This window comes from Cetorhinus maximus, chromosome 9, assembly GCF_964194155.1.
Source record: "Cetorhinus maximus chromosome 9, sCetMax3.hap1.1, whole genome shotgun sequence".
Lineage (NCBI taxonomy): Eukaryota > Metazoa > Chordata > Chondrichthyes > Lamniformes > Cetorhinidae > Cetorhinus > Cetorhinus maximus.
Genome location: NC_135887.1, coordinates 10,689,192 through 10,761,280, shown reverse-complemented (window position 1 = coordinate 10,761,280; position 72,089 = coordinate 10,689,192).

The following is a 72,089-nucleotide window of genomic DNA, read 5'->3' as shown; positions in this document are numbered from 1 at the left end:
TTGTACATCTGTGACAGGTATCACAGGATCCAGGCAGTGAAGAAAGACACTGACTCAGTGTGTACTGCGATGTGACACTTTCTATTAACATCTTCTCCAGTGTCACACGTGCCCTTTCCACTAGTAACATTCAGTCACTGGAAACTCTCCAGAGTAAAACGTATTCAGTTTGGGGTGATTCTGCCATCCAGGATTTTCAGTACTCGGTGCCATTCATTTTAATGGTTAAAAAACCACTGCCCTCCTACATTGCACTCATTGTGATGGTCCCTCTCGGATCTAAATTCACCTCTAGTGTACTCCAGAAGCAATTGGCATTGATATGCATAGTACTAAATCAGTGAACATATGTCACGTGTACATTCTATTGTATTGCCAAAGCATCACTGGCCAGTGTTATACTCCTAACAGCCTGCAGTTGTGAAGGATGAAACCAGAGCCAATCTTTACTCAGTTTAAATGTATTCACAAAGTGAAACTTTATGAGTAGATACCTCCTAAATCTGCAGTGTCAGTGTCTCTTTATATGTGCTCAATTTAACAACCCAATCAATCCCCTCCACCTGCAGATAGTTAACCACAATTGATACACAATTAACAGAAATGCCACGTTGATGCAAACAGCTTTTCTTTAAACCCAAGAGATCCCAACAGAAGCCCTGTTACCTTTTGCCTTGAAGGTGCTGTTCACTGCTGAGGTTGATATTCTGTTGGGAACAGTGAATGTTACAGCAGTTATGTGTTGCAGGGCTGTGTGAAACAATGGTAGCTCACTCCTGTGCAGTGCTCTCTCAGGGCCTGGAAGCTTCCAGTGACATAAAAATTGAGTGCAGTCATTATCTTCACTGCCTGAGTGCAAGCAGTCCTGACGAAAATTGTCCCATTACGTTACTATTCAGGAAGTAGCATAGATCTACAACCACTTTGCTAAACACCTTCAGCTTGGCATTGCTCCCCTTCTCTGTTTCAAGGATAAGTAGTTGCTTCTAGACCTGTACTCACAATCCCCAAGTGTGGACATCTGCAATCTTCTTAATTGCCTTCCTCCCACTCAGTCCTCAATCTCTTGCAGTGAACTGACAGCATATACTGATGCCATGACACTCATCAACTATTTATCCTTCCCAGAGATATCGTAACTCCAACTAGGGGCACAAACACTAGTACCATTGAAGAAATCACTTGCACCCAACAGAAAGCACCTCCATTTAGCATTTGGAACCATTAATACTCCCTTAATTGGCAAAACTGAGTAGTAAGAAGTTATAAAACAATGCCAGAATTCATAACTTCACAGAGTTGAAAACTACAAACAGCAAGACAAATGTCATAGGATGTTGCAACACTGTTTCTTCCCTGGTTCTCCATTTTTGTTATTCATTCACAGGATGTAGGCATCTCTGGTAAGGCCAACATTTATTGCAGATTCCTAATCACCCTTGAGAAGGTGGTGGTGAGCCTTGAGGACAATGTCCAGCGCATGTTGTGGGTCTGGAGGTTTACATAGGCCAGACAAGGAAGGACATCAGTGAACCAGATGGGTTTTTAATTTCATGGTCATGATTACTGATAATTCCAGATCTAATTAATTAATTGAATTTAAATTCATCATTTGCTGCGGTGGGATTTAAACTCAGGATGACTAGTACAATAACATAGCCACTAATACCCCTCTATCTCTTTCAATGTCAACCTTCAGCAACAAAATATATCTGCCATCTTTTTTTGTTGTCTTTATTTAATGTATTACACCACAGACCATTTCCCTCCTATTTTCTCCCCTCCCTCCACCACCCCTCTTGAAAGCATTGACTCCTCACCGAGTTTGACAAATGTTGGCCTTCCACCTACACTTCACCCATTTGGCAATCATTCATCTTTGATCCTTGGCAGTGAGTGTCAACCTGTTATCCAATACAGAGGCCATCATCTCTCTCTCTTCAGGTGCCAGGCCCTAAGAGGGCATTGGCAAACATGGACTTTCAAGTATTGGTTATGGTTATGCTTGGCAAGGCAGTGCAGTGGTTTGCCATTGCCTTCTGCAGGTTCTAGTTGACCAGGAAAGTCTCCCATTCTTACCGTCTGCCATAGGTGTATTAGAAGGATTTACAAGCCAACAGTGAACCTGCTTGTGGTTACGCCACAAAACACACCTTCCGTGGCCATCAAGTCCTGGAGCAGGACCTTCGAGTACAGTTTTGACCTGTTTATGAACAGAATCTTCGAGGTGCTTCACTAAAACTAAAAGGGCATAGTGTTCATTTTCAGATTTGCAATTAGGATCCTGTGAAATTCAGTTATCTTGAATTCAAATCTTAAAATGTTTGATTCCTTGGATCCAAAAGAGTTCAGATACCAAAATGGAGTGATTTATTTTTCTGGTGTTTTGCCGTTCCCTATGTACATGGTATATTTTAATTACATTAAGAGTTGAACCAGCAGTTGAGTTGACCTTGGCGCCCTAGGCTGGTGAGGGGAGAATCTGTCAGGGTTCTCACTTCTGATTGTTGCCCAGTGGACTCCTTCAGCCTTCAGTTGTTGAATAAATTTGCAACATTCAATGCCTTGCCTCGCGATTGAATAATGGCCAATTTCTGAAGTGTCAGAGGGTGATTAGTGTCTATGGCACCATATTTCAGCAAGAAGTCAACCGCCTATAGGAGAAGAGGGAAGGGGAGAAACCTGGTGGAAAAAATTGTCTAGAAAAGAGGGGAATAGAGTTGAATTAATGTCATTCACTAAATAGTTATCCTAGGTTTGGGCTTTCACATCCCTTTTAAAAAAAAGGTCAAAAGTCTTTCTCTATAAAATAAACTCTGACGTCTGTTACTGGGTTCATAGCAACAGATGGGTATGTATTTTGAACTTTTCTTTAAGTCCGTCTGGTCCAATGGGGTATCCAATTTCTGACAATCTGGTGGGGGAGGTAAAGGGACAGAGAGGGCCAACCAATCTCAGGCAACCTAACCCATATTTGTTTTCCCTGGTGTGTTAGTGCCTGATTCTGCCAGTCTGGCACATGAGCTGGCATCTGTTCGCCTCAGCAGTGTTACTGGGCTAATCAGTCACACAAAGAGTGTTTGTATTTGACCCTGGGCGTTGAGTACACACCTGTTTGTTCTAAGCATTTAATGCAGCAACTCATCCATTCTCCCTCATAGTTAAAGGGAGCTGGTAGACTGGTGCTTTAAGAATGAATGTTTGATTTCAATTTCATGAATTTGCAGTTGAATTTTGATAGAAATCATAAAAGAAAACCATATTTTCATCTTTTTGCAGGAGGCAGCCAGGGAGAAATCAGGTGTTGAAAATGAATCAGTGAAGTAAATAAATTAAACAAATTTTTTCTTTCCTGAGTATTTGAAGTCGTTCAAATTTTTATTGAAATTGTTATATGCTTGTGAAGGAGATATCCGGCATATTGCACCATATTGACTTCAGCTGTTGAATAAACTTGCAACATTCAATGCCTTGCCTCGCGATTGAATAATGGCTAACCTGGGTTCAATATGTGCAAGCCAACAGTCCTGCATTCAGAACAGCAAATCTAAGGTCTGCACAATTTCTGAAGTCAGTGCAGGAAAACAAATCGTAAACAGTGGGAGCGCTGGTCTTACACCAGAGATAAAAACAAAAAGCTAAAAGCTACTGCGGATGCTGGAAATCCAAAACAAAAACAGAATTACCTGGAAAAACTCAGCAGGTCTGGCAGCATCGGTGGAGAAGAAATCAGTTAACGTTTCGAGTCTTCATGACCCTTCGGCAGAACTGAGTATAGTTAGGAGAAAGGTGAAATATAAACTGGTTTAAGGTGGGGGGGCGGGGGGAGAGAGAAGTTGAGGGTGTGGTGATTGTGGAGATAAGCAAGCAGTGATAGGAGCAGATAATCAAAAGATGTCACAGACAAAAGGATCAAAGAGGTGTTGAAGGTGGTGATATTGTCTAAGAAAAGTGCTAATTAAGAATGGAAGACAGGATACTCAAGGTACAGCACTAGTGGGGGTGGGGTGGAAAGACTAACAAAGTTTTAGTTTTAGATTTAAAAATAATGGAAATAGGTGGAAAAAGAAGAATCTATATAAATTATTGAAAAAAAAAGGGAGGGGGGAGAAACGGGGTGGGGATGGGGGGAGGGGGAGTTTAAGATCTAAAGTTGTTGAATTCAATATTCGGCCCGGAAGGCTGTAAAGTGCCTAGTCGGAAGATGAGGTGCTGTTCCTCCAGTTTGCGTTGGGCTTCACTGGAACAATGCAGCAAGCCAAGGACAGACATGTGGGCAAGAGAACAGGGTGGAGTGTTAAAATGGCAAGCGACAGGGAGGTTTGGGTCTTTCTTGCGGACAGACCGCAGGTGTTCTGCAAAGCGGTCGCCCAGTTTGCGTTTGGTCTCTCCAATGTAGAGGAGACCACATTGGGTGCAACGAATGCAGTAGACTAAGTTAGGGGAAATGCAAGTGAAATGCTGCTTCACTTGAAAGGAGTGTTTGGGCCCTTGGACGGTGAGGAGAGAGGAAGTGAAGGGGCAGGTGTTGCATCTTCTGCGTGGGCATGGGGAGGTGCCATAAGTGGGGGTTGAGGAGTAGGGGGTGATGGAGGAGTGGACCAGGGTGTCCCGGAGGGAACGATCCCTACGGAATGCCGTCAGGGGGGGTGAAGGGAAGATGTGTTTGGTGGTGGCATCATGCTGGAGTTGGCAGAAATGGCGGAGGATGATCCTTTGAATGCGGAGGCTGGTGGGGTGATAAGTGAGGACAAGGGGGACCCTATCATGTTTCTGGGTAGGAGGAGAAGGCGTGAGGGAGGATGCGCGGGATATGGGCCGGACACGGTTGAGGGCCCTGTCAACGACCGTGGGTGGAAAACCTCGATTAAGGAAGAAGGAGGACATGTCAGAGGAGCTGTTTTTGAAGGTAGCGTCATCAGAACAGATGCGACGGAGGCGAAGGAACTGAGAGAATGGGATGGAGTCCTTACAGGAAGCGGGGTGTGAGGAGCTGTAGTCGAGGTAGCTGTGGGAGTCGGTAGGCTTGTAATGGATATTGGTGGACAGTCTATCATCAGAAATTGAGACAGAGAGGTCAAGGAAGGGAAGAGAAGTGTCAGAGATGGACCATGTGAAAATGATGGAGGGGTGGAGATTGGAAGCAAAATTAATAAATTTTTCCAGGTCCCGACGAGAGTATGAAGCAGCACCGAAGTAATCATCGATGTACCGGAGAAAGAGTTGTGGGAGGGGGCCGGAGTAGGACTGGAACAAGGAATGTTCCATGTACCCCATAAAGAGACAGGCATAGCTGGGGCCCATGCGGGTACCCATAGCCACACCTTTTATTTGGAGGAAGTGAGAGGAGTTAAAGGAGAAATTGTTCAGTGTGAGAACAAGTTCAGCCAGACGGAGGAGAGTAGTGGTGGATGGGGATTGTTCGGGCCTCTGTTCAAGGAAGAAGCTAAGGGCTCTCAGACCATCCTGGTGGGGGATGGAACACCAGACCCACCCTGGAGTTGACACACACCTCTCTCCAGTCAGGTTTCAATTTACAGTATTTGAATGTGAAATCTGGCCAATGAAAGACAGGTAAGCGCAATTCACTCCCTCCTGAGTTCATACCCTGCCAGGCTTTGCAGTGGCTTCATTAATTGTGCGACGCTTGATATCATTGTTTTGGTCTCAAACAGACTTCTGTCCACAGGCAGTTTTTATTGGTAATGTTACAAATCCTTTCACTCAGGCATCAGCCACAGAAGAAGTTGTTAACAGGCTGGATCCACTTATAAATATCATAGAAACCTAAAGCTTACAAAAGAGCGAACTACATATGTACACTTGATTCAATATAAAACGTATTATCTTACAAGGAAGTTGATTCTGAGTGCATGTATATTTCTTTACATTTTATTTGATTAACATTAGTCATTATTGTAATATATTATTGCAGAATGTTACCTTTTTGATTGTCATTCCACTTATATTAAATATTTACCAAATATGTTTTAAGGAAAGGTTTTTATTTGAAAATGAAAGAAGGTGTAACATATAAAGTGTTGGGTCTGTAGCAATTTATACAGGATTTCCAGATGTGACTTTATTTTTAAGATTGGTTCCATAACTTGAACAAGAATTTCTTAAGCACCTACCTGTAACAATTGTTATGAATGTGAGACTTGTCAAGAAGATATAATAATGTTGTTGGAAATTATTTTAAAATAGAGTTCTAGTGGGGTCTGTGTCTAGGTGTGTGTCTGTGTGTGTCTTAATTGGATTAAAACCAGCTAGTCTGGGTGCTTTGATGCATAGTAGTTTTGAGATGTTACTTAGATAAAGGTAAGGAGGGTAGAAGGTAAAGTGTAAATTTGCATTTGTTAAAAGAAACCATTCAAGACTATGGGTGAAATCTTGCACCTAGCTAGAAGATGCCAAGCAATGTGTGTATTATTTTTCAGCTTGGTAATAAAATTGGTGGGATAAAAGGATGTTATTGTTAGAAGAGGTAAAGTTAAAGGCCTAGTGATGCAATGGAAAATTTACACTCAAAGAGAAAGATATGTATAAAGGAGAAAGGAGATTGTGTGTAAGGTAAGGGCATTTTAAGATCCAACAAGTGTGAGAAGCCTCCAGCCTGTAAGCCTCAAGCTGCTGTCTGCAAGCACCCAATGAAAGAAACTCATTTTGAATGTGACTGTCCAGGGTATGCTTTGCCCAGTGTCTGTTTAAATCTATGAGATTCACTGTTGCCTTAACGGGGGTGTAACTGAGAGCCAGACTAATTTGGGGATTTTTGTAGTTATTATAGTAATAATTTTGTAGATGTATGTATGTGTTTACAATCTTTCTTGTATTAATAATGTTCAGTTGAGTTTTATAAAAAACCTCTTGAGACTCGGTGGTCTTATTACTATTGAATTCAAAGTTTGCATCTTGAAACATACAAATTGCAAAAATGGCTTATGACAGTTGTTTCAAGTTTCCCTCTGGGATTTGAACAACTCAGCCTTTATCATCGGCAGTGGCATAATAGACTTTATAAGGCAGTTATGTTTTAAACTGTCTCTTTTAATTTAAGGTAAAATAGAATGTCCTAGAATGGGCAAAGGTGAAATCATTCTAAGATCAGCCTGGAGACAGGCCCATGTGATTTGGATGTCATGGGGACAGAGGCCCAGGCCAAAACCCATAGAAACTCAAATGCCAGTTTTCACACATCGAGACAAAAAAGGGGCAGCTGGTCTTTTTTGGACACAGACTCTCAGACAGACAGGGAGACCAGGAGTTGGAGTCCAAAACAGCTCTTGCTGTGCAAAGCAGAGGGAAAAACTGTTTTTGTGTTAACCACCAAGCAGAATGCTGGTGAGAATTGATTACCTGGTTGAAAAGACAGGACTTTTAGAGAGTTAAGGACCAAGGAGTCACCAGAGGGTGCCTTGATGTTACAAGTCAGTTTGATGATATTCAGGCAATTGAGTGAAGGCGCTTTCAAAGGATACAGGTCCAGAGCAGGTCAGAGGCTAGGAGAGTAACTCACCTCCTGACTTCCCAAAGCCTGTCCACAATCTACCAGGCACAAGTCAGGAGTGTGATGGAATACTCTCCACTTGCCTGAATGAATGCAGCTCCAACAACACTCAAGAAGCTTAACACCATCCAGGACAAAGCAGCCGTTTGATTGGCACCACATCCACAAACATCCTCCATTACCGACGCATAGCAGCAGCAGTGTGTACCATCGACAAGATGCACTGCAGGAGCTAAGCAAGGCTCCTTAGACAACAATTTCCAAACCCATGACCACTACTATCTAGAAGAAAAAGGGCAGCAGACACTTGGGAACAGCAAGTTCCCTTCCAAGCCACTCACCATCCTGACATGGAAACATATCGCTGTTCCTTCACTGTCGCTGGATCAAAATCCTGGAACTCCCTTCCTAACAGCGCTGTGGGTGTGCCTACACCACATGGACTGCAGCGGTTCAAGAAGGCAGCTCACCGCCACCTTCTCAAGGGCAATTAGGGATGAGTAATAAATGCTGGCCCAGCCAGCAAAGCCCATATCCCATGAATGAATGGAAAAAAGATACTGGAAGATTCACTTTTGTGTGGTAGGGAGAAGGGAGACTGTTGAATAGCCAGGAGGCGTTTGGGACATTATCTACAAGGCCAGATATCTGCTGTGAGTGTGGAGGAGCGTATAAGTGTGGTGTGTGGTTTTCAGTTGTGTTAATTAGTTAATGGGGAAATTACTTTTTCTGTAGTTTAGAATATTAGTTGCCCACTAAGTAATATTTAGTCGATAGGTCAGAACTACTGAAAGGTCATCGACCTAAAATGTTAACTCTGTTTTCTCCACAGATGCTGCCTGACCTACTAAGGTTTTCCAGCATCTTCTGTTCTTATTTCAGATTTCCAGCATTCGCAGTATTTTGCTTTTGTGTTACTTTAGTCAATGTTGATTTGAGCTTGTTTGTTATAGAAAATGTCTTAAAATGTGAAATTGTGTTGTGCGATTCTTTCCAGCGGTTGCTAGGAAGCTCTTATCTCTTTTCAAAAGTTAATCGATCCCTGTGGGGTTTGTAACGCTATGAATCTCCTAACATGGGTTTCAAAAAGACTCCTAAAGAAATTGCTGCAGTTTTAAAGGTTTTTAAGAAAAGGAAACTTAAGGACCAGAGGATAATAGACAGCAGTACCAGTGAAATGCGACACAGGCTGTGAGTACAACCTTTCTAACCATTTTGGAAATGCTGAAATCTGAGTTTTTATAAGCACTCTAAACTGAAAAGCAAATAACTTCAAACACTCATTTTAAATAAGGACAGCAGATTCTCTCCCAAACTAAAACAGAGGCATAACCACCTGCAGTGCAGGTCTGTACAAAAAACATTCTGTACCTGCATTGATGTATTTGTTGCAAAATAGAACACCTGCAAAGATTTTTTTCTAAGATCTGCCCAGCAACAAGGACTCAGAAAAAAACAGAGGGCAGTCAGCTGCACCTTAGCCACTGCAGCTTGAGTTAAAAAAAGGTTACTGCCTTAAAGTGGCAACACATATGAAGCGGTAAATACAAGGAGAATAAAACGGCTCTGGATAGCAAATTAGATTTTGCTGTTGGGGATTTGATTCTTCAGGCGTGAGGACAGAGCGAGAGTTCCAGGGAGAGTCGGGGTTTTGAAAAAAACCTGCACGAGGAACGAGCGAGAGTTGCAGCGAGAGTCTGGATTTAAAAAATGACCGGCGCTAGGACAGAATGAGAGTTAATTAACATTTTATTGCATTCACTTAAATTCCAATTTCGGTGCAGTAAATAAATAACTCGGGGCATGGCAGGGCTGCTCATATCTGTCTAGTGCACATCCTGTACCATATGGGGTCTCCAGGCTACCCATAGAACCATAGAACCATAGAAAAGTTACAGCACAGAAGGACGCCATTCGGCCCATCTTGTCCATGCAGCCCGAGGACACCCAGGTGCCCTTTCTAATCCCACCTTCCTGCACCCGGCACATAGCCCTGCAGCTTACAGCACTTTAGGTGCAGATCCAGGTACTTTTTAAAAGAGTTTAACGTTTCTGCCTCTACCACCAACTTGGGCAGCGAATTCCAGACACCCACTACCCTCTCCGTAAAAAAATTCTTCCTCATGTCCCCCCCTACACCTTTTGCTACTTATCTTGAATCTATGTTCCCTGGTTCTAGAATTTTCCACCAAGGGAAACAATATTATCGTGTCCGCTCTATCTATTCCCCTCATAATTTTGTACACCTCAATCAAGTCACCTCTCAGCCTTCTTTGTTCTAATGAAAATAACCCCAACCTATCCAATCTCTCCTCATAGCTACACTTTTCTAACCCTGGCAACATTCTTGTAAACCTCCTCTGCACTCTCTCCAGAGCTATTACATCCTTCCTGTAATGTGGTGACCAGAACTGCACACAATACTCCAGTTGTGGCCTCACCAGTGTTTTATACAATTCCAACATTATATCCTTACTTTTATATTCTATACCTCTGCCAGTGAAGGAGAGCATTCCATATGCCTTCTTTACAACCTTGTCTACTTGAACTGCTGCCTTCAGGGACCTGTGTACTAGTACGCCAAGATCTCTCACTTCATCTACCCCTCTTAGTATTCCCATTTATTTTGTAATCCCTGTAACTGTTTGACCTCCCTAAATGTATGAGCTCACACTTCTCTATGTTAAAATCCGTCTGCCACTTTACCGCCCACTCCACCAACCCATCTATATCGTTTTGGAGATTATGGCTATCCTCTACACTATCCACTACTCGGCCAATCTTTGTGTCATCTGCAAATTTCCCAATCGTGCCCCCCACCTTCATGTCCAAATCGTTAATATATAATGCAAACAGCAAGGGTCCCAACACCGAGCCCTGTGGAACACCGTATCTTGGCACTCAAGGAGCAGCTGGTGTCACTGGGATGCATTTGTGAGGATGAGAGCTAAGAGGATAGAACTTTTCAGAAGATAGTCATCTCGCAGTCTATGAAAGAGCAGGCAGAGAGCGCCTGGGTGGCTATCAGACAGACAAGAAAGGTAAGGCAGGTAGTGCAGCAGACCCCCCGAGGACACCCCACTTTCTAACAGGCACTCAGTTCTGAGTACCAATGGGGGAGAGGGTTCCTCTGGAGAGAACAGCGAGAGTCATGACCAGAGCACCATAGGTGACTTAGCTGTGCAGGGAGGGAGGAGAAAAGGCAGGAAAGCAATAGTGGTAGGAGATTTTATAGTTAAGGGAACAGACAGGCGCTTCTGTGGTGACAGTCGCGTTTCCAAGATGGTATGTTGCCTTCCTGGTGCAAGAGGCATAGATATCACCGAGCGGCTTCAGAGCATTCTGGAGGGTGAGGGTGCACAGCCAAAGGTACCAACAATATAGGTAGAAAAAGAGAGAAAGTTCTGCAGGCTGAGTTTAGAGAGTTAGGAAAGAGATTAGCGAGCAGGACCTCAAAGGCAATCTCCCGATTACTTCCAAGACCAGGTGCCGGTGAGTATGGAAATAGGAGAATACACCGGATGAATGTGTGGCTGGAGAGATGGTGCAGGAGGGAGGGCTTCAGATTTAAGGGGCATTGGGACCGGTCCTGCAGAAGGTGGGATCTGTACAAGTCGGACAGTCTCCACCTGAATAGAATGTCCTTGCAGGGAGATTTGCGAGTGTTGTTGGGCAGGGTTTAAACTAGACTGGCAGGGGGATGGGAATCTGAGGGCAGATTCAGATAGGACAAATTCTGAGCAGGGAACAGGGGACAGAAAATTAGTGAGTGACTCTGAAAGACAGAAGAAGCACAGGTTAAAAGGTTTGCAGCGCAGGAATTTGGCGATGTCAATGTTAAATGCAAGGAGTATAGCAAACAAAGCCACGAGCTGAGGGCACAGATAGACACACAGCAACATGATATCATTACTATAACAGACATTTGGCTTAAAGAAGGGCAAAAATGGCAGCTCAACATCCCTGGATACAGGATTTTCAGGCAGGATAGAGCGGGGGCTAAAAAGGTGGGGGTGTAGCATTATTGGTTAAAGAATCAATTACAGCTGTGAGAAGTGTTGATATACTAAATGAAGCATCTAGTGAGGCCATATGGGTTGAGCTCAGAAATAAAAAAGGGCAGCCACACTGTTAGGAGTGTACTGTAGACCCCCAAATAGTGAGAGGGAGATACAAGAGCAAATATGTCAGCAAATTTCTGAGTGCAAAAACAATAGGGCAATAATAATTGGGGACTTCAACTACCCTAATACCCAACTGGGATACGAACAGTGTGAAGGGCACAGAGGGCATAAAACTCTTGAACTGCATTCAAGAGAATTTTTTTAGCCACCAGGTAACAAGCCCCATGAGAGGGGGTGCAACTCTAGATTTAGTCCTAGGAAATGAAGCTGGGCAAGTGGATGAGGTAGCAGTGGGCGACCATTTTGGAGATAGTTGCCATAACACAGTTAGATTTAGCATCATTATGGAAAAGGATAAAGATAGGACAGAAGTAAAGGTTCTAAATTGGAGAAAGACATATTTCACGAAGCTGAGAGGTGATCTGACGTTAAGTGGACTGGTTACAGCTACTTGAAGGGAAATCATTAACGGACCAGTGGGAGGAATTCAAAAGCGAGGTTCTACGGGCACAGCATGTACATGTCCCTACAAAGAATGAGGGCAGTACTGTCAAATCTGGAGCCCCATGGTAATCTAGAAGCATACCAGGTAAGATAAAGCAAAAAAATCAAAGCTTATGACAGCCACGAAAAACTTAATATTGTAGAAAGTCTAGAGGAGTATAGAAAGCACAGGGATGAAGTAAGAAAGGTAATTAGGGAAGCAAAGAGAGGATTGGCAGGTAAAATCAAACGAAACCCAAACCAAAGAACAAGAGAATAACTAAGGAAAGGGTGGGGCCGATCAGAGATGTACATGGTAACTTGTGCTCTGATGCTGAAGATGTGGGCAGGGTTCTCAATGAGTACTTTGTCCCTGTCTTCACTCAGGAGAGGGATGAAGCCAGATATTCTATTTAAAGAGGAGGAGTGTGAATTATTAGATACAATAAGCATAGTGGGAGAGGAAGTACTAGAGGGACTGACATACTTGAAGGTGGATAAGTCACCAGGGCTGGATGGATTGTATCCCAGGCCGTTAAAGGAAGCCAGGAAGGAAAAGTGGATGCTCTGAGGACCATTTTAAAATCCTCACTGGCTACAGGTGAGGTACCAGAGGATTGGAGGTCTGTGAACATTGTACCATTATTTAAAAAGGGTGCGAGGGATAGACCAAATAGTTATAGACCTGTAGGATAAGAATCTCCTCCAGCTGGGAAATTTATGGAGCACAATTTCAAATTCATGGACATGTTTTGACCTCAGGATTGGAACTATAAATGACAAAAAGATAAGCTGCAGTCAGCAGTACAAGGCTGGGCAGCAAGGGGTCAATTCAGACATTTAGTAAAAAAAATGGTGACTTGTCAAAAGGGTTTGGACATTGACTGACGGCTATCAGGGAACAATGGTACCAGGGAAATGCCATTGGCCAAATGCAATCAAGAAGTCTGATTACTCAATACAGTGGCACAAAGGACATATCATCAATATAATACACTCAAGGAATTATACAACTAAGGTCTTCACCACAGGCATTAGCACTAGAATAGGGTCATTCAGACCCTCATTAACTTTGGAGCCAGGTGCTGTTACTGTGCTGTAACTGTGCCACGTCAAGCTACAAGAGAATTGCTCACACAATGAGAACTGATAATACTCATCTGGATACATCTTCCATGGAAAACCCCATATTGTTTCAACCAGCAGGAGCTGATGACATTTGCCTGGACTTTGTGTGGAATCAAGTAAATGGACATTGAAACAACAGGAAATATGTTTTGACATATCTGAGTTAAATTATTATAAAATAAGAGCCGACCTGAGTATCCAGGCTGCAGTTGGAGGGAGGGTTAAGGCTGGTCACCTTGACTCAGGCCTACATTCTACACCGGACAGACCAGCCATGTTGGGGATTGTAAGTGTTTTCAGCCATATCGTGGCAGTATTAGCCTGAAGATTTTGTGCTACGGTTGGATGAAGGGTTGAGTTTGGTCACCTTGACTCTGTCCTATAGTCAGCACCGGACAGACCAGCCATGCTGGGGATTGTAAGTTTCAGTCAAATCATAGTGATATTGGGCTGAGGATTTTGTGAAGGTTTAGGACAAAAATTTGGAGTTTTTTGCCAGTGCCTTGTAATTTGTTTCAGTCATATCTTGGTCTGATGGTTTTTTTCCTTAAGGATTCAGGGCAAGACAGGTTTTGCCTGTGTTTTGGTGAGTTTAAACCGAGTCATGAGGACTTTGTGTGGAGTTAGCATTTCTATAAGTTTGAGCCCGAGTTGTGGTGACTTTGTGTCGGGTACTGGGAACGGGTTGTTTTAAATTTTGGGTTTTGTACTGTGGGGTTGTGAGTGATTCAATAAACCAATTGTGAATTATTAGAAGAAACTTGTCTTGCTGGTCATTCTGTTCAAGCCATACACTTGTGAATTTGGTATCACGAACTTGAGTGTGGGCAGGGTCCCTGAGAGAAAAGAGGAATACCTACAGACCAGTCAGTCTGACTTTGGCGGTCGGTAAATTATTAGAATCGATTCTGAGAGACAGGATAAACTGTCACTTGGAAAAGAATAGATTAATCAAGGATAGTCAGCATGGTTTTGTTAGGGGAAGGTTGTGTGTTACTACTTTAATCCAATTTTTTGAGGAAGTAACAAGGAGGATTGATGAGGGTGGTGCAGCGGATGTTGTCTACATGGATTTCAGTGAGAAAAGTAAAAGCCCATGGGATACAGGGGAATGTGGCAAGTTGGATTCAAAATTGGCTGAGCGACATGACCAAAGTGTAATGGTTGATGGATGATTTTGCAAATGGAAAGCGGTTTCCAGTGGCATTCCACAGGACTCAGTGTTGGGTCCCTTGCTGTTTGTTGTGTATATTAATGATTTGCACTTAAATGTGGGAGGCATGATTGTGAAATTTGCAGATGACACGAAAATTGGCCGTGTAGTTGATAGTGAAGAGGATAGCTGTTGTCTCCAGAATGATGTAATTGCTTTAGTTGAGTGAATGGAAAAGTGGCAGATGGAATTCAATCTGTAGAAGTGTGAGGTAACGCATTTGGGGAGGGCAAACAAAGCTAGGGAATGCACAATAAAGGGGAGGATATTGAGAGGGGTAGAGGAAGTGAGAGACCTTGGTGTGCATGTCCACAGTTCCTTGAAGATGGCAGGACAAGTGGATAAGGTGGTAAAGAAAGCATATGGAATGCTTTCCTTTATTGGACGAGGTATTGAATACAAAAGCAGGGATGTAATGATGGAACTGTATAAAACGCTGGTTAGGCCACAGCTGGAATTTTGTGTACAGTTCAGGTCGCCACATTACAGGAAGGACACAATTGCTCTAGAGACAGTATAGAGGAGATTTAGAAGAATGTTGCCAGGGCTTTAAGATTGCAGATTTGAGGAGAGATTGAATAGGCTGGGGTTGCTTTCCTTCGAACTGAGGAGACTGAGGGGTGACCTGATTGAGGTGCACAAGATTATGAGGGGCCTAGATAGAGTAGACAGGCATGTCTTGTTTCCCCTAGTGGAGAGGTCAGTTACCAGGGAGCACAGAGTTAGGATGATTGGTAGAAGGATTAGAGGGGACATGAGGAAAGCTTCTTCACCCAGAGGGTGATGGGTGTTTGGAATTCGCTGCCTGGTTCAGTGATGGAGGCAGAAACCCTCAACTCATTTAAAAGCTACCTTGGGTCTGCACCTGAAGTGCTGTAACCTGCAAGGCTATGGACCAGGTGCTGGAAGGTGGGATTAGAATGGGCAGCTAGTTTTTTAATCTTTTTCTTTTTCAGCTGGCGCAGACAGGATGGGCTGAATGGCCTCTTTCTGTGTTGTAACTTTTCTATGGTTCTAAAATGTCTAAAAATGCTCCTTTGATAAATCACCAAATTCCTGTGAAGTCAGAACTTTTATGGTGCTGGAAGTACCAGGGCTGAAGGAATGAACTTAAAAAAATATAGAACCATAGAAAAGTTACAGCACAGAAAGATATTTGAACTATTTTTATATAAAACATTTCTCAAACATAAAGCTTTTCTTTCCAGGCACACTTTACACTCATCCAGAGGTGGAGTCTAAGCGTTCTGGCCTTTGCACCGTCAAGTACTTCCAGGTCAAGTAGTGCAGAGGATTAGTTGCTAGGTTAAAATCCTGGAGCTCCCTGCCTAACACTGTTGTGGGGGAAGGGCAGGTACATTCACCGCTTGGATTCCAGCTGTTCAAGAAGATTGCCCACTAGCACCTCCTCAAGGGCAACAAGAATTAATGTAATGCAACGAAAACAAACACTACCTTAGCAATGTCCCTGGCAAAGAATCTTTTAGTTATGGAGCACCTCAGAGCATCCCAGGGCACTTTACAACTAAAGCAATACTTCTGAAGTGCAATCAATGTACTGTGTAGACAAAAAGATTCTGCATAGCAAGATTCCACAAACAACAAATGAGGGCTCTGATAAAGTTATTGTATAATCAGGACTATGCAGAGTAACAAGGCTCCCTGGACATACAGAGCAGGGGATTAAGAGGATTATAAAATCTTGAGCATATGACACAGCTACTTGATTACCTGCTTCCAAACGTTTAGAGCTGTGGGGTTTCCAAAGATGAAAGTTGACAAAGAAAACCAGGTTGGAACCAAATAGAAATATTGGTTCAAAAATGAACCATGCTGTCACTATGCCCAGGTGCCAAGTATTTATATTCTCATTCTTGTTCATTTGCAATGTCAGTCTGCACCAGGATATAAACTTACACCTATTTAAGGAATTAGTGTGTTTTTCCTATCTGTGGTAAGGAATAGTTTCCAATGGGAGTATTTTGAATTTATTCTTTGAAACGTTCTTTTGGCAAGGCTAACAATCCTCCCCCCCTGCTCAATAGTTTAATACTTAATATATACACACACAAACACCTGGACACATGTACATGCATAACATTATATCTATACATATAAAAAATCTCTGATGTTTGCTGACTTAGGTGTGATTCATCCTGTCAATGAAGTTAATGATGCATTGAAGTTAATGATCCATCAAAATATCTCTAGATTGTTCAACTCAGGCACTAAAGTTTTAACCCTTTCAGGACAATGGAAACATACCTAATCATGAACAAGCCTATTTGGATGACAATGTTTATATTGGATACATTGTTGGCTAGATTAGATCTACCTGACCAACATGCGTTATTTACATCAATCTCATTTATATATATATATATATATTAGGGATTTTCTCAATTCATTTTAATGATTGTTAGCTAAATTTCACACTATTTCCTCTATAGTTTTTGTTACCACCTAATGGGTAGAATTTTCCACCCGTCGGGGGTGTTGTGCGGGGGGGTGGGTGTGGGCGGGTGCGGACCCGATCAGCGCCCCCGATCGGGTCCGCGCCGCTATTTTACATGGGCTGGCCAATTAAGGCCTGCCCAGCGTGACCCAAACCCGGAAGCGTTGTGCGCTCCCTGTGCGGGTGTGGAGGGGGGGAATTCCCTGAGTTGGGACTGCGCTCTTTCTCGCACATGCGCGAAAGAACGCAGAAATCTCCCTGAGGCACAGAGGTGCCTCGGGGGGGGATAAGCTTTAAGCTGTAAAAATTACAATAAAGAAAAAGAAAATTTAAGACACGTCCCTTCATGTGACAGCATCATAGGAGCTGGGACATGTCAATGAACTTTAATGAAAAATTTAATTTAATTTATAAACCCTTCATGAAACCTCATCCCGCCCGTGGATGAGGTTCCATGAAAAATGCGAAGGCCGCCTGGGCTCTTCGCCTGCCCGACAACCTTAAGGTTGGACGGGCAGCTTTTCTCAATAGGCTTACTTAGTTCATTAATGGCTTTAATAGGCCTTTGACAGTTCAGCGGGGGCTCAGCTGACTCTGCTGCACGCCCGCTGAACTGAAAATCTAAATGACGCATAGTGGAGTTGGGACGCACACCTGACGTCACCCCTCGCGTCATTTTACGCCTCGGTGAGCAGGCCCCACCCCCGCTCGCCGAGCCAAAGATTCAGCCCAATAAATACATTCAGCCAAATATCCCAGTGCTAAATTCAGTACCTAGTCAGTCTATAATTAATAGCTTTGACTACTATTAATAGTACTGCATTAATTCCTATATTCATGGATTTTTTAAATATCTGATTTGCAGATTTTTAGTCACTAGATATTTGCTCATAACAATTAGCCTATCGTTATTCATCTGGTTGCTGTTGTGTGCATGCTGGTTGCTGCATTTGCCTATGCAACAATGACCACCTTAAAAATAGTTCATTATGTCTGAAACCTTTTGTGACATGTTAAGGATATGATGAGAGCTGGTTGGCTCATTTGGTTCGCATTTGGCTCAAAGCAACAGCACAGGTTCAATTCCTGTTCAGGCTAAGGTAAACTTGGGAATTGCCTCCTTATAGACTCATAGATATTTACAACACAGAAGGAGGCTATTCGGCCCATTGTGTCCGTGCCGGTCAACAAAGATCTGACTACACTAATACCATTTTCCAGTGCTTGGCCTGTGGCCCTGGAGGCTATGTCAATGCGAGTGAACATCTAAATACTTCCTAAATGTTACAAGAGTTTCTGACTCAACCACCATTTCAGACAGTGAGTTCTAGACTCCCACCACCCTCTGGGTGAAAAAATTTCTCCTCAACTCCCCTCTTAGCCTTCTACCTCTTACCTCAAATCTATGTCCCCTGGTTACTGACCCCTCTACTAATGGAATAAGTGCCTTCCTTTCCACCCTACCTATGCCCCTAATAATCTTACACACCTCTATCAGGTCCCCTCGTAACCTTCGCTGCTCCGAGGAAAACAACACCAGCCTATCCAATCATTCCTGAAAGCTCAGACCCTCCAGCCTAGGCAGCATCCTGGTAAATCTCCTCTGCACCTTCTCCAGTGCAATCACATCCTTGCCCTGCTCCTGAGAATGGAAGGCAATGGCACTGACAAAAGCTGCCAAGAAAACAGCTCAGGATGAAGCCTCAGCTGACAATAAGTATCTGTCTTTAGGCAGAGCATGAATGAACCAAGGAAGGACATGATAGGTGCTAAAAGTAAGGGGATAAAATCTTGCATTTATATAGCACCTTTCTCAGGCTCAGGACTTCCCAAAGAGTTTTACATCCGATTAAGTTATCCAAGTTCTTCATTTTTACCTGGCTCATCTATCCAGAAAGACAATGGGCAGAAGTTTCCACTCTTAAAGCCGGATGTATTCAATTCTCTGGGTGCAGCACATAATATTGTACTTAACGTTTACTTAGATGATTTCAGGTATTTTACCTGCACTACTCTGCTCAAAAACACATTCCTCTTGTTGATCACTTATTGAGTGAAGAGTTTCCCAGCATCATTTTAAATTTTTCATTGGCTAGTTTGAAACTGTGTTCCCTTATTTTGCACAGCCAATTTAACTGTTCATTTTGGAATTCTCTGATCCCCCACAATGAGCAGCATGAGTGCTACAAGGCTGTTCCTCACGTGTTAACAACTAGCACAAGTTATATGAAAAAGGAAGATCAAACTCTGAAGTCTGAAGTCACACATGTGGTCAGAAGCACATCCTGTTGAAAGGTTTCATTCCTGTGTTAAAACAGTCATCTTGTCCAAATTAACTGTCACTTGGATTTTTGAGTAGATTTTCGGGCACTTCCTTTGCTAGCAGTAATGTTGACTTCAATTGACAAATTTTATTTACTTAATAAATTATCCTCTGCCATGGCATTATAGAATTTATATTACTCAGGCGATACTTAGAAGTAATCGATAGCCAGAAACTCTCTAGTGCTTCTTGATATAGCTAAGTTTTATAACCCTCTTTTGTTTATTTACCTACCCGCCTTAATTTTTATCCAACTTTCCCCTAAGCCTTTGCCCAATGATGGTGTATGGGTGTTTGGGTACTAGCCCCATTTTAATGCCTAACACAAGTCATTCTCCATGTGTGCACCAGTATTATCATACATAGTAGACAGTTTAATTCTGTTCTCAGCCTAAGTCCATGCACACACTATTGGGAATCAATAAGTAGGAACTTTAGCTGATTTCTCTCCCCTCCAGCTGAGAAGCACTGAGGCCATCTGGGATGAATTAAGTCAGCACATTCCAGGGATCAAAGCTGGGAATCGCCCTCGTCAGCTCTGATCTGTTCCTGCTCTGGGATTCTGCTCCATTGCTGCCAAATGACCTTTGCTCTATCACTTCCGCCTGCTTCCCATTGCTATCCCGTTGCTGCTATACTGGATCCTTTAGTGTGCGCCACTAATCACTGAGACAACTCCCTTGGACCCTTCCATGAATCCATGCTGGCTCATGGTCAATTGTGTATGCCTCCTTTATTCTCCATCTACCACTGGAATACCTGTTGCAGTGCACCAATGGATACAATGCCCCTCAAACAGCTCATTAACCCTGGACAAGGCCTTGGAGAGAAACTCTGGGCACTGGTGCTTCCCCCCTTCCCAGGCCCACTATTCCACCCCCTCCACCCTCCCCCATCACTTAATCCTCCCCCCAACCATGCATGATATTTTTTCCCCTTTCAAGATTCACCATTCAATTCACCAAACAATCATGGTAAGGTCCAAGTAAAATGATAGCACCTATTTTTGGCTTCTGGTTACAAATATTGTCCAAAATATATGCAGCATGTGTCATCAATGTTAAGAGCGGCAATGATGTAATGCAGTGTTAGTTTGTGTGCACCTTATAGGTGATCCCATGGCAACTATTAAACAAATGAGAGAGCGCAAATTTTACTTTAATGGCATCATGGAATATTGTTAATTTGACAGGAAAATATTCCATTAGTTATTTATACCATTGTGCGGATGATAATACTGATTTTGGTAACTGCCTCAGCCCTCATTAGCATGTATTGCACATTACGGTATATGAACATGATGACAGTAAATTCATATTTGGAGGAAAGATTCAACACTTGCAACCCTGGTAAACTGCACAAGATCTTTTCCATTCTGTAGAAGAACTAGAAGACTTTCTCCTGCCTGGGTGCATGATATTATTCAATACAATTGTTAACTCTGTAGGGTAGAAAGATCAAATAAATCCTGAAGCAATAAAGTGGAATGATTGAATAACATAGGTCTTCACTGTCAGTGAGAAGAGTTGGAGTCCTCAGGTGTCTCTGTATGACACAATATTTAAGAGGCCAGAGGACAAAGACTTAATGGTTCACAATTGTATCTGTATTTCATTGATCAACAAGTTTGAAGACTCTGCTGATTGCTTCTTCTCACTGTAATATATTTTCAATATCTACTATGTAACACAATTTTATCATGATATTTCATTCCCCAAAAAACTCATAAAAGCACCAAGATAGAGCGACATATTAGGTAATTAAACTAAAGGACAAGATTAAAGTGAATGGAAAAGACTCTTGTGATTCATGTGCGGTGTAAATCAGATTACTGATTCACTATGAGCCCATTATGCACTCCTGTCCTGGCAATTTCACCCCACAAATCCTGCTCACAGTAAACTTCCATTAGCAACAAAGGAAACAGAACTCCAGCCAGTTTCCACCCTCTGTTTGCAAGATAATTATGGATGACAAAGGCATCTGGCCCAGCTAATCACACCCATCCTGAATGACATATGTACATATGTATTAGGAGCAGGAGTAAGCCATTTGGCTCCTCGAGCCTGCTCCTCCATTTGATAACATTGTATATACTATACCAGTGACTACAACTCAAAAGTATTTAATTGGCTGTAAAGTGATTTGAGACATCATGAAAGGTATATGACATGTAGGTTTTGTCTATCTTTCATTACACCTGCATGCAGTAGGCAGAGTGACTATAGCAATGGTGAAATTGGAGGCACAATGCTGATTCTCTAAGGATAACTACTGACAGAGCACTTAGCTGATGTTAGGAAAGTGGCTACAAAGAAATCACTACATTTACAAAACAATTCAACTCTGTAGCTAATACAACCTTACCATTCTGACTTCTCTGGCACCAACCCACAAATTAACATAAATGGCATCTGCCCCTTTTACACAAATGACACAATCCCCAGGATTTGTCAATCAGACATCTACCAGCAGCTCAGGAAAAATGTAGATGGAATTGTTAATCTGACTTTTTCAGAGAAGAATGATACGTGGCACAAAAATTCAATACAGCCTTAACTGAAGAACTGGATTGTTTCCCCTGCCCTTCCCCCAGAAGCTGTTGTATACAATTGTGTTGGATACTGTGAATTTACAGCGTATAATGGAACAATTAATCAATAAATAAGAAACTCCAACAGCAAAGAAAAAGTGTGACAGCAATATCCTGAGAGAAATCATTTCTAGAAGCACTTAAGTCATAGGATTGGATTTCTATAAAGGCCATTTACAGTAAAAGCCCTTTATTCTGTTTCTCTGGGATTCAATGGATTTTTTTTTTTGCCAAATGGTAAATTGGGAATCCTCTCCCAAGAGAAATTTTAGTTCTACAGTATGACCACCTTCTGCTATACTTTAAACAGGATGGTGCAGGGTGGCGTGAACCTAGGATGGAGTAGAGATTTGTAAAACTTTTCTTTAAGCAATCTCTTCATGACAAATAGGTATTTCATTCCCAGTCTTCACAAGAGGAATAAAACGGGTGATAGTGAGTCAATACCCTGCTTTGCATCACTCCCGGTTTGCAGTTTCTTACATTTATTTTGAAGAGGCCCAATGTTCTCAAGCCTCTGGTACATCAACATAGCATGTCATCAGAATTGTGTCTACTTTAGGGCATAATGAAAATTTAGACTGCTATTTATACGCTGGTTTAAATTCAAAAAAGCGCTTTGAGAAGTGTACAGCATTTAATTTTGTGGCACTAAACCTTAAAAGTGACACTCCCACCCCTCACCTGGGTCCCTCGCTTGATTGTTCATGGCTCCCACCACCCCCGCGATGTGATCCTGCATTGCTGACCTGAAATTTTAGTTGGTGAAGAAACGGGCCTTAATAGGCCCTGTGTTTACCAATATTTGGCCTTAATTGGCCCACCTGGCATCAGTCAATCTGTCCCACCGAGGATATGGAAGCTGTGTGGAACCCCTCTGGCTGCTGTATGCCTGACAAATAATGTATGTTGTGGATATCAAGAGTATTGAATTTGTATTGAGGCACCTTAGAGTGGAACATGCTCCATGGAGACAAATTGAATTTTATTTTACTTTCCATAATTTTCAAGGCAAAATGTTTTGTACTGTACTTAGTCATGATGATGTGACATATGCATGTGTAATATTAATCTTCCCTTTCATCAGCTGGTCAAATATATATATATATATATATATCTTGCTTGTTTAAAAGGACTTTTTAAAAGCAAGGAGACTGACTTAAGATGGCTGCCACAGGTCACTTGATACACCTGTATCACAAGTTGGTCAGTTTATAGAAGTTTCCAATGTGGATTATAATTAGGACATAACAAAGCAAATCTTCCATGGAATTTCACACCTGCTGATGTCAAGAATTATTTCAAAGATGAACTGAAATTGTACTGGCTCTCACCATTTGCAAATCCATAAAGCTATCTTTCAGCAGAGACAGAAAATCTACTGGGACAATAGCTGTATAGAAGGTGCTGATATGTCCTTCCTAACTCATCACAGGGAAGAATGGTCCATTCAGAAGTTATGACTGGGACATTAAAGAAATCACCTAGGCCATAATACAATAGTCAAGGTGAGTCCAGACATAAGCAAATCAATTGTCTTTTGTGGAATGCCCTTCATTATGGGGAGAGAGGTTGTGTGACCAGAATAACCATTTTGAAATGTCTTTTGTTACAACACCCTGGTTGTTTTTGTGCAGTGTAGAAAACATCTGCCAATGGAGCAGTAACACCTTCTCTCTCTCCCCTGTTCTCAAGTTCGGGACCCTATCTGTGTTACAATTTGGAATCTATCAGAGAGAGAGAAAATTTAAATCAAAAAGAACCTCAGGTGCAATATCATCAACTTTTGGAAAAGTCAAATTACTTTTAAAAAAGAGACTGGCTCCAGAAGCTGCAGTTTACATCGACCTCAACCCCACTAGAGTTTCAAGAGCGCCATGGAAAAATCTGCCTCAACCATGAACACCAGTGAAGTACTCAAAAACAGTGAACTCTTTTTTTTTAACCTTTTATTATTGAACCTCCTACTGTATAACTAATAATTTTGTATGTGTGTGTGTGTGTGCGTGTGTGTGTGTTGCAAAGGTCTGGATGTATGTTTACCTTTTAAATATCTTTACATCTTACCTGTGTGGGGTTTTAGGTCAACCCTGACCCCAACACATTTAAAAATCCAGCCCTAGGCTTTGGTTGCCTAATCTACCCAGGGGCCAGAGCCACTGAGATTGGATGAGAATGTACACTTCTTTGGACTTTCGTAACTAATCAATGTGAACATATTTTTGCCTATTTTGGAGTTTTAGAAATGACTGTACACCAATCCATTTTCCTGGACAGAGAATTGCAATGGGACCGACTAGGGTTTGACAGAAGTCAGTGCAGGGGAGGGGGCTGAGGTGGGGTGGGGCAGAGAAAGGAACATGAAAATGGGCGAGGTGGTTAAAATGAGACCTGAGATGCAGAGAATGAGAGAGACATTGGGGTGGGTTTTACAGCCCTCTTTGCCGGGTGTGTTTTTGGTAGGGGTGGGGGAACATAAAATATAAGGGGTGACAAACCCACCGCTCTCCCGCCCACCCCCGAGCTGCCCCCGATAACTCAGTAAGTGGGTGGGCACCAAAATCAGCAGCCTGCGCCCAACCTGTCCATTTAAAAATAACTAATTAACAGCCAATTGAGCTTGTTACCAAGCCAATTGACCGGAATAATATGCTGTCCACTCAATAAAATGGTTGGTTTGGGCAGGTGGGTGGGAGTGGACAGGCTGTTGTTTTAAGGAAACTGCTTAAAAGGCAGGATGGAAGGAGGGTATGCCCCTCAGGGGTGCCCTGTGCGCACTGGGGGTCCTCTCCCATGCTGATACCACCCCCTTTGTTTCTCCCTGCCTGGCCTCAAAACCCTGCAACCCCTCCTCCTCTGCCCCCCCCACCGCCCCCCCCCCCCAGCCACCCCCCTCCCCCACTCCCCTTGGCCCCAGCCCTGGGCTCCCCATTCCTTCCCCGTCCAAAATCTGGGACTGACCTGGGTCCAGGTGCCATAGTTGTCGTTATCCCAAGGCCTACATGCAGTCCCAGCAGCACCCACTGTTGAGTTCTGGCGCTGCTGGGACTTGCTACAGCTGCCCACTGATGGACCATCAGCTCTCAAGTGTGGGTCTTCCTCCCACTGAGGGGCGGAAGTCCCACTCTCTGCTCGTTTATCCTGCCGGCGGCGTGTTACGGCTATGGAATGGGCTTCTTTCAGGCGCGTTGGCTGCTGAAAGACTCTTGCAATACACCCCCCCACGAAGCCCAGGCCATTGAGAAAACCTGAAAAGACAATTGGCCCGAGACCCCGAGAGGAGTGAAAACTTCGGGACTCTTTTAGTGCTGTTTTGACCTGGCAGGGACAAAGAAAATCTTTCTCTTCTAGTGAATTGCGATTGCACGTGCAGCTTTGTGTAATAGCCTTGAGTTTTATAGGGTTAACATAAAAGTGTAAAATTCAGCAACGTTCCAGTTTAATCACTGTCAAAATATGTAAACAGTGATGAAAAGCCCACAGTCTAAGAACATGAAGTTTGAAACAAGACATCGCAGATGTTGCGGGGGGTGAGAATGAGGTCAGGGTTGGTTGTCTCAGCAATGAATGCTGAAAACAATGGTCCCCTTTGACAGATCATCACTTTGTGTGGGTTTTGACACACGCAGACCAGGAAGATGCCAGGTTCAGTTCCTGGCCTTTGCAGAATTAGCTGATATTAGCCAGGGTAATAGTAGGCACATTGGAATCGGCTTCATTGTTGCTGGGATAGGGGGGGAACAGTCAATGGAGCCCCTGTTCCTGATAACTCTCCTTTGAGTCCTGCTAGATTTAAATGTATGTCTCTGGATATTGTTTGAACTCACGATTAAGTTTGACTGTGACACCTTTCCTCTGAGTCGATAAGCTCCCTGGCACACACTCTCTCGGCTTATAGGCAAAGAAATTTGATAAGATATGGCAGGGGGAGGGGTCCCAATGCCCTGAGAACCAAACACTGGCACGAGTCAAAAGGAGAAAGGCAGGAATGAACATCTTTTTAAAGAATAAATTGTATGTATTTTCTGAAACAAAACCATGAGCGTTCAATATAGAGGCCAGCATTCTACACAAACCTTTTCACTCAAGATTGTCTTAAAATTTATGTTAATTTGTCTGATATTTGTCATTGGATGCCATAGAGACAGTTTTATAATAAAGCCAATTTGCAGTCTTCCTTAAAAAGCTTCAAACATTCCAGCGCAAAACTCATTAAATAAATACAAAGTGTATTTACCCAAGAGGAAAAGGATTTACAAAACCTCTCTGCTGATTAGCTTTTGAAATCCCACAGAATAAGCTAGAAACACAAATGTTACTGGAGTAGTAACCCAAAGGCCTGGGCTAATTTCCAGAGGCATCGGTTTAAATCCCATCATGGCAGCTGAGGGAATTTAAAATTCAATTATTAAAATAAATCGGGGATAGAAAGCTCGTGTCCGTATAGAGACTGTGAAACTACTGGATTCTTATAAAAACCCATCTGGCTCACTGACATCCTTTAGGGATGGAAATTTGTTGTCTGTGTTTGCTTTAGATGTGACTCCAGATCCATAGCGATGCCTTAACTGCCCAGCAAACCACTCAGTTATAATCAAGAAGGTGGCTCACCACCACCTTCTCAAAAGGGAAATTAGGGATGGGCAATAAATGCTGGCCTTATTTCCAATGATGACCATACCCTTTGAATGAATAAGAATATATATATGTATAATTTGTGCAAATTTGTTTGTTTATTTATTTATTTTCATCCATGGGATGTGGGCTTCGCTGGCTGGGCCGGCATTTATTGCCCATCCCTAGTTGCCCTTGAGAAGGTGGTGGTGAGCTGCCTTCTTGAACCACTGCAGTCCATGTGGTGTAGGTACACCCACAGTGCTGTTAGGGACAGAGTTCCAGGATTTTCACCCAGAGACAGTGAAGGAACGGCGATATATTTCCAAGTCAGGATGGTGAGTGGCTTGGAGGGGAACTTCCAGTTGGTGGTGTTCCCATCTGTTTGCCGCCCTTGTCCTCCTAGGTGGTAGTGGTCGTGGGTTTGGAAGGTGCTGTCGTAGGAGCCTTGGTGAATTCCTGCAGTGCATCTTGTAGATGGTACACACTGCTGCTACCGTGCGTCGGTGGTGGAGGAAGTGAATGTTTGTGGATGTGTTGCCAATCAAGCGGGCTTCGTTGTCTTTGGTCTGTTATGCCACAATTTATATTGAAAGATATGAAGTGGAATCATAAGTGAATATAAATGAATCATAATTTTTTCCAAAACATAACCAGATCATGTGATTAAATTCTTAATCGTCAGTCTTGTAATTGTTGCTATGTTAAAGTGCGCTTGAAGACTATAGAGAAGTTAATAGTAATTGGCACAATCAGATGAGTGAAATCCATTCTCAGTCAAGGATTTAGTCATAGTTAACTCTTTAAGGCCTGTGCTCGCTGTGCTGCATTCAAAGTACAGGCTTACTCTGAAGCTCTTCAGTATGTTCGAAAGCACTTAGTCTTAGCAAGTGCCGGGCAATTTTGAACCCACCCGAACAAAATGAATTGTTGTGGTGGCAGAGACAAACATTTTGAATGCACATAGCAACCAGAGAAATTCTTACACCATTGTCAGCATAATTTATACCTATAACCTGACCATTTTCAAATGATTTGTAACTGTGCTACTTTAAAACCGTTTGTGATACTAGTCTGAAATTGATAGACTTAATTCTCCCCCAAAAATATTTGCAAGTAACCGAGTTGCATAGTTGCACTGTATTGCAGATTGTGCATCTGCTCCTTTAGCTTATCATTTTGCCAAATTTCTTAGAAAAACGCAGATTGTCCTTTCAACACAGATTCAGCCATGATGACGCCTTCAATGACATTGGGTTTAATTTTGGAGCTGACATAATTTTCCTGTTCTCTAACCTTCTGTTAGAGGGAAGCACATGAGGAGCCGATCTGTCTTATCTGTCTTCTTGAGTAAGAGCTTTTTCCACGTTTGTCTTTTCAATTGCTGATGACTGATTGCATGTTGCATGTGTTGCCATGTAGCCCCAGGGCCGCTTCAAGATGCAAAGTGCAGTTTTAATTAAATATTCCTGGATAATTGAATTCAAATCAAACTTAAATTCATTGCACGGGAACACAATCACTGAAGGTTAATGTTATTCTTCCTGATGCTTGCTAACCTACATTGGCTCCCAGTCAAGCAATGATGTGATTTTAAAATTCTCATTCTTATTTTCAAATTCCTCTATGGCCTCGCCCTTTATCTCTGTAATCTCCTCCAGCTCCACAATCCTCCAAGAAACCTGTGCTCATCTAATTCTGACTTCTTGAGCATTTTCAATTTTAATCACTCTGCTATTGGCGTCTGTAATTTGCCTGGGCCCTAAGCTCTGGAATTCCCTTCCTAAATGTCTCTGCCTCTCTTCTTTTTAACCCTTAAAACCCTCCTTAAAACCTACCTATTTGACCAAGCTTTTGACCATCCGCCCTAATATCGCCCTATGTGGATCGGTGACAGATTTTGCTCTCTAACGTTCCTGTGAGGTGCTTTGGGGTGTCTTATCATGTTAAAGGTGCTACAAAAATGTATTTTTGGTGGTGGTGGGGGTGATGGTCGATTCTTTGGTTAACTGCTTCCTGATGGAGATGAGTGAAGAAGCAGGTTGCTCTGAACTTAAGCCTATGAGGAATGGCACTGTTCAGTAGCAACAGAGTGTTATCACACTGCCAACCCATTTTAAATTACCACAGAGGGAAAAGAGGCCTGAACTTTCTCCAAGGCCTAACCAAGGTATGCTCATCTATTGATCAGCTGAACACCAACAAGTTGAGAGGAAGTGGTCGAGTTTCCGATGAGAGTCCTCATTGTAAAAGGGGCTGAGTGGTGCACTTGGTTAGCACGGTGTCCTTTCATCTTTGGTACTTCGGTTTAAATTCATGCAAGCTCCCCTCTCCAATGGAAAGGTCTCAAATATTACATGTTTTGGACCGTCCCGTCCACTCTTAGTGGCTATGAATTCGGAGCCTATAATCCAGTTCTAAATTACCATTCTCACATAACGGTCCAAAGCAATGCTGGGGAATGTGAATATTCTTCTGAGGTAAGTGGCAAACACTGGTCTGCATCATATAATGGGAGGCTAACCCAAGATAACTCAAGCTGTGCCTGATGTGGGAGTGTTTGACTAATGCTACTGTGTGCAAACAAGTGGAAAATATTCCATTTCCTCGACCTGACATCTCTCATTTTGAGGAACACACAAAACCAGAAGAAAAAGAAAGATTTAGTAAAAGTGTCTGGTGGACTGAGATAAACTTGTGTCCCAGATTCTCCTCTATCCATTTGTAAATCAACAAGAAAGAAAAGGTAGAATTCAATCTTTTCTGAGAAACATTTACAATATCAATGACCTGGTGCTAATTTTATTACATTGCAAACATTTTTTTTCATTCGTCCATGTCAGTGGCTAAGCCAGCACTTATTACCCATCCCTAATTGCCCTTGTTCAGAGGGCATTTTTAAGAGTCAACCGCATTGCTGTGGGTCTGGAGTCACACATAGGCCAGACCAGACAGTAGATTTCCTTCCCTAAAGCACATCAGTGAACCAGATGGGTTTTTATGACAATCGGCAATGGTTTCGTGGTCATCGTTAGACTTTTAATTCCAGATTTTTTTTATTGAATTCAAATTCCACTGTCTGCCATGTTGGGCTTCAAACCCAGGGTCCCCAAAGCATTACCCTGGGTCTCTGGATTACCAGTCTAGTGGCAATACCACTACACCACTGCCTCTTACATGCAGGTCGATATACCCCTCCGAAAATATTAAACAGTTCTTTGGAGCAAATCTTTTGCCATTCCATAGGACAAGCTAGCTGGCCATACTATATATATGCTAGCAATTCATAGTTATTTTGGACACATGGTTAATGCTACCGAAACATTTGATTAAAGGAGAACAAAACATGACAGTCACAACCTAATTTATTGGTTAAGCTTCCCAATAGTCTCTTGGACCAAGAACATGCCTGGTCTGTGTTACTGAGCCATACAAGTCTGAAGATACCAGGAATCATTCCTGATCTGTGTTGAATTAGGTAACTTCAAGTTGTCACAATTGGCCTCAGTGTTCCAGCCTAGGGAGTGGGGGGGGGGGAAAGAATTTATTTACTGGTTTGCTTGTTAACATACAAAGTTTTTCAAACACTTTTTGCTGCTCCTTTAATCAGTTCATGTTAGTTTTGCTGTTACTTATTTGCTTATTCAACCCTCCGCATTTGTCTGTGCATTGCAGTTTTCAAATGAATTCTGGTTTCCCTGGTGATTCCTGCCAAATTTCCCTTTTAATCTAACTAAGTGTCTGATAAACCTCTGACCTGCAATCCCTAACATTCCCCGAGTGAAATCTCTTCAGTTGAGTCCCTCCCTGCTATCACTATCTCACTGCTGCAACTGTGCAATGAAAATAGCTGACCTAAATTTTGTAGAAATCCAAGCATTACGTTCCAGTTACATTACAATAACTGTCTTTATGCAAAATGCAATAAATTTCTGATGATTCAATGAGAAGGGCAATGTATAATTGAGTGATTGAGGCCAGAACGGTTCTAGGTTTGTTTGCCATGTTGTTCTGCGTTAACTGATCTCAGTGAGCAGGTAGTTGGAGTCCTCCAACTGGATTAGGTAGAGGAAAAATTGGATGGATAGTTATTCAATGACTCCTGGTGTGCACACTCCCTACCAGTGCCACACTCACTACCGAGGCTAATGATTGGCCAATTGAGTAAAGTGCTGGCAAAGAGGTGGAACAAAGCTATAATTGTGGAATATATATTGCAGAATAGAAGTTGGTGTCACAATTCAGTATTATTTCTTTGGCTATTGTCAGGAAAGCTGAAATCAATTCTCAGAAACTCACACAAGTACATTACTGTAAGTAAATATAAAGCCCCACTAGCAACTTGTATTTTTTTTAATATTTGTTCACAGGATGTGGGCTTCACTTGAAGAACTTGTGGCCATAGGAAAAAGAGAACCAAACGTACAGTTGATTTGAAAATTAAATGTCCTCAGCCATGTCTTCTATTTTTTAAAGCAATCCTTGGGGGAAGGATTGCTTGGATTAAAAAGAACATGCTTACAATTTCAGCACACATAGCTCCCAAATGGCAAATACGCCTCTTTCCCTTCCATAATCAATGCGCTCACCATTAACAAACTGACGGGAATAGTTATCCTTGGTATATTCCATCTGAAAGCAAAGCTGGTGCAGCCGTTTTCTTTTAGCCATGTCCTGAGTTGGGTGTTATCTGTTCAGCCAGATCTTTGGCACCAACAACCTGGAGCCGGTGGAATGTTGTTAATATCTCTAACGTAAGTTGTAAGCTATGTTACTCCCTTTAAGTCTGCCACAGGCCCATGGTGTTCACAGGATACCGGCACACTGTGCCTTCCTAGTGCAGAAGCAGCTGAGTATGGAGAGGCGCTGGTACAAAGGGACGATGAGAAACGGTAATATGGTAACAACTTCAGGCAGGAGAAGACCTTTTGGTCCATCTCATCTACCTATCCCCAGTACCCTGAATCCTATTAGTTGAAAAGAACCTGCCGAGTTCCTTCCACAAGCTCATTGAGGTGTTGTGTCCCGCCATCCTTGCCAGTAATCTGTTTCACATACTTACCACCTTCTCAGTTAAAAAAAAGTTCCTTCTGCATTTCTTTTTTATCTTGTTGTTCTTGATTTGTAAGGAAGACCCCCCCAGCCCACCTTGTGCTTAAATTCTACAAGGTAACTTGTGTCCAGTTTGCCTGGATGGAATTTTCTGTTCTTGCCGGGTGTCTCGCCCGCTGCCTGAAAAAGCGGCAAGACACCTGCGCTTACTCTAAGGAGGAAGGCCCGCTGTGTCTTCTGCCCAGCAGGCAGTTAAATGGACAGCAGCGGACCTTCCACCAGACTGCAGGACCCTGGAAAACGACATACCGCCCACCAAGTGCTGCCGGCCAATCAGAGGCCGGCAGCTCTTGCACTCGGCAGTGCCACGGAGGAATCTGTGACTGCTGCTGGAACAACACCCTCCTAGAGTCCTAGGACCCAGGAAAAAGGTAAATGTTGTTAGTGGGGGTGGGGGGAGGATTGTGGCAAGAAAGGGCCAGGGGACCTGGCAGCAAGAGCAGGGCGGTGGGTATTAGTGGCCACCCCCTTGCCCCATGTCCATGCCCTCGATCATGCACAGATCAGTGCAGATTGAGAGACCCCTCCCCCCATCCTCCACCTACATGTAGCCTGCACAGTTTTACCAGTTGTACAGGCCCATTTCAGCAGGCCCGCCTGGAGCTGGGAAGATTGCAGCGCAGGTGGAAAGAGGCCCTTAGTCATCACTTGGCCACTTAAAGCACTCAAGTGGGCGTAGAGCAGGAAGGCCGACCATGGGTCTTCCGGCCCAGAACTTACTTCTGGTGGAAGCGGGAAGCGTTGGGCGTCGGTCCTGATGCCAACCCACCAAATTTTCAGGCCCGCTCACCTCCTTCCTCACCTCCTGTGGTAGCAGGTGGCTCCGGCCCTGAACCTTTTGTAAGGAACATATCTTTTTATTTCTGTTGGACTATTGTAAAGAACATATCTTTTTATTTTCTGTTGGACTGTGGATTGGGATTGCAATGGCTGCAGTTTGAGAGACATATCCACTGGAACAGGATAAGAGATATTTACAATGTTGCAGTCCTGGGAACAGAGTGTGCCATGAAAGACAGGGTGGTGCCAGAAAGGAGTCCTGGACAAAGGGAGCTGCCTGACAACAGCATTTTAATTGGCTCCTGACCAGGTGACCAGGTTTTCTGTGAGAAGCAGTGCAGCTGAATAGCTCCTAGATGGAAAGGAACAAGACCTAAAACCTCTTTCTCCTGTGTATGGAAGATTCCAGTAATTCCATAACAAGCTGGCTGGCTTTTTCTCCTCATATCTCTATAACCTGCTCTCTCTGAAAACCCCTGTCAAGAGGCAAAGGGGAAATCATTGTTAGAGACATTGAAAGGCAAGTGCTTAACCAGTGAACTAAATGCTGAAAGTGCTGGAAGACCACCCCGTGTCATCACCAAGAACTGAAAAGAGTTTGGAAGGCATCGATCAAAATCAACCCATCAAATCCTATACTCCGGAATTGGTGCTAATGAACTGTTTTATCCCACCCTTAAAATCCATGTTTTTGAGTGTCTTATGTGTCTTGTATGTGTGTGTATAGGGATTTAAGAAAAGGGTAGAGTTTAAGTTATAGTGTTAGAAATTAGCAGTTCATATTTATTTCTTTTTGCCACTGGCTAACGACAGTTTGTTCAATAAACAGTTGTTTACTTATTAAGTTTACAAACCTGGTGCTCGTATTCTGTTAACCTGGAATAAACAGTTGGGTAGAATTGGGCAATCTGGTCGTTTGATCAAACCTTTTCAGATTTGTCACGGCTTGGGGAGCAGTGGGGCTTGATATTACAGTGCACTATCCCCAGCGGGTGGTGACAAAGTCTGGGGGCTCGACCAAGATATTTTGGAACAAAAGACAATGATGATTTGGGTGTAGATTTAGTAAGTAAAGAAAGCTAAAAGGAAACACCAGGTTTGTACTCTCAAAAATAAGATGGCACTGGAAACTGCTAAAGCTTTCCTGCAAGTGGAAGAGATGTCCCTGATGATTTTACAATGGATCCCAAAAGCCAGGTTAATTGAATTGGCAAGTAAATTAAGAGTAGGATTGTCTGCCAAAGCTAGGAAGGCAGAGGTAATCGAAGAGATGGCACAGCATTTGAAATTGGAAGGAATACCCGAGAGACCGAGTTCTCCAAGTGGTGGTTCATTGAAATGGGCTTAAATTCAGACTAGAGGCAGCAGAAAAGGAAATAGAAATTCAAATGTGAAAACTTGATCTCCAAAGAGAGTTAGCAACGGCGAAGTTAGAAAAGGAGGAAGGAGAAAAAGAGAGAGAATTCCAACTTAAAATGCTGACAGTTAAAAAAGAGACACCAGTAGGTGAGGCAGGACTTATTTCCAGATCAGGACTCAGTGCGAAGATGTTTAACTTTGTGAATGCTCTTCCAAAATTTGAGGAAAGGGATTTCGAAGCATTCTTTATTCCATTTGAGAAGAGAGCTAAGCAGATGAACTGGCCAAAGGAAAACTGGACGTTGCCCATGAAAAGCAAATTGACAGGTAGAGCACAGGAAATTTATGCTGTCAGACAAGTTTCTCAGGGATTATGATGTGGTGAAAAAGGCCATTTTGAGTGCATGTGAGTTGGTCCCTGAAGCATACAGACAAGAGTTTTGAAATTTAAGGAAACAGCCTGGGCAAACTTACATTGAATTTGGAAGGATTAAGTGAAGTAGTTTTGATAGGTGGATACGAACATTAGGAGTTGAAACTACCTATGAAGTTCTCAGAGTGACCATTCTCTTAGAAGAATTAAAAACTCCCTACCTTCTGTAATAAGAACCCATGTTGAAGACTAAAGGGTTGCAACTGCTAGACAGGTAGCAGTAATGGCTGACGATTATGAGCTGATCAATGAAACTAAACCTTTTATCCAACACTCCCATAAATTCAAAAAAGGACAGAAAGCGGAGAGAGAAAGGAAGGCAAGTAGTCAGGGTTAAGAATGGATAACTGGGAAAACCTTGAGATCTCCTCCCCAGATCAGGAAGGAAGGTACTGAGGGTGGAGGTGAAATTTGAAGGCCTAAGTGTTTCCATTGTAATAAAGTGGGACACATTCGTTCAGAACGCTGGAAGTTGCGAGGGAAGCCCACTTATTGGATAGTGAGTCCGAAAAGGGAACTCAACAAGAAAATGCCACGGATCAAATTGTAGCTTTAACAACAAGGAGGTAAACATTGCTGTGAATGCAGGTGAAGTGAATAAAGTAGATGAGAGAGATGAAGGGTTTTTGTCTCAAGGAAAAATAACCCCTTTTTCATCCAATGATGCAGCTAAATCCATAACTATATTAAGGGACACAGGAGCTATTCAAACTTTTTTGCTGGAGAAGGACCTAGTTTTCCCTCCAGAGAGTTCAATGAAAGCCAAAGTATTGGTAAACGGGGTTAGTGGAGAGTACATCCCGGTTCCACTGTACAAAGAGCAGTTGGAGTCTGATTTGTTGTCTGGGTCGGTGGTTGTAGGAGTGCTTAAGAAATTACCGGTGGTTGGAGTTGATTTACTCCTGGGGAATGATTTGATGGGAGTGAAGGTTATAACTTTGCCCATAATTACAGAAAGTCTGAGAGAGGCTAAAGAGATGGAACAGTTACAATAACAGGCTCCTGGTATTTTTCCATTGTGTGGTCAGAGCAATGGCCAAACAAAGTCAATCACCAGAGGTCAAAGTCATACCACGAGCAAGTGTTAGAGTAACCAAAACTTTCTTTAAGGATGAGGATAATTCAAAGGAAGTATTTGGCAGGTCTTCATGAATTGAGGCTTAGAAAGCAGATCCAGAGTTAAACAAAGCCCAGTCAGCTCACACTTAAGCTGAGGCTGAAGGAGTTCCAGAGTGCTATTATCTTAAAAATGGAGCTCTGATGAGGAAGTGGAGACACCCTCACAGATCTGAGGATGAGGAATGGATGGTTGTTCATCAGGTACTAGTACCGCCCAAACATCGTAAGGAGATATTGTGAGGAGCACACAAGATCCCCATGACAGGACACGTAGGAATGCGGAAAACTCAAGCATCGATAAACAGGCATTTCACCTGGCCGAGACTTCCTGAGGATGTAGTGCAATTTTGTGAAATGTGTCATACATGTCAGGTAGTAGGTAAACCTCAACGTGTAAAAGAACCAACACCTTTAATACCCATACCAGTATTTGGAGAACCATTCAGTCGGGTCTTAGTAGATTGTGTAGGACCATTACCCAAAACGAAGGCAGGACATCGGTATATCCTTACAATCATGGATATGACAACCCGATTTCCAGAAGCTATTCCTTTAGGGACAATTACAGCTAAGGTGGTAGTGGAAAAGTTAGCTCAGTTTTTCACTCATTATGGCTACCAATTGAAATACAATCTGACCAAGGCTCTAACTTCATGTCTAAGATTTTCCAGGACTTAATCAGCAATTTGAGTATCAAACAACTAAAGTCTACCACCTATCACCCACAGACACAGGGAACTTTAGAGATAGCATCAGACTCTCAAAACCATGATAAGACCTATTGCCATGAATACTCAAAGGATTGGGACAAAGGATTAGATTTCTTACAATTTGCTACTAGAGATTCTCCAAATGAATCTACTGGATTTAGTCCATTCGAATTGATCTATGGTTATGAAATAAGAGGCCCATTAAAAGTGATTAAGGAAAAGTTCCTAAAGCAGAAAGACAAATCCTCCATGTTGGATTATATGTCCATGTTTCTAGAAAGACTCACTGGAGAATGTGAAGTAGCACGAGAGCACTTAAAAATTTCCCAAGCCAAAATGAAAGAATGGGCAAACAAACATGCTACAACTAGAACGTTCCAAGCAGGAGATGAATTATTGGTATTATTAGCTTTGCAGGGTGAACCCCTGAAAGCAAAATTCAGTGGCCCTTATAAGATAGTTAGGAGAGTTAATAAAGTGACTTATCTGATAGATACTCCTGAGCATAGGAATGAGAAACAGTTATGTCACATAAACATTTTGAAGCAATATCATTATCGAGAAGATGATAAGGTAGAGCAAGTGTGCCAGGTGGTAGGAGTAGCGGAGGATGACAGAGGCAGTAAGGGCAAGATAGCAGGAGAAGTAGACAGTGCCCTAGGCGAACCTCCTACAATTCAACCAGCCAATACGACAATACTGGGACAGTTAGACGCTATGTTCTCATATTTACAGGAAGGACCAAGGAAAGATCTAATAAGGTTACTTAAGAAGTTTGTGCCTAACTTCAGCACAATAGCTGTACCTCTCACCAATTTGTTAAGAAATCAGGCAAAGTGATATGGTCAGCAGAATGCCAAGCAGCCTTTGAAGGCAATCTTAATAAATGAACCAGTGTTGGCTGATCCTGGCTTTACCAAACCTTTTAAAATGGCAGTTGATGCTAGCAACTTGGGGAAGGTGCAGTCCTATCGCAAGATGATAAACTAGAGATAGAGAAGCCTGTCAAGAGGCAAAGGGGAAAATCATTGTTAGAGACATTGAAAGGCAAATGCTCAACTAGTGAACTAAATACTGAAAGTGCTGGAAGACCCACCTTGTGTCATCACCAAGAACTGAGAGGAATTTGGAAGACATCGATCAAAGTCAACCCATTGATTCCTGTACTCTGGAGTTGGTGCTATTGAACTGTTTTATTCCACCCTTAAAATCTATGTTTTTGTGTGTCTTTTGTACCTTGTATGTGTGTATGGGGATTTAAGAAGGGGGTAGAGTTTAAGTTATAGTGTTAGAAATTAGCAGTTCATATTTCTTTCCTTTGCCACTGGTTAATGACAGTTTGTTCAATAGACAGTTATTTACTTATTAAGTTTACAAACCTGGTGCTTGTATTCTGTTAACCTAAATTAAACAGTTGGGTAGAATTGGGTTTGGTCAAACTTTTTCACATTTGTTGTGGCTCAGGGAACAGTGGGGCTCGATATTACAGCGCAGTGAGTGGTGACGCTTTCCTGTTCACTCGAGCTACCTTATTCCGGTTGAGGGAAGCTTGGAAACTCACCCCGTCCTGTGGGTGAGTTGGTGGCTGGAGGCTGAGACGCTTTCCTCTTTTCCTCCTCTTCGCAGTACAATTCCTCAGGCGGTCCATGCTCCGGAAACTCACTGTCACCGCCTCAGCTTGTAATTGTGTGAGATACCAGAGGGCTGCTGGCTTTTGTGGATCTACGTCTCTGCATATTTTAGAAGGGGTTTCGGGAACGAGGCATGTGTTGGGGGAAGGAACGAGGCCATGACACCTTAGAAAGAACTTGCCTGACCTGTACCAAACCCAGAGCCATGTAAAGTTATGAGGAAATATTGACGTGAAAAAATGAGCTCACTGAGATAAGGCACCTGCTCGGTGTACTCTTCCCCAATAAATAATTTATTGTTTGTACCCTCCTCCCAAACAAGTTTATATTTTGAGGATAAGGCCTCACAAACTTGAATATGAAAGCAAATTTGATCAAACTGTATAATCTTTTGAATTATATTAAGAGTGCTTTGCTTCAGCTGGGAGTCTATGTGACATTACTGAACACCATGTCTGAGTGCTCATCAGCTGAGTGATTTAAAAAATTCAGAGGCACAGGGAATAATTTACCAATTAGCCGACGTGCTCCCACTGATACTTTGACAAACTAATTGACAGGAGGTTAATACCAGCTCCTGTAGGAGGCAATCGAGTCAGTCTCATTAATGCCAAGCAGAGCTTGACAGTGTAAACGTCTGAATATATAAGCAGCATTTCACGGTTTAAACTTCTGTGCATTAGCAAACACTCTTGTAAACACTCCAGTCGAGTTACAGCATTCTTGAAAAGCAAGACCATTTTGACAAAAGCTTTAACACTTGGCAGATTATCCTGAGGAGACGGCAACAAATGTGTGAGAAAAGGTATTTTTTTTAAATTTTGTACCGAAATATAATTCAGTCACCAGAATAACACTAAGTCTAATGAGGTTACATTATGAGGATAGGTTGAACAGACTAGGCTTGTATTCCCTCGAGTATAGAAGATTAAGGGGGGGTTATCTAATTGAGATGGTTAACATGATTAAAGGAATTGATAGAGCAGATAGAGAAATACGATTTCCACCATTGGGCGAGTCCGGAACAAGAGGGCATAACCTTACAAGTTAAGCAAAGTGGAATGCAGCAACTGAAAATGTTAATGTTTTTTAAACAACAAAACCAAAATCATTCCATAACTTGCCTTGATCCTAAACACTTGACCAATGGTTCAAACTTCTCTAATTTAAGAAAGTCGCTCACAAATGCGAAATAATCCAAACATGGCCTGAGGTTTTCGAACCATCGAAGAGTACATTCTTGATTGACTTCTTTTACTGTCAGACTGTTTAACTGCTCCTGGCAGTAGGGGTAGCTAAGAGCAGATTGCATATGTACAACAGCATGCTTGCATAGAATGGCCTGAATTTTACCCTCGGGGCTTGGCCGAAGTCGGAGTGTCCGGAAGCAGATGTGAAACCCATTCCCGACCCAGATCATGCTGTGAATGAGATATTATGCTGGGTGCCCATTTAAGGCCCGCCCAGAGTGAAACGCGACTGCCGGTTGGTTTCTCCATGCGCGGGGGATGGGAACCTGTCGGGCGCCGGGTCCAATGGGGGCCCTGCGGGGTGGTCAAAAACAGAAGAGGCAGCCCCTTGAAGGCAGCCAGCAGTCGTGGGAGAGGCTGAGGGAGCTGTCTGGGAGTTGTCCACTGTCCTGGTGTGTAGTCATGGCTTCAGCACCTTGTGGTCATGGAAGATGGGAGGGCAAGTTGGGCGGACACTCTGCTCCCCGTTTCTCAGATGAGTGCCTGGGAGAGCTGGTCGAGGAGGTCAGTGCCAGGCGGCATATCTTAATGCCCAGGGACAGCAAGAGAAGGTCGCCCCCACCTGACCAAGAAGTCTTGGACAGAGGTCACCGCCCAGGTCAGAGGGCACGACGAGATGCGCCACATGTGGATTCAGTGCCGCAAAAGGTTCAATGATCTGCTGCAGTCAGCAAGGGTAAGTGCAGAAATGGCTTGGACCAGTGCGGAGAACTTTAGTCAGGTGCCCGTTTCTCGGGACGTTCAGGGGTCTAAGGGTGCGTAGATCGACTGGCACTGAAACCTGCCCTGCCAAGACTGGGATGTCAGCACGATTGGCCTCAGTGCATTGCAGGGTGAGATGTGCCACAGTGACATGGCCCATCTAATGCCCAGGTGGGGGCGGGTGGGAACCAGGAAAGGACCTTCAGGGAGATGAGGCTATTTTTCGCTGTCAGGAGAAGAGCAGTTATAACGCCGCGGAGCGCCGCAGAATGGGTGGAGGAGCCAAATCTGTGCATCCTCACGAAAGCACGAAAGCGATGGAGCTGGAATGTCACCGGCCATCTCGCTCCTCTAGTCGCAGTGAGGTAGGGTCTCGGGTGAAGGTAAGAGTGTAGGAGACAGATGTGTGTGGAGTGGGTACTGGAAACACAACGGGCTCCTCTCATCAGAAACTGAACTGTCGTAACCAGACCCACTGAAGCTCCAATGTAGATGGCACCATGCAGCAGGTCCCCACTGTCTCCTCAGCCCGCCCAGCATGCACAGTGACTTTGATGATTGAATGTACTGATCTTTTGCCTTCCTCTCTCAGATACACCATCCGCAGGAACCGCTGGCGACCCCAAGGACCCCCCATTGAGCTCCGAGGCAAACAGCTCACCCGCACCAGCATCACACTGTCTCTCTGAACCAGGCACCAGCGCAGATACTCACACGTCTGTGGGCATTAGATATTCAGCTCCACAGGTAATGCACAGCGGTGAGGGCACATAGAACTGGCATGAGGAGCTGGCAGAGGCAGAGAGGCCCCGGGGAGCCAACAGTAGGAGCACAGCTGGAGACCAGGACCATGCTGTATCTGAGGCAGATGACGAGACTCTGAAGTTGTCCATCAAGGGGCGGACGCTGGATGTCCAGCGGGATGCACAGGGAGAGCTGGCGGAGATCCATGAGGGTCTGTGTACCATGGTCTCTGTCATGGAGGAGTCCATGCCTTTAACACCGAGTGGCGACTCTCATGGAGAGGCAGCTTCAGGGGCAGATTCAGGGGTTCCTGGGGCTGCACTCAGACCTGCATCCCTCTCACAGGCAGTGACCTCAAGAGCTCATTGCCAATGTGAGAGATCGATGAGGCACCTAGTCTCTCTGCCAGGTGTCCGTCCATCAGTGGTGAGCAGGGAGGTGCGAACACACCTCACACTGGCAGACGAGCTGCCTGTCGCCTCTGTAGGCTCCTCTCAGGCAGTCCGGATGAGGGCACCAGCTTCTCCACCCCTCTGCCAGTGTCCGCTGCATCAGATGATGCCACAATGACTGAGGATTGCCCAGCGATGGGGCTGGATGCACCCTCCCAGGCGGAGTCTGCTCAGGGTCCGGTGGCCAGAGGGCGACTGCCAAGGTCATCAGGGCCACCAGTCTAGCGGAGTCAGCAGCTGCCTCCAACACCACTGTCAGTGAGGGGGGTGCTGGGGGGAGACACCAAGACACAGCTCCCACAGACCGAAGTTAAAGGCACCTTGAGCAATGCAGGGGCGTGTCACAAGCTACAGTTTTTGTGTTAATTATTTTGATGTTTGTGTTAGGGATGGACACTTTGTTTGTTCATGTGAAGTAACATAAACATTTATGACTTAAATGGGCTGAGTTGGCTGGATGGTTTGAATAGGTGCGGATACAGCACAGGTTTGTAAAAGTCTGGCGTTGTGTGGTGCTGACACACTGGGCTGGGTTCACATTTATCGATTGTTAGCAAAGGAGACAGTGCCAGTGGCTTGACAAGGCATCGATGTCTTGGATGCCTAGCAGAAGGTTTACTGATCAAAGCATCCCTGGTGTCCCTGCCTCCATGAGGGTTCCTGTCCTCTGCCTCGAGGTCCTCACCCTGCGTCTCCCCAGGCTCTTCCTCTGATCCATCACTTGAAACATCGTCCATGGCCTGTGGAGCTGCCTCGTTTTCCACAGCCTTGAGTGGGTTCCCCATTGCCAGAGCCAGATTGTGCAGGGAGCAGCATGTGATAACTATGAGGGACACACGCTCCAGAAGATACTGCAATGCTCCCCCTGATCGGTCCAGACATCCAAAGCGCATCTGAAGCAGCCCGATGGTCCTCTCCACCACCGCCCTTGTGGGGGACATGGCTCCTGTTGTATCTCTCCTCGGCATCAGGTCTTGGGTGACAGAGTGGGGCCATCAGTCGCTTCTTCAAGGAATAGCCCTTGTCACCCAGGAGCCATCCATCCACTTGTGCAGGAGCCACGAGCAGCCTTGGTACCTGTGAGTGCCGCAGATGTAAACATCGTGTGAGCTCCCAGGGTAATGGGCACAAACTCCGAGAATCTGTGACCTGTGGTACTTATTTCAATTTTGTTCTATTCTCCCTTTTAGTTGATATTGTGGGGGTGGGGGTGGGGGGGGGGGGGGCAGGGGGTGAGGGTGGGGGTGAGGGCGCAGGGGGGTGGGGGAGGTAGCAGTAATGTCACTGGACTGGTGGTAATCCAGAGGCCCAGGCTAATGATGTGGGGGACACAGGTACAAATCCCACCACAGCAGCTGGTGGAATTTAAATTCAGTTAATAAATTTGGAATATAAAGCTAGTCTCAGCAATAGTATCCATGAAGCTATTGTTGTAAAAATCCACCTGGTTCACTAATGTCCTTTAGGGAAAGGAAAAATGCCGGCCTACATGTGATCCAGACCCACAGCAATGTGGTTGACTCTTAACTGCCCTCTGAAATAGGCAAGCAAGCCGCTCCATTTCAAGGGCAATTAGGGATGGGCAACAAATGCTGGCCTTACCAGTGATGCCCACATCTGGTGAATTAATAAAGAAAATGAAAGGGCATCCTCTTCAGTTAATAGGTGAAGCAAACAACATGCCTTTTATGTCCTTTTAGTCTTATTTCACCCCACCCCCACTACCTAGAGCTACCTTGCTTGTCCTGCTATCCATTCTTAATTAGCACATTCTTTTAGGTAATATCACCACCTTCAACACCTCTTTGTTCTTTTGTCTGTGACAGCTTTTGGTTATCTCCACCTATCACTGCTTGCTTGTCCCTACAACCACCCCCCCTTCTCTCTCCGCCCCCCCCCCCACCCTCTTAAACCAGCTTATATTTCACCCCTCTCCTAATTTTACTTAGTTCTGTTGAAGGGTCATGAGGACTCGAAACGTCAACTGTGCTCTTCTCCGCCGATGCTGCCAGACCTGCTGAGTTTTTCCAGGTGTTTTTTATTTTTTACACACTTGTCCTGTCCTCTGCATGGCCATTCTGGCCATTAAAAGTGTTTGAAGGCAGCCCAGTGTGGATTTCTCTTTAATTTTGCTCTCCCCTTCTCGAAAATCTTGTCCTTGTTTAACGTGTCACAGCACGGCTGAAATTGGAAACTGAGAGAGGGACCCCTTCGTAAAACCTTCATGTGTCGCACGCAGCATGGCGCACTGAATTGAGATTCTGCTGCAATTTTTATCTGAGGTCCTCACTTTAAAGATCCATATGGATGTAAAATCTATTCTATGCACAGCGTGATTCCATTGGTTTCTGCGTCGCAGTCCATAAAATGACACATTCTGCCCTCTCATTGGCTCCAGCAGGTCACACAACAGAAACGTATCAGTAAAGTGAGCTCCGTGCAGCCACAGCTATGGTGGTGGCACACCCTGACTGCACAATACTGCGATGAGGCCTGAAGTATTAGTGAGATGCTGTTGTGCATTTTAACACGTTCAGATAGTAGGAGACAAAGGATTGGATTGGTCAATCACATTCAAAAGTCATTATGACTGGTGGATCTTAGAGGACAGCTTGCTTTTGGATAATTTGAGTAACAGTTGAAATTGCAGTCAGTTCTGCTGCTGGATGGGCCAGCAGTTTATCTGATCATTCATCCATTCCAGATTCATGGGAACCTTATGCACATATTGACTGCTGTGTTTTGTCTACTTAATGGCAGTGGCAGCACTTCATCAATTTTCACGGGCTATAATGTGCTTTGGGTTGTCCCAAGAATGTAATAACTTGCCATAAAAATAAAAATCCTTTCTTCTTACCAATTTGCAACAGTCCATGCTCATTAATAAGGTTGTCACTGCGCTTAGCCTATCCAGTTAATTCAGATATGTTTTGAAGAATTAGTCATTGATAGGTTAATATGTTCATATTTCTCTAGTTAATTTATGTTTGAACTTTACAGGAGCTTTAATTTAAATAAAATGTTCAAAGACTTACAAGAACGATACCAGAACTAAGGTTGTAATTATCAGGAAAGACTGAACAGGTTCTGTTTTTTTTTCTCTCCAGAAGAGAAGACAGAGTGGTGGCCTATTATAGGCCTATAGATTTATTTAGTGGTTTCGTAGGGTAGATGCAGAGAAGGCATTCCTGCTTGTAGGGTAAATCCAAAACAAGGGCCATGAACAATGTTCTTTTCCTTTGGTTGCAGCAGCTGGTTCGTGTAAGTGCGTGGGCCCTTTAAATTTTTTTTGTGTGGCTGTGCACACGCGATAACTTAAAGGGGCCTACTTATGCACGCAGGAACTTTCAGGCTGCTGCTGAGAGGGGAACATTGGCCATGAATATAAGATAAACCCAATATTCACGAGAGTAGCTAGAATGTGGAATTTTACCACATAGAGTAATTGTGGTGAAAAACATTGATGCCTCTAATGGAAAGCTAGGGAAGGAGAAAGGAATAGGAGGGTATGCAGATAGGGTTAGATGAAATAGGATTGGGGGAAGCTTTGGTGGAGCATAAACACCAGCAAAAAACCAGTTCAGTTGAATGGCCTTGTTTCAATGCTGTAAAGTCTGTGTAATTCTAACCTCACTGGGTATAAATGTTACAAGAGTTTGCTCCTGGTAACATTTTCAGCATCAATCATTCCTGTAAGTGGATTTCCCACAAGTGAATAAAAGAAAAAGGAAGCCTTGCATTTCTATAGCACCTTTCACAACCTCAGGATGTCCCAATGTGTCAGGGAAGTATTTTTCAAATGTCGTCACTTTCGTAGTGCAGGAAATAGTGTGGCATAGTGGACTCACACTGCCCAACGTCTACTTATGCATAACCTAGGGTTGCAACATTTGTGATCTAAACCAGATATTCTTGGCTCTTCCAAACGTTCCGACACGCTTCTCCAATCATTTAAAAGTCAGACCGAGAAAACGCATGGTGAAAGAAGGCCAGGTATGGATCGTCAAGCTGCTTTATTTTACAGGATGTGCATATACAGAATGACAGTTATGATCAGGTGCACTTCAGTTAATGCAACTCCATGAAAAAATACAAAATATTGAACACACTTTCCCTTCCCATCTCTAATATTAACTCAGGAGAAAATAACTCCTAACTGTGTTCCTGCCTTCCTCTTCTCAGGCAGCTGATCAATACTTCATTTAAAATCACCTTTCTTTGGAGTCCAAGCCACTTGAATTACTCCCCACTCATCTCAACCACCACCACCCCCCACCACTCCCTCCGGCGGGATCCATTTATGCTTAGCTGGAGGCTGTTGTGTCTCATCACGTGTGTTTATTGACGACCAGGACTATTCTGGGCCTAGACTGAACCATGAGAATTGGAACCCCTCCTTCTAAACACCATCCCCTAACTGCACCAACCCCACACCCCACCCCTACAACAACTTCACCCTGGCAACACTTGCCTTGGAAGGCAGAAAACCTTGGAAATGGGAGTGACCTGGCACAGCCAGGTCCATGCTGTTCTCTAATTGGCTCTGCTGGTTTCCAGCAGGTTATGTCAGGAAACCAGCGGAACCGTGACCGATTTTCAAGGACACGTCCTTTTGGCTATTTTGCATTGGGCTATTCCCTATCCCTAAGGATGGCAGCTCACTTGGCCCGATAGGCTCTCCAGTGTTGCTAGAACTGTTCACTGAGGGAGTTGACCAGGGCACTGGGAGAACTCAAACAAAAACAGAAAATGCTGGAAAAACTCAGCAGGTCTGGCAGCATCTGTGGAGAGAGAAACAGAGTTAACGTTTCGAGTGCGTATGACCCTTCTTCAGAGCTGAAGAGAAATAGGAATGTACAAAAACAGAAAATGCTGGAAAAACTCATCAGGTCTGGCTCTCTCTCCACAGATGCTGCTAGACCTGCTGAGTTTTTCCAGAATTTTCTGTTTTTGTTTCAGATTTCCAGAATCCATAGTATTTTGCTTTTATCACTGGGAGAACTCCCCTGCTCATCTTCAAATAAAGCTAAAGGATCTTTTCCAACCGCCTAAGAACATATATACATATGGACACAGGAATTAGGAGCAGGAGTAGACCACTCAGCCCTTCGAGCCTGCTCCACCATGCAATGAGATCACGTCTGATTTGATTTTAACCTCAACTCCACCCTCCCGCCTACCCCCGATAACCTTTCACCCCCTTGCTTATCAAGAATCTATCTACCCCTGTCTTAAAGATATTCAAAGACTCTGCTTCCACCGCCTTTTGAGGAAGAGAGTTCCAAAGACTCACAATGCTCTGAGAGAAAAAATTTCTCCCCATCTCTGTCCTAAATGGATGATCCCTTATTTTTAAACAGTGGCCCCTAGTTCTAGATTCTTCCACAAGAGGAAACATCCTCTCCACATCCACCCTGTCAAGACCCTTCAGGATCTTAAATGTTTCAATCTAGTCGCCTCTTACTCTTCTAAACTTGTCCGATACAAGTCTAGCCTGTCCAACCTTTCCTCATAAGACAACTCAACCAATCCAGGTATTAGTTTATAAACCTTCTCTGAACTGCTACTAATGCATTTACATCCTTCCTTAAATCAGGAGACCAATACTGTACACAGTACTCCAGATGTGGTCTCACCAATGGCCTGCTGAACTGAAGCATAACCTCCCTACTTTTGTAATCAATTTCCCTCACAATAAACGATAACATTCTATTAGTTTTCCTGATCACTTGCTGCACCTGCATACTAACCTTTTGTGATTCATGCACTAGGACACGCAGATCCCTCTGCATCTCAGAGCTCTGCGATCTCTCCATTAGGGAAAGACTTGGATTATATCACACCTTTATCATATCTCTCAGAAATTCTTTAAACCACTGCTTCCATTTTTTTTGGAAAACTTATGCTGGTAATGGTTCTGTTGTTGCCATTTAAATTTCCTGTCGACCTATTTTTTGTTTCTTTACTTGCCCCATTACCCTTTCCCTTGCACCATGACCCCTCTTGTCATTTAACCACTCTTCCACCTTATCGCTGACCTTCCCTTTTGTTCTATCCTCACATCTACCACCCCACCCCCCCGCCCCCCCCATCCAAACATTCCCTGCCTCTGCATTTGCTCAAAAACTGTTAAATCTCTAACTTCTTCCAGTTCTGATGAGAGGTCGTGGACCTCAAACGTTAACTCTATTTCTCTCTCACCACAGACGCTGCCCGACCTGCTGAGTATTTCCAGCATCTTATGTTTTTATATTGAAGGGAAAGCTATTTGGCTTGATTGCTATGAAGGATATAACCGCTGCGCAGCTCCTTGATTGGCTGACCGGGGGTGAGATGTTGACTTAAGACACTGGAAAAATGAGCAGCTCACCTTTGAATAAAACCATCAATTTAAAGTGCCATGTAAGGAAAGGATAGTGCTGCTGTTAGATCAGTGCTTCCTCAGTACTGTACTGGAGTGTCAGCTTTGATTAGGTGCTCTAGTCTCGGAGTCGAACCTACTAAGAATGCGACCAAACAAACGAAAAATCAAATATGCTTTTGTGGAAGAACGACAGTGACCAAAGATTGTATCCTTTTTTTCTGTCGTGTTGGAGGGGGAAACAATCAGAGCACAGCTTATATTTTTTTTAAAACTCAGGCATGTGAACTGGTCCTGTGTAAACCCAAAGGAAGGCAAATTGCAGTCTCTGCAGGTGCTTTGGCTACAGCAGTCATTTTTCAACGATAAGAGGTGCTTAGCAGCACTTAGCCATTTCTGTTTACCTGGCAAAAAATTGCTGAAGGAAGTCACCGCAGGTTTGACACAAAAAAAAAACCCCGACCTCTGAATTTTCATTTCTGACTCGTCATGACTTTGAAAGCTGCATTGTCCAATTCTGTCAATCAGCAAAAGGGAGATTCTAAATGTTTCATACATAACGAGATTCGGTTGGACTCAGCAAACAGTGTAAGTGTCATTTTACAAACTATTTTTGATGTTATCGAAACCTTGCGGAGTTTGCAAAGGAACATTGTGTGCTGCATGTTATTTTTTAATGTCCTCTTATTTGAATTTTCTAATGAGGCTTTCTCCGGGGATAAGTGCACAGGTGATGAGACACTGGGTGATACAGATCGAAAAAGTCCCAGATCTAGCCCATGGTTCTGAGGCAATTTTGCCGATCTCAGGGCAGTGGTGGACCACCAGGCTCCAGTCAGTGGTGTCCTCCAGCTCTTGGGGGGGGGTGGACATCAACCAGGGATCTCAGTTCCACTCATTTGCCATTATTCTTCCATGTGAAAACTAAATGCATCTGGAGTTTAGAATAGTCAATATCCTTTCCCTATGATGCAGGCGTTTAGGGCGGAATAGTCTGGTTCCGTTGGGGGCAGGCGTCATGTCGGGCAGGGGGGACAATTCGGCATGAGGGGAAGAAATCGGTCTCATGCCGGCGTGAAATCACAGCGGGATCATCCGATGGTGTCCGCCATGGCAGATCGCGGATCCCTCTGGAGGCCGGCGTGAACCCAATTTGCATCGCATGCCAGGGGGAAAACCCGCCGGCCCAGAACACGTCTGGACAATCGAGACGTGCAGACGTCGGGAATTACCATGAGGGCCTTGCTCAGATCGTGGACCTCCAGGGAGAAGAAGTTGCTGGAGTCCAACAGCAACCGGACCCTGGAGGAACACATGCATCGCACACTGGGTGGATTCTCCATGTACATGGTTCTGCTGAGAAGCAACTCATGGAAGGTGGGGGGGTCTCTATTGATGTCTGGGGTTTGCCTTGGAACCTCATGGTCTTGGCCGTGGGTTGCTACAGATGATCAGCGATGTTGGGGAGGGTTGGGGGTGGGGGGGGGGGGGGGGGAGGAAGGGCTCGGTGGAGTGGGAGGGGAAGCTGTACCCCGGGGGGACGGGGTTTGGGGGGGACAGGGTTGGGGAGTTGGGGGAACGAAGATGTCATGGGGAGGTGAGGTTGATGGGGGGGAAGAAGGTGTTGGGGGGGGGGTGCTGAGTTTGAGGGGGGGGACACGAAGGTGTTGGGACCGGTGAGGTTGGGAGGGGGAAGGACGGTGTCTGTGGGGGAAGGAGGGAGGTTGGGGTGAGGAGCGATTACGTGGGGGAGAAGGGTGTAATGGAGGAGAATGCTGCAGGCGGAGAGGTAGGCGTAAGGGGGAAGGAAGGTGTAAGGGAGGGAAAGGTTTCCAGGGGGAGGAGGGAGTTCAGAGAGAGGAAAGTTTCTGGGGGAAGGAGGGAGTTTGGAAGGGGGAAGGTGTCTGGTCGGGGAGGAGGGAGTTTGGAGGGGGGAACGTGTCCAGGGGGAAGAGGGAGGAAGGGTGGAGGAGGGAGTAAGAGGGAGTATGTCCAGGTGAACATGCAAGGGAGGGGCCTGTGGAGTCAATGACTGCCCCCTGGGGACCGAACTGAGGATGGGCGCCTGGTAGGAGGGAATGGTGAGTGTGAGAGGGGGCAGAGGGAGCCAGGAGAGTGAGGGTGTGTTGGCAACAGTAGAAGGGACGGTGAGGGTGGTTGCTGGAGGCTGGGAGGCAGACATGGACCCTGGGGGTGGGAAGGAGGAGATCAGGGAGGTCAATATGGATGGGGATGGGATCTTCAAGAAGATAGGGAACATGTACATTCACCTGGACATCCTGGAATGACAAGGGTTCTGGTTGGAAGGTGATGGTGGGAAGGTGGAATGTGCTGCCAGGAGTGGAGGGTGTCCACAGTGAAGAGGGAAATGGTATGGGTGACAGGAGGAGGGGAAAGGATGAGGGAACTAACAATAAACTTCACAACTACAATTTTGCAGAAATCGAGAGTGAGCGGAGCCTTGTGTTGGACAGGCACGGGTGCCGCATGGGAGTGTGATCAGTGAGCGGGTGGAGATGCAGATCCCGCTCAGATGGACAACTGAAAGAGAACCCCAGCAGGCAGCATTGAAAATGCTCAGGATAATGAGATGAGTGTGATGGAGAAAGGATTCGTGTGTGTGGGAGAGGCTTGCACGAGGCTCCGAAAGGCCCTGCCACACACACACTTCTCCCTCCAGAATCACTCGTGGTCCGACTGCATGCAGCTGAACTGCTAGTGGTGGGGGGGATGCAGTGAAGCCTGTCAATGAAGCTGAAAGACAACATTACACATTACTCAATGAAAGTGAATATATTTTCAGATTATAAAATGACAAAATGTGTTCACTCGTGCAACCACTTGTGATCAGAATTTCTTAACTTATCTAGGTCTACCACTTCTTCTAGGTGCTGCCCTGACATCCACAGCAGGGGTGGAGACAGCCCGTGCAATGGTTGGCCCAGTTGCCTCTGATGACTTTGGTGTGGGCCTTCTGGAGAGCCAAGGCCTTGAGGGCCCTGGCTTGCTTTGGCTGTCCTCCTGTGGGTCAGCTGCTGTCTCTGCGATGACAGAGGACGAGGTTGATGGGGTCACAGGCAAAGGGGACTTGGAGGGAGTGGACAGCCTCTGAGATTCCTGAGTGGATGGCACAGGGTGTCCAGCTGCTGCTCCTCCTCCCTTTGGGTGCCCGAGGTCCCCGGCCTGACTCCTTGAGGGGAAGGAACACCTGGAGGGGCATCAAGGTGCCTCATTTCCCTTTTGCATTGTCATTTCAGGAACTCACCCATGGCTACCATGATGGAGTACAGGTCTGTGTGCATCTCCATATTCTGCTGGAACAGGGTCTCCATGGCATCCGCCATCCTTCCCATGGAGACCTCCATACACGCACACGTGGGCACCACCTCATCAGAGAGCAGGCGGACGCACTCCTCCAACTCGTGTGCCACTCTGTTGAAGGCTTCCAACAGCTTTGTGTAATGTTCACCCCGCCTTCTACTGACTCTCTGCGATGAGTTCCTGCATGAAAATAAATGGAGAGGGTGTGAGCAGGACACGTGGCATTGTGTGGAGTGTTTGTGTGGTGAGCGGAGCCATGGACAGGATGAGGACACAAGCTCTGATGGAGATGTGAGGGTGTGTGTGAAATTTAGTGTTACTGTTGCCCCTTGAGGTGTGAGATCCCTGTGGATGTGTGATGGGTTTTGTGAGTGTGTGAGTTGAGAGTGATGAGGTGGTTGAACGGATGAGAGCACTTACCCTCTTCCTGCACTGGGTGGCTGACCTCCTCTGTGCACTGGTGGTGCTGACCACCGCTGTCACCGCCTCCCAGGCCGGATTGGCGACTCTGGTGGACCTCCTGCGGCCGGACTGAGGGTAGAGGACGTTGCGGCGGCTTCCACTGTGTCCAGCAGGTGCCCCAGAGAGGCGTCACTAAATTTGAGGGCTGCCGTTTTCTTTGCTTTCAGGCCCACCTGTCGCCCTGCGCAGTCCTGGTCTGTAGACATGAAGCAGGCTGCACTTTAGTGTGCTTTAAATGGGCGCCCGGACCGAGAAAGTGCTGAGGTTACAGTATGGCAGGCAAATCTGAACCCGCCCGAAAACGAACCAGAGTATTTCCCGTGAATGCATTATTAATGAAACGGGACATGCCGGGAAGGGGACAATACGCCATGAAATCCCATCATTGTGACCAGTATAAAACATCTTTTGTCATGCCCGCTACTGCACTTAGTGCAAATCTGAGTTGATTCCACCCATAGACTCGAGACAGAGCAACGTTTGACTGATAGTCTTTATTGATAATCACACTATTTTAACTCATTACATGCAGAGCTCATGAGACTGGTATAAATCATACAAAAGATCAGAGAACCCATTGAGATTCGTAATCTGTACCCTCCAGACCTTTCAAACCAGTCCTACATTTATCCAACAGTCCCTAAAGTGCAGTACCTTAATATGGTAAACCCCATAAGACTAATGTAAGGTTGACACCTTACATTTTTCTGTTTCTGTTACATACAATTAGGAGGTGGGCACAGTACGTAGTTACTACATCATCATGCCAACAGATGCATGGACCCCTTCCCACTACACGTGCATTATCACCAGTGTTCTTTGGACTCCTCCATCCAGGAATGACTGCATCACTCCTGGATAGACCTCACCACCTTATCTCCTTTGGTATTTATTACAGAGAATTTCATTCTCCTTTCATACTCCCTTTTGGCTTCGCAAACCTGTTGGCACTCATCCAGTATTTAAAATTCCACACGCACATCAGCCCACCACTAAGTACTAGTCTCTGAATCTCTCTGTGTCTGAAGATGGACTGGTTCTAATTAACTCTTATTGCTGCTACAGGCTACATAATGCTTGTTTTTTCTACCTGGTTTAACAATTCTTACAATGCCCCTCTGTTCAAACAGGGCTGAATTTTACGTGCCCCCAGTGGGTGAGTTTCCCACGGGGGAAGCAGGTAAAATGGGGTAGGTGCCCATCTCACCACCTTCACACCCACCCCCTTAATATGGGGGAGCGGACAGGCACCGAAATTGGCAGCCTCCCCGCCATATTTAACTGGATAATCAAGGGTCAATCAATCTTGTTATCAAAGCCAATTGACCCTGATAATACGCCCCCCACAGCATAAAACGTTTGGAGTGGGCAGCTGGGCGGGAACCGGAAGCCCAATTTTTTCACTCAAATGTTCTAAGAGCAGGAGGGAAGCGGGGATTCTGTATTCAGGGACTGCCCTTTGCCGATCGTCAGGTTGAACCCCTCTTTCCTTCCTACCCGGTCCCTCTCTTAAACCGGCCCCCTCCCCCCCATCTGCGCCTCTCCCGAACCTACCCAAACTCTTCTGGCCCAAGACCCCAGACTTACCTGCTCCGGGCATTGATGGGCCTTGGTCTTCTTCTTCTCCTGCAGTCCCGGCAGCGGCCATTGACGCCTTCCTGCTCTGCCGGGATTGATGGAAATTTCCAGCCAATCGGGTTGGTCAGCGGCTCCAGAGCACGGGACCTCTTCGCCACTGAGGGGCAGAAGTCCCACGGCCCTCGTTGGTCTGGCCCACAGCACTTTATGGCTGCGGGGGCAGGTCGATGTGGAGCATGTCGGACCCGATGTTGTTTCTGAGGAGGCGTGCCACCCGCAACCCCCATCCCCACCCATCACTGAATTATTCAGCCCGCTGCCTCACCTCACACATACAGAGCAGCAAGCGGAGGACCACCAATTCAGTAGGAGTCACAACATTGAAAAGGGGAGAAATTAGGCAGGTGGAAGAAGGATGTCAACTTCCTTTTCAAGAAAATATTTGTCGGGCATAAGAGTTTCAATATTTGGGTGACAGCAACATCTGCCTTTAATATATTAAAGCTCTTACACGTGCATCCGTTATCTACCTACAAAATATTGCGCCATGATGTTGCTCTTAACAACATATAGGAACAGGGAATAGAGGGTTATGCTGACAGAGTTAGATGAGGAAGGATAGGAGGGGACTCAGGTGGTGTCAGCCCGGCTCAGTTGTTAGCACTCCCACCTCTAACTCAGGAGGTTGTGGGTTCAAGTCCCATGCCAGGGTGTCAGTACAGCACCTAAACTGACACTACAGTGTTGAAGGGGCTCTCTTTTGGATGAAATACTAAACCAATTAAGGCCCTACATGCCCTCTTGGGTGGATGTAAAAGATCCCACGGCTCCGTTTCGGAGAAGAGCAGGGGAATTATCCCCAGTGCCCCGGCAAATCTTTATTCCCTCAATCAACACCACAAAAACAGATTTTCTAATCATTATCACATTCTTGTTTCTGGGAGCTTGCTGTGTGCAAATTGGCTGCTGTATTTCCTACAAAACAACAGTGCCTACACTTTAAAAGTACTTCATTCGTTGTAGAGTGCTTTGGGATGTTCTGTGGTTACGGAAGGCCCTATATGAGCACGAGTCTTTCTTTTTTTATATAAATGCTAGCAAGGACTGATTACGCCGAATGGCATCTTTCATGTTGAAATCCGTCTGCCACAATTTTGTCCACTCACTTAAACTACCAATATAATTTTATGTTCCCATCTACACTGCCTGTTACGCCATCAATCCTTATGCCGTTGGCAAACTTGGATATATTGCTTTCAATTTTGTTATCTCACTCATTATTAATATAATGAACAGTTGAGGCTCCAGCACAGATCTTTGTGGGACACAACAAGTCTCATCATTCCAATCCAAGTACTTATCCGTTATTCCTGGTCTCTGTCTTCTACCGCCTAATCAATCTCCTAACCAGGTCAATAACTTGCCTTCAAATCCATGAGCTTTAATTTTCGTTGACAGCCTCTTATATGGAACCTTAACTAATGCCTTCTGAAAGTCCATATAAACGACATCAGCGTTCTCCAATTAGCCTCTCGATGCTCGCTGAACTTGTGGCGATCAGGTCGCCATTTTCACCACATGATAAAAAATGCATACAAAGGATCGGGTGAAGTCGATAGCAATCTCCCAGAGATGAACTGGGACTGAGGGACAGGACTAGGAGTGATCAATAATGCATTGCACTGTGACAGCAGCTCTGTCAAAGAAAAATTTTAGTAGCGGCAACTAATCAGTCCACAGCATCCAGTTGGGGAGTAGTTCCTAAAATATTTCAACATGCTTTCAGTTCCTGCAATGGGCACCTCTTTTCACGTACCTTAATGGAGCAAGGCTACAGCTGTTTTAATGTTAAGGATTGTTCCTCCTGCAGTGTTTTCTGTTTACTTTTGACATGGGCCATGGATTGTGTCAGACAGACTCTGGAACCATGCCTCAGTTGAATAAACTCCCACCAGGTGCTGACGTCCATCTGATTAAAGTCTCTCCACTGATGAAGAGCATCAATTTTCCACATCTGTAGTCGATCTCCACACTTTGCAAGTGGCGAACGTATTGGACTACACCGAACTCCACCCAATTGATACACTATTGTGTCAGATTTTCAGTTGAATTTCAATACCCACATTTACAGTGGAAACTGTAGACATGATGGGCTGAATGGCCTCTTTCTGCACGGTAACTTTGCTATGGTTCTATGGTTAAACTTGCCATATTGTAATGACACCCTCCTACCAATGTTGACAATGTAGTGCTTCCAGTTTGCATCTTCCAGCTTGTTAAAATCTGCACTGCCCATTCACCAAACAGCTCTATTTAGCAAGCTGACAACTCTTTTGCTATTTAATTATAAATAATACGAAGTAAAGGTACTATAAAAATAAAGGACAAAAATGTACGGCTTGAAAACGGGGACAAACTTATGTCTGTGCCCTCTGAACCAAAAAATTTAACCTTAAAATTCTGCAGATTTGTAAGTGATCACATTTATACATCAAAATTTATCATCCAGAAATTAGCTGGTGTTTGTTGGTACATTGGGAGAATGTCCAGTATTAATACTGTTGTCAGCACTGATACTCTGGGTTTATTCTGAACAGAGGATTCTGGTCCATAACGTTCTTTGATTCTGCCAGATATAGACAATAACAAACAGATTCAACAGTCAGAACTGCTAACTCCAACCTCACTTCACCTTACGATTACATTTGGTTTTGACTCCACATAGGAGATTGATTAATGATAAATTAAAAGTCTTGGGTATAATGTGCACTTCATGTAAATGTTACTCTTACTTCCTGTAACATTTCCCCCATTAAACTTTGTAAGATATCCCCCCCTGGTGTTCTATGAGCAATATCGCAGGAGATCTGCTGGTATAGACGGTTTTTCTTTCAAAGTTGATGTTTTATGCTAATCTGGAGAACGCGGTTGAGATACATTCTGCCTATTACATTCTGGATATCTGTAATTCTGCAATAGGTGTTCATTCACCATTGAAAGATATTTCTGTTTGCACATCTTGGTAAAACCGCTGAATGTTGACACTACAGATGCTAATCAGTATTCAAAGGATTGAAAGTCACACTTTGTTTTCTTATTAAATATATTCATTAAAAGCTGACATGGTAATGGGTTTAAACCATCAGACAAAACCTCATAAAGTTTATTTGAATGACATTGGAAATCCTCACTATTATGTTGTCAAGGATTTAAGCTTTGAAGCTAAGAATCTCCTCAAAGCAAATTCTACGCAACCACATAATGTCTGTCACTACACCCCCATGTTTAGGAGGATTTGAGGTTTTAAGAGAACCAAGCTGTGGAAATGTTGAGTACTTGCCATACAAAGCAAAACAAAAGAATCAAGGTGGCTTAAGGGTATGCTCACTGTGCTCCTGCTTTGACATTTACAGGGAGTGGATGAACCATTGGGCCTTTAGCCCTGCTGCTTTCGAGACCCACAATCCCAATGGGAATGTGACAGGCCCTGAAGGAATGATACACGATATGCTATACTTATACTGGAAGCTCCCCCGCCCTTCCCCCTGCTGTCATGTTTCTGTGCCTTATGGCAAGCAAGTTAATTGTTATCAGCACTTTGCAAGCTGTGCCATCCTGCAGAAATGTAATTACATATACAGCACAGTGAATAGTGGAAGCTTAATAACAGAGGACAGTCTTATTTGTTCAATGGAACTCAGAGCTACAATTCACCTCATCTAAATAAATATGTTGTGACTAAGTATATATATATATAAACATAGACAGAATAACGGGCATATATTTAACATTTAAATAAACAGGTGATGATTGGAGCACTCAATCCTTAATATAACAAAAAAAGTGACTGCATCAAGCTCCCTCTTCCTGATGGCTCATTTAAGATCTCCCATCTATGATACTTTTTGTATTCCTTCCAAAGAAAGTATAAGAGAGAGGCTCTCTTTTACCTAAATGGCTCGCTCCTCTCCTTTGAACACTCTGTATCATTCCAATTCTGGTTCATTCAGACAATATGGTCACATTTTGAATTGTTTTCTCCCCAGCCTCTGATCCGTTGTCTTGGGGTATGCTCCCATGGTACTTCGCCCATGTGGTAATTCTTCATCCAAGACCTTAGATGGTGAAAGCTAGGAAGCTATTTGACTATGAGAGGTGTCACACTTGTTCCCATTTCTCCCGTCTTTACTCAGTGTCTCTAGTTCCACCATCTTGGAGCAGGAACCCTGACTTACGATTTCCTCCTCATTCTATTCTGTTGAACCCTGAGGCCAAATGTACTTCACTGGATAAGATGAGTGAAGCCGACCAAGTGTTGAATCCGCAACATTCTGCTCTCCAAGACTCAGTTCCACCGGAGGTAGTTCATTTAGCAACAGAATTCCCCTCACATGATGATCTCTAACAATTTTTTTTTTGAAGTTGAACTAGAAGGTAACTGAAAGAGGCCCTTCCACCCGAGATTTACAGCCCGGGATTTAAAATCAATCTCTATATCTACCTTCTTTGTGTTGGAACTCAGCCAACGGGATTGTTCAGTAGCAGTGCATCCAACTCAGCGGCACACTGTAAATTACTGCCTTTGCTGGGCTGTGGAACAGCTCAAGTGATTCAAGGCACGATCTAAGCCTCCCGGCCAATTAATAGTGTATTGGAAAAGTCAATGGTACTAACAAAATGATGGAGTCCTTGAAAAAGCAATTGCAGTTCACATCCATCCTGTACTCAATTTACAACAAGCAGAAGTTCCACTCTGCTTGAACATTGAATTTGAATGTCAGCTTACGCAGGGCCTGAGAAACTATTCAGGGATCATAGAATTTGCCTCGTATTGGCAATGTGTTATAAAAAATAATTGTCTTACGGTCTCCTGGATGTTTATACACGCACACAAATATATATAAATACACAAGAATATTTTCAGATAAATATATATATATGTAACATACACACATATATACATATTTATATACCTATGCATATTGTATAATGACAAATTATTTTCTATCTCAGGGTTCACCTGCACTCTGTTCACAGATGGAATCAGATTCCTGAAACAACACTCTCTTCCTGTGCATCAGCCTTGGCTCAGGTGAAAACCCATCTGGTTCATTAATGCCCTTTAGGGAAGGAAATCTGCCGTCCTTACCTGTTCTGGCCTCCACGTGACTCCAGACCCACAGCAATGTGGTTGACTCTTAACTGCCCTCTGAAATGGCCAAGCAAGCCACTCAGTTCAAGGGCAATTAGGGATGGGCAACAAATGCTGGCCTTGCCAGTGATGCCCACATCCCATGAAAGAATAAAGGAAAAGATTGCATATGTGCCTCTAAGTCAGCATCTTATGGGTTGAAGGTTCATTCCAGAGTACATAATCAAGGATGATACTTCAGATTTCGCTGCGCCCCCGCCTACCTGAATTTAAATAGGGCGCGGTGATGTCAGGAGTTCCGCCTGACGTCCTCCCGCGTAATTTTACACGTCGGCAAGCGGACCCCACCCCCACTCGCCGTCTCGTAAAATTCTGCCCACAGAATCACAGAATCACAGTGCAGAAGAGGCCCTTTGGCCCATTGAGTCTGCACCGACACGTGAGAAACACTTGGCCTACCTACCTAATCCCATTTACCAGCACTCGGCCCATAGCCTTGAATGTTATGACATGCCAAGTGCTCATCCAGGTACTTTTTAAAGGATGTGAGGCAACCCGCCTCCACCACCCTCCCAGGCAGTGCATTCCAGACCGTCACCACCCTCTGGGTAAAAAAGTTTTTCCTCACATCCCCCCTAAACCTCCTGCCCCTCACCTTGAACTTATGTCCCCTTGTGACTGACCCTTCAACTAAGATGAACAGCTGCTCCCTACCCACCCTGTCCATGCCCCTCATAATCTTGTACACCTCGATCAGGTCACTCCTCAGTCTTCTCTGCTCCAACGAAAACAACCCAAGTCTATCCAACCTCTCTTCATAACTTAAATATTTCATCCCAGGCAACATCCTGGTGAATCTCCTCTGCACCCCCTCCAGTGCAATCACATCCTTCCTATAATGTGGCGACCAGAACTGCACACAGTACTCCAGCTGTGGCCTCACCAAGGTTCTATGCAACTCCAACATGACCTCCCTACTTTTGTAATCTATACCTCAATTGATAAAGGCAAGTGTCTCATATGCCTTTTTCACCACCCCACTAACATGTCCCTCCGTCTTCAGAGACCTATAGACACATGCGCCAAGGCCACTTTGTTCCTCAGAACTTCCTAGTGTCATGCCGCTCATTGAATATTTCCTTGTCAAATTACTCCTTCCAAAGTGTATCACCTCACATTTTTCAGGGTTAAATTCCATCTGCCACTTATCTGCCCATTTGACCATCCCGTCTATATCTTCCTGTAGCCCAAAACACTCAACCTCACTGTTAACCACCCGGCCAATCTTTGTGTCATCCGCAAACTTACTAATCCTACCCCCCACATAGTCATCTATGTCGTTTATATAAATGACGAATAATAGGGGACCCAGCACAGATCCCTGTGGTACGCCACTGGACACAGGTTTCCAGTCATTAAAGCATCCTTCCGTCATCACCCTCTGGCTCCTACAACTAAGCCATTAAAATTTAGCCCTCAACAAGCACACCTGCATCATAACAGTGATTACACTTCAAAAGTGCTTTATTGGTCATGAAGCATTTTGGGATGTCATAATATGTGCAAGAACGATATAAATACTAATCTTTGGTAGAACTTCAGATAGCTGCAGTTCCACCACCATCTACAAGATGCACTGCAGCAACTCACCAAGGCTCTTTTAACAGCACCTTCTAAACCCACGACTGCTACCACCTAGGACAAGGGCAGATACATGGGAATACCACCACCTGCAAGTTCCCCTCCAAGCCACCCACCATCCTGGCTTGGAAATATATCACCCTTCCTTCACCATCACTGGGTCAAAATCCTGGAACTCCTTTCCTTACAGCACTGTGGGTGTACCTGCACCACATGGACTGCAGCAGTTCAAGAAGGCAGCTCACCACCGCCTTCTCAAGGGCAACTAGGGATGGGCAATAAATGCTGGCCCAGCCAGCGACGCCCACATCCCGTGAATGAATGAAAAAAGACCTACACCGTCCAAAATCATCAGAGGAGCTGCCTACATTGACCAAAGTGCAAGAACCATTTGTCATTAACGGAGGTGTCAATTACAAAGGCGTCACTTACAAAATATTAAGCGTGCCTAACATTTTGGGCGGTTCAACAAGTACTTATCCTGTACTCTGTTTATTTCAGGCAAAGTCAGGTCTTCAAGAAATTTCAAGGAGTGCTTTGTAAACCTGTGATTACCTTGATAAGAGATTCTGGGTGAAAACTGCTAACAATGAGAAAGGTTTAAAATATGCTCGTGACTTCACTTCTTGGTTTCACGTACATGGTGACTGGCAGGCAAACTGTGTCAACACTAACACGCCCACTCAAAGCGCTGTGGACTGCATCTGCCCTATGGAGAGTGAAAAGCAAGCGCACAGTGAGAGTGGAGCTCCTGTCAGTGCTTTGATTGAACTTGTATTCTCTCCCAGCTGCTACAGTTACAGTTTAATAAAAAAAAGCAGCTTCCCGGCCACCAAACAAATGATAAAATATACCTCACAAACTTTCACGTGCAAAAATTTCACTTGCCACATATTAAAATCAATGGATTCAAACTCCGTGTGCTCTGGGGAGTGCCCTTTAGTGTTACTGCAGTTCCCTGGATCATGGACAAAATGAATTTAGGCCCCATTCTTCCCCTATGTTACTGGGGAACACAATTTGCAAACAAAAGGCCTGCGCTGGTTATTGATCCAGAGCTGACACATGGCTGGATTTTACCAGCCCTCTTGAGATGGGCCAGGAGGCAGGAGGCCTTGTAAAATGGCAGCGGAAGGTGTCCGATGGGGAGGTCGACATCTTCCCGCTGCCGCAGGATATTCCCCAACAATGGGAATGAAAGCGTCGGGCTGCCCATTGACGGGAGGTGGGCAGCCAATTAAGCCAACTCATTGGCCAATGAATAGCTGTTTCCCATCCCCTACCGTCACTCAAATGGCTGGCGGCTCTCTGGGAGCAGTGGCCGCTACTGAGACTCCAGCAGGCTGAGGAGCTGGAGCTTGAGTGGAAGTGAAGGGGTGGGAGGGGAGTGGTGGTGCAGGAGGGGGTGGGGGGCGGGGTATCGCTGGGGTGAAGCTGGGAGGCCCCGACGAGGTGGGTGAGCTGGGTGGGATGCCGGGGTACGGGGTAGACAGGCTGGAGTAGAGGGAGGGAAATCATGGGGTGGGGAGAGACAACCTGGGGGGAGGGGCCCTCTGGCGGGTGCAGGGAGCCCATTAACGAGGCTACTACCCCCCTTTCCTGTCACCAGCCCGCACAGTGAGACCTGTCGCTTGGTGCAGGCCTCTCCTGCCGCTGGTTAAATATGAGGCTGTGGCCCTTCAGTGGCCATCAATTAGCCACTTGAGAGCCTCAATTGGCCCACGGGTGGGTGGGCCGCCTGTGCCTCCCCTGCCATTGGTACAATTGTGCGGAGCGGGGCGGGTAAGCAGTGGGCATGGTGCCCCTGGGCACCTCCGTCTGGAAACCTGCCACCAGGGGGAGTGGGGGCATAAAATCCAGCCCATGGAGATATTGGGTAACCAAAGCTTGGTCAAGAGATAGCTTTTAAAGAGCCAGGGTTCCTTTTAAAGTGCTGCAGTGCTGTTGACTGCCAAGAAGTCCAAGTGTTAACCATGCCACCTGCCTTCCAACAGTACTGACAACCCAACTTTTTATGGGTCCAGTCTGTCATTGGAATTAAGATGTCCAAAAATCCAATAAGCCTCTAACAGGCATGCAGGGGGCAGATCACAACTATAAATATGATAGAGGGATGCACGGAGGTCGTTCTGGTACCACACTACCAGTACTATGACTGTGCTGGGCATTTATGTAAAAGGACCTATACAAAAATGTCCAATCAACATTTTTCTTGAGAGTTCATGCCACTTGAAAGATATAAGTTAAAAGCAATTGGCTGACCTTGCTCCAACAGAGGGGACAATGTTACCATGGCCAAGGGAAGTGCATCTGCTAAAGTTACAAATTTCATGGTGTAGTCAGATTAGCGGAACTGCAGATGGATGTTCTTGTCCATCTGCAGTCTGACCTTGACTGATATGCTCATTATCATGCCTGTCACCATGACTGACAGAGTGGATGGAGATGGGGCTAAATCACATCGGGCTATGCTAGCTAAAAATAGAGTGACTCTCAGGAGAATGAGAACACATTAAAGTTGCATTTTAACTTGCCTCTCTCCACATCAATTATTAAATTGAAAAATGGCACCCTGCTCCTTCACTAACTGAACACAAGCGGGATCTTCAGATTATGTTGGCCACATTTACTCCTCTTATGCTGATGGCACTGTGATTTTTTCCCTCTCCTGTTTGCCTGAAGGCGCTGACTCCTGCCAGGCCTCAACCAAGTGGCCATTCGTCATGTCTGAAGCAAAGTCAGTGCGCATTGGTGGGCTAGGTGGTCATGGGAGAGTGCTGCAGCCAAGCCTGATCACACCCTCAGTCAACATCCACACACATACATTCCAACAGTGAAAATTGTAAAATATTGTACGGCCAACAGTAAATGTTTGTTTAAGTTTGCTTAAAAATATTTTGTTTCTTTTATAGCAGAGTTAGGCCTGTCAGGCTGTCTTGTGTTGAGGTAAGGGTTTCTCTGGGGGTCCCCTTTGTCGCAAAGAAAAATACTGATGAGGGGGGCCCACTCGGTCCATCTATCTCATGCCTCAGTCTTTCATAACTCCAGAGCTTTTGCCTCCACCACCTTACTCAAATGGCCATTTCAGGTATTGATCACTACTTGCATTAAGAAATGTTTCTCCTGAACCTGCATTTTGACCCCTTGTCCTGCTGTTTCTTTTCAAGGCTAAACACTTTAGAGTTTTGTAATGGCACAGTTCTCTGCAGACGGAGCGCAGCGTAGATACACCTGGTCGCGGCCAGACGGGTCCATTCGTTCCAGGATAGACTTCCTGTTTGTGTCCCGTGCATTCACAGTCAGATCCACCGAGGTCAAGCCGGTGTTCTTCTCTGACCACTGCCTCCTACTGGTGGACTGCCACTTGGAGAAGGACCTGAGGGTGGGCAGGGGGGCATGGAAGCTAAATGTGCAACTGCTGACCCCAGAGAACATTGAGGAGCTCAAGAGGGATTACAAAGGTTGGAGAACCGTGAAACCCCTCTTTGAGTCCCTGACACACTGGTGGGAAGCGATCAAGGGAAGCATCAAGAGGTTTTTCATCCTCAAAGGCACCCAGAAAGCTAGAAAGGAACAGAGGGAAATGTCCCGACTCCAGAAAAAGATGCAGAATCTGCTGCGGCTGCAGTCGATGGGGGTCGATGTCAAGGAGGAGCTCCAAGAGGTGAAGGGCCAGCAAGCCTCGCACTTTGCCTCGGAGGCCTCCAAGATCATCTTCCGTTCCAGAGTCCGCTCCGTGGAGCAGGATGAGACGTGCTCACGTTTCTTCTTCCAAAAGGTACACAGAGAGCGCTCTGTGATCAGCAGCCTGAAGGAAGAAGACGGCTCAGTAAAGTCATCACGGTCCGACATTCTGAGGATCAGCAAATCCTTTTATGCCGGACTGTATGACGTGAAGCCCATGGACAGCACGGCCTCCCAGTCCTTCCTGTCCTCTATCACGGAGGTCTTAGACCACAGTACGCGGGAGAGCCTAGACAAACCGCTAACTCCTGATGAACTGACTAAGGCCCTTGAGTCCTTCGAGAAGAGTAAAACCCCCGGAAGCGACGGCTTGCCGGCGGAGTTGTATTCGGCTCTGTGGGACTTGATCGGCCCAGACCTGCTAGGGGTGTACGAGAGTATGCTCCTGGCCGGTAGTATGTCAGAATCCATGAGGAAAGGCATCATCACCCTCATCTACAAGCACAAGGGGGAAAGGGAGGAAATTAGAAATTGGCGACCCATTTCACTGTTGAATATGGACTATAAGATTCTGTCCAAGGTCATCGCCAGTCGGGTCAAATCCGCTCTGGAATTGGTGATTCACCCTGACCAGACCTGCTCTGTGCCAGGCAGGAAGATCTCTGACAGCCTGGCGCTGCTCAGGGATACGATTGCCTATGTACAGGACAGGGGTGTGGATACCTGCCTCATCAGCTTGGATCAGGAGAAGGCCTTTGACAGAATATCGCACACCTACATGGGGGATGTGCTCTCCAAAATGGGGTTTGGGGAGGGAATTCGAAATTGGATCCAACTGCTCTACACTAACATCAGGAGCGCAGTCTCAATCAATGGGTGGGAAACAGATAGCTTTCCGATTAAATCTGGAGTCAGGCAGGGCTGTCCTCTCTCGCCTGTCCTTTTCGTGTGCTGCATAGAACCCTTTGCCGAGTCCATCAGGAAGGATCCGGGCATAAGAGGAGTGACGATCCCAGGCAGTGGAGGCACTCAGGTAAAAGCCTCCCTGTACATGGACGACGTCGCCGTCTTCTGCTCGGATCCGCTGTCGGTGCGCAGACTGATGCACATCTGCGACCAGTTCGAACTGGCCTCGGGAGCCAAGGTAAATCGTGGGAAGAGCGAGGCCATGTTCTTTGGGAACTGGGCTGACCGATCCTTTGTCCCCTTCACTGTCAGGGCTGACGGCCTGAAGGTGCTGGGGATATGGTTCGGAGGGACCGGGGCATGCGTTAGAAACTGGAAGGAGCGAGTGGCTATGGTGAAAAGGAAACTGGGCATGTGGGAGCGACGCTCCCTCTCCATTGCGGGTAAGAACCTGGTCATCAGGTGTGAGGTACTCTCGCTGTTGCTGTACGTGGCGCAGGTCTGGCCCATTCCAGACTCCTGCGCGATGGCGATCACTCGAGCCATCTTCCGCTTTATCTGGAGGTCGAAAATGGATCGTGTCCGCAGGGACGCGATGTACAAGCCTCTAGATAAAGGGGGAAAAAACGTGCCCAACATCGCCCTCATACTGATGGCCACCTTTGTGTGTGGCTGCATCAAGCGGTGCGTAGACCCTCAGTACGCAAACACCAAGTGTCACTACGTGCTGAGGTTCTACCTGTCCCCGGTGTTGCGAAGGATGGGTCTGGCCACGCTGCCGCGGAACGCTCCAAGTAGTTGGACCGTGCCGTACCACCTGTCCTTGGTGGAAAAATTTATGCAGAAAAACACCTTTGACCACAAGTCCATCAGGCAGTGGTCAGCACGTAACGTCCTAGAGGCCCTGAGGGATAAGGAGAGGGTGGACCCTGTGGGATGGTTCCCCGAGCAGACTGTCAAAGTCATTTGGCAGAATGCCTCATCGCCAGAACTTTCCAACAAGCACCAAGACGTAGCTTGGCTGGTGGTGAGAAAGGCCCTCCCCGTCAGATCCTTCCTACACGCCAGGAAGCTCACCCCCTCTGCACGTTGCCCTCGAGGTGGCTGTGGTGGGGAAGAGACCGTTGTTCACCTCCTTGTGGATTGTGCCTTTGCAAAGAAAGTCTGGAGAGAGATGCAGTGGTTGCTGTCGAGGTTCATCCCGAGCAGTTCTGTGACACAGGACTCTGTGCTCTACGGGCTGTTCCCAGGGACACACACCGAGACAAACATCAACTGCAGCTGGAGGATCATCAACTCGGTGAAAGACGCGCTTTGGTCTGCCCGAAACTTGTTGGTCTTCCAGCACAAAGAGTTGTCCCCGACCGATTGTTGCGGACTGGCACAATCCAAAGTCCAGGACTACGTGCTGAGGGACGCACTAGAGCTTGGGGCAGCTGCCGCAAAGGCGCAATGGGGAAGGGTCGCTGTCTAAGACCTTTCTACCACAGCGCACCGAGAGACTGGGAACTGTTTAGAGCTCCTCGGGCTGTACAGATCAAAATGAAAGGCTGTAAATGATTGTAATATTGTTTGTACTGATGCACCTGGTGATACATCTTGTAAAAGTGTAACCTGGATTGTACCCTTGTAATGTTGTTTTTGAAATGGTTTGGAATGTGATTGAAGATATTTTATGAATAAAGTATATTTTTACAAAAAAAAAACTTTCTTCTCTCTGACAACACAGCAAAAATATATCAACTGGTCATTCTTACAGTTGTTTGTGTGGCATTCCTGGCCTAAAATAGCGGCACTACTTCCTACATAGAGCAGTTACTACAGAAAAATAATGAGTGATGTAGGAGGTGCTTTGAGATGTTTATGAGAATTGTGATTAGATGCTATATAAACGTAAGTCTTTTGAGCAGTGGCTAAGTCCATAAGCTTGAATTCCTGCAGCAGATTCTCCTGTTTGTCCTCTGTAACTTTAGCTGAAAAACCCCTTCAGAAAATAACCCAATTTGTGTTTTATATTCCGCTCAACCATTTCCCAGTTACAATTGCAGAAGTCTATCTTATCCCTTTGAAGAGGAGCAGTGCCTATTATAAGGGGGCCAAGACTTAGAGGGAGAATAAACTTTTAAAAGGTGGTGGGGAGGGGGAGCTGACTGTTTAGAAAAAAGCTGTTTTATTCGACTCCACACACAGAGAGTGGTTGAACAGAATAAAACGTCACAACAAGATCATTCCAAATATCAATTCCGCTACAAAGAGTAAACAAAGCACTTCATGATGAATAGAAAGGCTTCTTTGCGTCTATGTTAATATATCTCTGGGTGCTTTCTTATTGAAGTCATATATTTATTTCATGATGTATGTCCCCAGCACATCTCATTCCTCCCTCATCCTTATTTTTCTCCAAAGCAGAAGATCAGCAGTAATAACCATTTTCCTCTTGGTATGTTCTCAATTGATAAAAGCCAGCAAGATGCCAGTTTCAATAAAGGGATAGAAAAACATTCAGAGGATAGTTTCTTATTAAAATAATATCTGCTGCCTGAAAGGAAACTGACAGCTCTCTGCTGAAACTTACCATTCTTGTTTCCAATTACCTCTTAAGGGTCTTGTGCCTACAGATTTTATTTTGTGGCTTGCAAGCCAAAAAAATCACTTTTTGCAAACAGTTAAACATGACAAGATAATTGCTAAGCATCACTGCTATGTTGTGACACCTGCAGGCACAAGCACTCAACTATTGAGAAGAGGAACTGTCCATCTGACTTAATAAATCTCACCCATTTTTGTCAAACCCTCATGCATGTTGCCTCCAAGCACTTATTATAGGTGGATTCAGAGATCTATCACTTTTGCCGAAAGCATTTCGACCCTTATTTGTCCACAATGGTTAAGCCCCACTTCACGAAGAATTCACAAAGAACTAGCCACACTTGTGTGACTTTATCTGTTAATTTATTTGAGCTCTGTCCACAATCGTGTTGACTATACGACTTCAGCAACCAAACGTGATCTTTCAACCTAAATACTTCTCTTAAAAGTCAAAGGCATTTTCTAGCAAGGAGAAAGTGGAATGACGTGGAGTGATCCGACTTCAATTGTTTTGTTTTGTTTGACTATCAACAGAGGCGCCGTTCCAAAGAAGGATTAGTGTTCACCTTTGGATCTATGAAATTGCAGATCCAGCTAATTTTGTCTGATCTCAGACTGTGAACTGTCTAACCTCTGGAAATGCCTGTCAAATTCTCAGAGACAAGATGTCAGCTGGGTTTAATTATTTACCAGACAAAAGCAGTATGCCTCTGGTTTTGCCTCAATACTTCTGTGTGCGGTGGATGGGGAGGTACGCAGCATGGGGAGCTCCAAGCTCTCAACATTTTACATGTTGCTGCTTTGTGTGGGAACAATTGGCGTCTTAGTGACTGACACTGTTATTGTTTTAAAACCCCAGCTGGTGGCTGGATCAAAAATGTCACCAAATTCTTTTTCAATTGAACATGAACACGTTATTGTTGAGAAATTATTTTAAGATTTCCAGCCATACGACAAAGAGCCGGTTCTAACTCTAGAGACAAGCCCTTCTCACTGGGAATGGCAAATTGCTTTTAAAATGCTTTTGAACTCGGCTGCTATTCCTTAATTCACCGCGTTTGAAAGATAATCATTTCTCTGGATGGTAAGAGATAGTTCCTTCCTTAAAGTAAGGACAAACTCTAAAAGAAATCAAACTTTAAATTAACTGTGATCAGAAAAGGCAAATCAATCCAATGTCTTGCAAATGTGGGTAAAAGAGACAATTTACATTATCTTGAGCTAAAGTGTTCTTCGGGAGTCCTGTGCTTTTGGGCGTGCCACCTTGTGGATGAGACATTAAACAAAGGCCCCGGGTGGATGTAAGTGATCCCATGGCGCTACTTTGAAGAAGAGCAGAGGAATTATCCCTGATGTCCTGGCCAATATTTATCCCTCAAACAACGTCACGAAAAAGAAAATAAGTCTTGCATTTATACAGTGCCTTTCATGACATTTCAAAATGTTTTACAGTCAATAGAGTACTTTTGAAGTGCAGTCACAGTTGTAATTTACGTAATGCCCCCCAAAACAGGGATGTGATAATGACCAGAAAATCCGTTTTTGTGGTGTTGTTTACAATACACCAGTGAGTACACTTCAAATATATTCTATCGGCTGTAAAATGCTTTGGGACACCCATGGGTTGCAAAAGGCGCCATATAAATGCAAACCTTTCTTTCTTTCAAAATAGGGCCCATGTTACCGCCAGGCCTGATGGCTCAATGAGTTTATTCGATGAATAGTTCAGGTGGAATAGTTCTAGTTTGCCTGCACTTTTATTCACCTGATTATATCTTGAGCATCTCCAGCAATGGCTTCTCTTCCTACCTTGCACTTTTACTTTTGAAATGTCCTGAGGACCTTGGCCCCTCCTTTCCTCATTTTAATGCTACCCCTTGGTGACATCATTGGTAGATATGGGAGCAGCTTCCAAATGTACTCTGACAACACCCAGCTTTTTGACTCTCCAACCCTTTTCTCAGTCCATCCACTGCCTCCTAGCTTTCAGACTGCTTGTCCGATATCCAGCTTTAAATGAACTGCAATTTCCCCATTCTACAATCTCCTGTCCTTTCCATGACAAAGATTGTCCACTATTACCTCCATAACATAAACCATCTATGCTTCTATCTCATCCTATATGCTGCTCAAATCTCACCAATGCCTTTGTCACCTCCACCTGTCTGGGTCAATCTCCCATCCTCTACTCTTCATAAACTTTAGTTCATTTAAAACTCTGCTCTCTCCTTTCTCACACTGTCCCATTTGCCAATACCCCTGTCTACATGGACTTAAATTGGCTCCTCGTCCAAAAATGCAGAAATTTAAAGTCCTTAACCATGGCTTCACCTCTCCCTATGTCCCACCATTGGTTGCTGTGGCTTTCAGATGCCTAGCTCCAATCTTCTGCAATTCCCTCCTTATTTCCCCGCACCTTCTCTCCTCCTTTGACTCTTTTTTAAGTAGAAACTGTCCTTAAGGAAACTTTTGGTCTTCACTCCTAATATCGCCTTGGCACAGCGTCCATCTTTTGATTTTGCAAAGTGTTTTATACATTAAATGAGCTATAAAAATGCAAGCTGATGTTATTGCTATTGGTGCTTCTCTGATGTTGTTGTTCTCAACCTTCTTGGTGGTGGATGTTGCAGGACTGGGAAAGGTTGTCAAAGTAAAGCCAGTGTGTTTTTGCAGTGCATTCTGTTAAATCCTGCATCTTCGGGAGAGGAAGGTAGAAAAAGAAAAAGCTCAAAAATTGAGGTAGGGGAAAGAATTGTTACAAATTTACAGAAATTCGATTACCTCTGACAAGATTAATATATAATACACAATTTCAAACCATTTCAGGTACTACTAAAATGCTCAATACATCATGTCGTACAAAACATAACGTCATAAATCAATGCTGTTGCTAACCCAATAATGCGCTCAATATTCTGCAATGAGTTCCAGCTTCTTTATGTTACTCACCTTTATGAGAGATCAAAACAATAGCTTCAGTCTGATTTGAACAGTTTCCAACATGACTGCGTTTAAAATCTAGACATATAAACAAAATTACATTGTCCGAGAATCAATGGTTTCTATATAAGCTCTCCTATAATGGCTTCTACATGAACCTGCGATGTGAGTTTCAAGTCTACAATTGACAAAAATGCATTATTTTTAACAAAAAGAAATCAATGGCTGGAAAAAGGCTGCAAGCATCTAAATGTGTTCCAATTATTGATTTATTAAGCTACAGTTCTAGGGATGTAGAGGTTCTTGTAGCAATGTGGATGTTATGCACAGATACATTAATACGTATCTGCTGTTCAGTAGTGAAACCAGTTCAGAGTGTAGCCAGTAAAGGCACCATCCAATGCACTACTAAGCAATACAATCCAGAAAGTTTCAAATTTGATTCTGCGTCTGTGCAGAAATACATGATTTCAGTTAGACAGGAGTTGGAGTGTTCAATAATGCAAGGCTACAATGAGCAAGTGTGTGTCAAGTTTCTCCACTCTGACTGATAAGACGAAGGATTGGAATGCCCAAAGATGCATTTCAAAAAATGAAAAAAGTTATGATCAATTCAAAATTTGCCATGAAAACAAAACTTCTTCTTATCGTGTCCACGGACAGTTTACACATGGCCCAGCCAGAACTGGACACATTTTTGCTCCTTGTTGTTGAATTCGGCAAGATCTGCAACAGTGCAGGGTTCCTCTAGCGATAGGCATTGCAGGAGATGTTGCATAGTCTGTGGCTTAGTTCCACATTCACAAGTTGTTGGGCTGGTTGTATATCCCCATTTGCTTAGTGACACCTTTGAACGACCTACACCAGTCCTAAGTCTGTTAAAGCACTTCCAGGTTGCCCAGTTGCAATTAGCTCCTGGGGGAAGGCTTTCATCCGGTAGAATTTCCATCGCTGGGGGTTGTTCGAGACTGGAGAGCCGGTCTTTCCACAAGGCGATGCGGGCTTCAGATGGGGTTGATTGTAATGGAACAACACTGTTCATGAAGCTCTTCCTTGAATTTAGGCGGCTAGGTGTAGGTGTATGACCATGTAGAGGGTACCTCTCATCTGATGTTTGACGGAGTCGCTCTTTCTTGCTGGCTACCGTTCTTCTTATATCAGGGGGAGCGATACCCGCCAGGATATATAGGCTGTTGGTGTTTGTTGGTTTTAAACAACCTGTGATAAGTCGGCAGCTTGCATTCAGAACGGCATCCATCTTCTTAGCATGAGTAGATCTTTCCCATGCAGGGCAGGCATATTCGGCAGTGGAATAGCAAAGAGCAAGTGCTCTGGTTCGCAATGTTTTCAAACTTGCTCCCCATTTTGTGTTAGTGAGCTTATTCAGGATGTTGTTTCGTGTGCTCAGTTTTGCCTTTATCTTTTCGATGTGGTTCTTGAAGGTGAGGCATCTGTCAAGGGTGACTCCTAAGTAGATAGGGTGCTCGCAATGCGTCAGTGTTGCTCCACACCAGGTTACTTTAAGCTGGCATTTGGCTTCACGGTTTCTGAGGTGGAATGCACAAACTTGCGTCTTTGATGGGTTTGCGCGAAGGTGGTTTTCTTCATAGTAGGATGTTAGTCCCTCCAAGGCCTCAGAAAGCGCTTTCTCCACGGTGTTAAAATCAGTGCTTTGGGCAGTGACACATAAGTCATCAGCATATATAAAACGGCGTGTGACGCTGTCTATAGGTTGGTCATTATTGTAGATGTTGTACAGCAGTGGTACAAAGCTGAAAATCCTGGAATGCTACAACATACCAATTTTGACATATGGAAGTGAGTGTTGGACAATCAGTGAAGCAATGCACAGAAGAATTGAGGCTGCAGACTTGTGGCTTTTGAGGCCAATAATGAAGGTATCTTGGACAAGTCACACTACCAATGAAGAGGTGTTAGCAAAATCTGAGACCAAGAGAACTCTGCTGACCAAGATCAAGAAGAGACAGTTGGAATATTTTGGGCACGTAGTAAGAAATCATAATTTAGAAAGTCCGATGCTGATGGGAAAGATTGATGGTAAAAAAAGATCAAGGTAGACAAAGAATGATCTTTCTAAAGAGCCTCGGAAGCTGAATGAATGTACCATGAACGAAGGTGGTCCATGCCTCCCAAGTATGGTTAACATGGAAGTCCATGGTCACCAACACCCTCTTAGGGCATGATACCTGAAGGGAGAGAGAGAGATACTGATGTCCAGTGAGACCTGGTGGAAAGTGCATGTGCATTGCAGCAAGGAGAGAACAGGATTGGATTTAGCTGTTAAATCATCAGTGTGCACACAGCCTAGTGGCACTTATGCTTCTAAATTCCTGTGTTGGGGGAATGGCACTTATTTGGGGAAGGAATTTTGGAGACCCCTTGGTCCGTTGGAATTCCATCCTAAAATTAGGATTTAGGGTGGTGAAGCACAGCACTCACTCTGCCAATGGCAATGTTTGTAGATGCTGGAGGTAGGACAGGATGGCATCACATGTCCTACATTCTGTGACTTCTGTCCTCACGTATTCCGTTTTGATTTTACATGATGATAATGTGGCATAGCTACCAGGACCTGATTATCAAGGTGGAAGTTTATTGTTCAAAGGGAAGCTGTTGAGGATGAAGGCTTTTGTACAATTTTGGCTATTTCCTGAGATTGGCTGCAGCTATCTGAAATTGTTTTGCATCCATTGTACATT